Raw genomic sequence first — 54,849 nt, 5'->3', positions numbered from 1 at the left:
ATAGTCTAGGAGTATGTACTAGTAGTTCTACTTTATGTTGACTTCACTGGCTTTTGCATAAATATGGAAATTACAATGGCAATTACAGCCATTAAAGCCTTTTAAAGGTCTCATGTCTGCTCCACTTTCCGTCTCTCCTCTGTAGTACATGTGGGACAACAGGACGCTGGGAGTGTGAGCAGCACGTCTGTCTGATGGAGCCTGACATTATCCATGCCGTCAACAGAGGAAACTATGGGTAAAAAAACAAACACAGGCACACATAAACACACATACTTTATGGGATTTGATGTTCTTCAATAGAATCTTTATTACACATGGTCACAAACACATGCTCCTCTTATGTTGTGCTTTCAGGTGGAAGGCAGCAAACTACAGTCAGCTTTACGGCATGACTCTGGACGAGGGCATCCGGTTCCGCCTGGGCACACAGAGACCCTCCAGGACTATTATGAATATGAATGAGATCCAGGTACAGGACAGTCTTCATCCCTGAAAATTATTTTTGGAGTAAGAGAAATACATTTATGTAGGTGGTCAAGTGCCTGAAGGCACAGGAACAAAATTCTGTGTTGATACTCCTATTCTTTGCTCAAGTGCCCTGAAGCAAGTCATGAAAACCTTACCATCCTCAGTGTAGTTGACCTTTGACCTCTGACCTCAGACCTTGCTTTTAAAAGGTGGCATGAGAGAACTAATTTCCATACAGGGATTGGAAGAATATCCAGTTACTTGCTGCTAATGGGTGTAACCTCTTCTTTAATGTCACAGACATCATCTATTATGTATTTCTTGTTCCCACTGAAGCTGTAAGACACGTTTGTTTTGTTGCTGCTATGTTGTTTATAGCTGCACCATTACGGAAAGTGTAAACATCCCAGATTTATTCTGTATCAATTTATATACAGTTTGGTGTCATTAGAAACGTTTAGAAGATTGGAAGATTTTTTCCCATTAGATTTTAAGATAAAGTTTAATATTTTTGAATACTTTTATGTACAAAGTAGATTTTAAATGTTGGATCAAAGGAGGAGAGCAGGACGTTTTTGCGACAGGTGAGAATGCAGAGAAAAAGTGAATTGTTACAGTTTTGTTGTGGCTTCTCACTTCTTTAAACACTCCTGCATACTTCCTGTGAGTGATGTGATGATATGATTTGCAATATGCTGGGTCTAAAACCTATTACAACAAGGGAGCGCCGATCAAAACGTTTCTTGCCTAGTTATGGTGGCTTGTTGGTATGTGATGGTGTTTCTGGCTGGAACATCAGCCCACTCGGATCCGCTCAGTCTTTGTTTACATTTCACCCAGACAGATTACATAACATGGAACCAAAACATCAGACACAGAAGATGGAGAGGATGGTGGCTGCCTGGAGAATAAAGAGCAAACCTCCTCTTTAGTCTACACCTCCCACCTCCATCCATCCCTTTATCCATCCGTCCTCACTCCCCCTGTTTACGTCTCCCAACATTCCACGACTACTTCCACCCTAAAAACCTTACAACTCCCCCTTCCTCCTTCCGCTGTCAGCGTGTCCCTACCTGTGCCAGGAACTAGATCAGAGCCTTGCAGCCCATTCATAAATCTCTCTGTCCCTCTCTCCTTTCATGTCTGTCTGTAGACTTCTTTGTAAGGGATGGAAAATTGTAAATTCATGAATGAATTTAGACTTATTCTGGCAACCATTTTCCCTCTTTTATCACACCTTTAGGTTTCAGGTGCTTGTGCTTTTGGACTTTGACTTTACACAAGTACAAATCCCTGACCAGCAGCACATTCCTTAGTTATGTATCAGGTGGCTCCATGAAAGAGTTCAGTTGGTTCAAATGACTCATTCGATCTAACAAAATGGTCTAATGGTTTGATGGAGAGGACTGGGATAAAAGGTTTGTCTATTCTACAGCGTCAGAGATTGATAGTCAGTCAAATGAGCCTAGTCACCACCTGTGAATAAGTTCCTTCTACCAGAAGGTAGATTTATGTAATCTGTTTCATGATTCTGGGTTTTGCTTAGTTTGCTGTTTTATTTTTGTAGGTTCGTATATGTCATGTCTTGTTTTACTTCCTGCCTTGTGTCTTTTCCCGCCTTTGTGTTTGTCTGCCCGGCCCTGATGTGTTTCACCTTTTCCAAATAATTACTTTGTACAGTCTCATGCTGCAACTCTGTGTTGGTGGTTCTAACTGCTATTTGCTCTATTTTACTCCGAATCCTTATTTAAAAATGTGGGCTGTCACTTATGATAATCATTGTCTTAACTGAGAACATTAATGTTTCCTCAATGAGGATTGAGGGTTGTTCTGTGAGAGTGTAACAGTGATTACGCTATCTTGACTTGACTCGCTTTTTCTCTCTGTCAGATGAACATGGATGCTCAAACTGATCATCTGCCACTCTACTTCAACTCAGCAGAGAAGTGGCCAGGAAAGATTCATGAACCACTGGACCAGGGCAACTGTGCTGCATCCTGGGCTTTCTCAACTGCAGGTAGAGCAGGAATGGAAGAAATGAATAAAATGCAGGAAATGTGGGTTATCATTATGAGACGTAAAAAAAAGAAAGAAAGAAAGAAAGAAAGAAAGAAAGAAAGAAAGAAAATGGAAGAATAAAAATTTGTAAAAGGAAAATAACTTTTGACATATTTGACAGGTTAGGTGACATTGGCTGAAAAAGGCAAAATAAATACCCAAACACTGCAATAATGTTCCTAATACTTTTATTTTACATGGACATGACAATGTGCTGACCACAGAGTCTTACGTTGTTGGTTAAAATATATCCTGTTTCTGTGTAGAAATTTGTTATTCAGCACCTGCAAAAAGTTAATGGATATCTATGATTATGACATACATTAGCTTTCTGAAGACACAAACTCTAACAATTAGATGGATAACATTTTCCAATCTAACATATTTTTCAGTGTAAAAATTGTTTTTTTGCATGACATTTTGTAACATTGCCTATCCTCTTCAATAGCTGTAGCATCAGACAGAATCTCCATCCAGTCAATGGGTCATATGACTCCTCAGCTGTCCCCACAAAATATAATTTCCTGTGACACGCGTAACCAGGGAGGGTGTGCAGGTGGACGCATCGATGGAGCCTGGTGGTACCTCCGGCGTAGAGGGTAAATACTCAATTTTATTTGAACTACAAAAAAAAGGAAAGCATCATATAATAAGTTCTGGTGATTATCTGATGACAACACGCTAAAGATTTGACACCTTTTTCCATCCCTCTTCTCTCACAGAGTAGTGACAGACGACTGTTATCCATACCGACCTCCGCAGCAAACACCAGCGGAGGTGGGCCGCTGTATGATGCAGAGTCGCTCGGTTGGTCGGGGGAAGAGGCAGGCCACACAGCGCTGCCCCAACACGGATAACTACCACAACAACATCTACCAGTCCACACCGCCCTACAGGCTCTCATCCAATGTAAGCACAAACACAAAACAATACCTACATAAACAGACATATGTGATACATGCATACACACCTACTCACAGGTCAACACCCTCACATCAGTTCAACACCCGACCAGCTCAACATGTTCTCAAACTTCCAGTAAACACGCAGCTTTAATAAGCTTGCTGTACATTTGTGGGACTTCCTTGTGCAACAGTAGACTATAATCTCTTTCACATGTTTATTACCGTATGTGTTTTTGCACACTTTCCTCATGCATACTTGACTCTGTCGTTAATGAACATAGGAAAGTGCTCGACAGCACACACACTGAATCGGTAAAGGGCAAGAATTTGTGTTTTTACCTGCCTGTTGCCACTTTCATGGTCCAGGCAGTTGGATTCAGGATTGAGGTGGTTGATTGAAATATAATAAGGAATTAAAAAATAATCAATTCTGATTGGAGTTAAGATTGGTTTGGCTCTACATACTGGACACACAAACACTTTAAATATCATCATCCATTATCATGCTCTACTCTCATTTGAAGACTCAAAAGTGTATCTGGAATTAGATTTCTGTGTTTACATTCTAATATCAAATTACTTGACTCTTTCTGCATGTCATCCATTCATGCTCAGCCACAATAGTAAGTTGAGTAAACCAGAATTAGTCGCTATGAGAGCATAGTGGCCAAGAGGTCTGACTGATTACATTGAGAAAACACAGAGAAACAATTATCTAACAAACACAATTTACAAAAGCACCTCTGACCTTCCTTTTGAGCTCAAAATATCATGTAACATTCACTAAAACCGTTTCCGTAAGCCGTTTCTGCCGTTCTCTGTGCCGTTCTCCAATTCAAAGTCAACCACTGAGCTGCAGCCGACATGTGGTTTTATCGTCCAGCATCCATCACTGCTAAATTAGGAATTATGCCTATTGAAATCATCTCACGATGGCTTGTAAAGTCAATAAGCTAGGCATTAAAGCCAGGGGGCCCTGCTGGACTCAATCTTGTTATCTGACTTTTAACATACAGGGGGGTTGTTTTCATCCTCTCCATTTCACTGACATGTAATGATCTTCCTGGCTGTCTCTCTCTCCTCTGCCTATAAATCGTTCCTTCTATCGTCTCTCTCAGGAAAAGGAGATAATGAAGGAGATTATGGATAATGGCCCTGTGCAAGGTAAAGCAAACTTGTAAATAATATTTTAGTGTCAACATTTTCTCCCAAGTGAGTGTTACTTTTTAAAAATCAAAACAACACTGCACTCCCAAGGGACACACAACTCCAAACGCATGCACTGTGAAGCCTCGTGTTAGGTTTCCAAGCTTGGATGATGTGGTGTTTGACCTCGTCATCATTATTGGTTTTGTGTTTGTGGGTGTGTCTTTCTTTCTCTATGAGCCTGTGCCAGCTTCTTGTTTTATTGTTTAGCACTCAAGGAAAACTTATTTTCACGTCAAGTTTCCCTTTCAGTTTCTCTTTCTCGCAAAGGCATAGAGGTGTGTGTGTGTGTGTGTGTGTGTGTGTGTGTGTGTCAGTGTGTCAGTGTGTCAGTGTTGTATATACAAGTGGAGGTCCACACACTGTTCTCAGCTATAGGACATTGGATTTAGTGCAGGTAACCCTCCATAAGAGGGAATTTCTTAGCTGTATATCCGGAGAGTTTTTCTCATTAAGCTGGAAAGTCACAGCTTAATGAGCTGTGCAGCACACACACACACACACACACACACACACACACACACACACACACACACACACACACCGCTGCCCTGTCTGATGTCTAGAGTGTGTATGACTCAGGGGGGAAATTTAAATTTGTCTCCTTTCCATAATACTTTCCGCAGCCTGAATAGTCTGTGTGTTATATCCAACTAATTCTCCCTGCTTGTTGGTTCTTGCAGCTATAATGGAGGTCCACGAGGACTTCTTTGTCTATAAGAATGGGATCTACAAACATACTGACGTCAGCTTCACCAAACCTCCACAATACCGCAAACACGGCACACACTCAATCAGGATCACTGGGTAAGTTACCTGTGTACAGTACATAATAGATATTTTGCCAATGTTTTGTGAAACAACAGCCTATTAGTCATTGCATAGCTGTAAGTAGAGGTTTGGCTCTGTGTACGAACCTGATTAGACTTAAAATAAACAGGGAAACCACGTGCCATGTTACACAAACTCGTGAATGGGGTCTGGACAAACACATTTGCCTTCCTTCCTCCTGATCTAAGTCTCCATGTGCCTGTTTTAACTGTTGCTACATGCTCAACAGATGCCATTTCAGCAGAAAAAGTGTTTAAGAATGAATCAGGTTTTAATTGAGAAGCTACTTGATTCAAAGCTTCACCTGCACGTTTGTTTGCACACAGCCGAGATTGTACGTGTCAACAAGCTTCCCTCCCAGTCTGTTGCTCTTGGAGACACACCTTGGCTCCACTCCTCTGTCTGCTGAAGACAAGGCCTCCCCCGCCCTCCTTCTCCCTCTATCTAGTCACTACGGCGACCACAACTATGCAAGCGGGTAGACAGCTGACACACCTGGATTGCTTGCCCCCACCCATTGGTCTCTTCTTATTCCCCCGTTCTCCTCGGTTTCCTGCCACATTTCTGTTAGGCTATCACTCCTCAGCTGGTCATCTTGACTCACTCATCGTCACACTTTCTTTTCTTTCTCTCCTCTCCACACCCAAGCCAAAACACTGTTGTTATCATTTAGACTATCTTCAGACAGGCTGGTAGTAGTTGTATTTCATCCCTGCTGACCGCCAGAGGCGGTGCTTAAACACTGAATATTCGCATGCGCAGTTCGAGTATGTATACCAACAATGTCACTTGTGACCCTTGGAAGACCCGGGAAAGACTATATCTTCCGGTGTCATCAGGAGATCTGTTCCTTTTTTCTTCTCACGTGCAGTTGCGTTTACTTAAACATTGGCTGAAGCCTTGAACTTGAACGTTTTCTACGTTGTCGTCGCTGGTGGCCTTGTGACCGTGTCGGTCGGAGCAGCGACAGTTTGTTTGTCCTCCAAAGGCCGCGATGGCTCGAAGCTAGGAAGCTACCTTTTTATGGAGGTTGGTCAGTAGTTGAGTTGGGTAAGTATGAGTTGTTTTCTTTGCTATACATTGGGTTAGTGGCTGTGTTTTTGCTGAAGCTACCTTTGTACAGTGAGTCCCTGACGGTGAAGGCGGCGTCTACGCCCCCCTCTCCCGGTATTAAGTTTCTTTTTCTTTGCTTTATATAACCTTCGTTGCTGTGTTTTCGCCAAAGCTATATATTTTCCCAGCGGTGTAGCGACCATTAACGGTGAAGGCTGCGTCTGTGCTGGTATTTATTGGTTCAACTTCATTTTTACGTAAGTTGGTTGTCGCTACTTATTATCGTTTTCACAGCATCCCTCAGCTCAATGGCCCTCTCCCTTTCGATAGCAGCAGGCTGACTAGATATTCTTGTTTTGCCAACACTACCCTTTGCTGTTGTAGGCGGCGTCTTCGCCCCCGTCCCTCGACCAACGGTTCTATAGATCCAGTATAGTTGGCGATTGTATTCATTGGTAAAAAGCCATATTGACGTCTGGCCACTCACACCTCTGCTGAATAGGCGGTCGTTTGCACCTCCTCCCTTCAGCTTACGGTCATACTGTGTCATAATGGACGATCCATACTTCTGTGCAAGCTGTGGGGTTCCTCTTCAGGCAGATGATGGCCCTGACCTCTGCCCAATGTGCCTTGGGCCCGATCATCTGAGGGAGGGGCTTTCTGACAGCCCGTGTATGAACTGCAGCTACATGCTGCGGGCATTGAGGGCTGCTAGACTGGCGCAGGTTGGGTCTCCGGTGGGTGACCCTTTGTTAGACCTGTTGCCGCCGGCCCAACCTAGGCATTCAAAACGTTGGACTGTGGCTTCTGCTGCAGCTCCCCCGTCCAGGAAAAAGGTGAAGTCTGGTAATAAACTCGCTTCAGAAGTTGGACGATTATCTGCGGAGCTGGCCGAAATGAGGTCACTTCTCCAAGTTCGCCACTCTGATGCTCCTTCCCCTAACCCTTTGCTGTGCCCCCCTTGGAGGAATATTTGAGGGAGTTGCATGCATGTTGGAGAGATACTGGGGCTCAATCTCGGCTCTCGGCAGATGGCTGAGCCTTGGCAGCCATGCACGATGTGGCAAGAGTTGGGCTGGATCATATGCCTGCGGTTGAGCCTACCATTGCATCCCTCATTGTGTCTCCTGATGAGGCGCTGCGACAGGCTGTCAGGTGCCCTCGACCCCAATGTTGGGTCACTGACGACCTTCTCACAAGGGCTTACAATGCGGGAGCTCGTGCTGGCCGTATTGGCAATTCCCTGGCTCACCTAATGTTTGCCCCTTCTGCTTCCCTGTAGTAAGGCAGTGTTGAGGCTTCCACAATCAGCCTTAATGATGCGTCATTGTCCAGGGAACTCTGGTGGATGATGTCCTTCACCAGGTATGGCTTGCGCATACACCTCTGACGGAGGCATGTAGGAGGACCCTCCATAGTAGTAGTAGTAGTAGTAGTAGTAGTAGTAGTCGTCCCGGGGGAGCTGTTCGGTTCGGCTGCACTGGAGGCGCTGGAGCGTGCCGTTCGAGCTTGGGAGACCAGGCAGCAGTTTTCCAGTCTCAGCGGAAGCATGCCTCCCCCCAGCAGACTTAGGGGCTCCGCGACTGCCCCTCGGGCCCGTCTGCCACCAATGGCTCGCTCCACTGGCTATGTAGGTCACTGGCCAGGGACTTTCGTGACGCTACACAATTTCCCTCCCCTAGGTTCCCCATCCCCTAGGGACCCTAGGGGATGGGGAACCAGAGACTGAGGCCTCTGTCTCTCTCCGGCTGTTGGTTACTCGGAGTGGGCTGTAGTGTGGCAGGGCAGAACAGTTCAGGGGTGTTGGTCTGTGAAAGACCGTGCCGCACGTATCAATGTTCTGGAGCTGCGTGCGGTACACCTGGCTCTCAAGCACTTCCTGCCATACCTGAGAGGATGGCATGTGCTTGTATGGTCGGACAACACGTCAACCGTCTTTCATGTCAACCACCAGGGTGGCACAAAGTCTGCAAGGCTGCTGCAGGTGTCCTGGGACATCCTGACGTGGGCAGCCCCTCGTCTGTCCAGCCTGTGGGCAGTGTATCTACCGGGAGACCGGAACCAGGTGGCAGACTTCCTTTCTCGCCGCAAGCCTCCTCCAGGGGAATGGCGCCTGCACCCAGAGGTGGTGCGTGTCATCTGGTTCGGCAAAGCAGAAGTGGATCTCTTTGCATTGGCGGTGTCGACTCACTGCCCCCTTTGGTTCTCCCTGGTGGAGATGTCCAGCCCCCTGGATCAGGATGCGCTGACTCATCCTTGGCCCGTGGGTTTGCTGTATGCCTTCCCACTGCTTCCTCTGATTTGGCTGACACTACAGAGAGTTCTTCGGGAGGGTCACAGTGTGTTGCTGGTGGCCCCCTACTGGTCAGGCAGGACATGGTTCCCTCTGCTGCACAGACTTTGTCACGGCACGCCGTGGCGCCTCCCGGACAGAAGAGACCTTCTTTCTCAGCTGGGAAGTCAGATCTGCCCCCCCAATCCTCTCAGATTGTGGGTTTGGCCACTGGAGGGCCCGAACAGCTGCTTAGCAGCTGCATAGACCTCATCAGCCAGACTATTCTGAATGCCAGAGCGCCGTCCACCTGCCTGCAGTACGACAACAGGTGGAAGCTGTTCTGTAAATGGTGTACAGGCCGAAGTGTGGATCCGGTACATTGCCCCATGCCTACCATTCTGGAGTTCCTGCAATCTCTTTTGGATGAAGGCAGGTTTCCTTCTACCCTGAAGGTGTATGCTGCGGCTATATCATGTCGACATGCCAGGGTTGCTGATGGCACTGTGGGGAGTCACTCTCTGGTGTCCCTCTTCCTGAGGGGGGCTCGGAGGTTGCATCCCCCTAGAGCCCCAACATGGGACCTGCCCCTGGTGCTTGGAGATCTGTGCCAGCTTCCCTTTGAGCACTTGGCAAAGGCGGGGTTGAAATGGGTGTCGGTTAAGACTGCATTGCTGCTGGCCATTACCTCGGCAAAACGTGTCAGTGAGCTACACGCTCTGTCTATGAGTGCCTCATGTCTGAGGTGGAACCCAGATGGCTTAGGGGTCACGTTGTGGCCGAACACTGCATTCCTGCCAAAGTGCTGTCCCATTCACACCTCAACCAACCTCTAAGGCTTGCCTGGTTCAGCCCCCCTCCTGGCGATGGAGGGGTCAAGCCAGAACTGTTGTGCCCAGTCCGCGCCCTGAGAGCCTATGTTGCCGCTACCGTGGGCATTCGGCGATCAGAATAGCTGTTCCTCTGCTATAAAGTGTGTCTTTCATGACAATGATAAATTGCCGCTCACTAGTCTCCCTTGTAAATGAGCAGCTACCATGCAATGGGGGCAGAGCAGAGGAATGTGCTTTTGTGAGCATTTGACTGTACTTAGTACCTCTGCGTCTGAGCTTGTTCATGAACATCAGTTTCTCCAGACAGGGAATCTCAGCGCTATGATAAAAGCAGTCTCTTCTTTTATCTGATTGGCCATTGACAAAGACTAAACACAACCGATTTACAAGCAGCCTTACATGTCCCTTTTCATGTTCGTGTCTTGCATGTATATTTTATGACATTTCATTTTATGTGTATGATAAACACTCAGCCTCCAAACCTGTACTTAGCTTGTTTGAACCACGTGTTTCATACGCTGTTGTGAAATGTCCTCTTTGAAAACTGTGGATGCACAGGATTTTACATCTCTACAGCTTCAGTTTGTCGATAAACTATAGACTTATCCAGGGTGTGAGATGATGCTAAGGATGAGGATGTGGATTCCCAGCTTTCCTGAATGCCTTCTGCATTTTGGTTCCTATTGACTCACTGGGGAGTGAATGTGGATGTACCAGCGACATGGTTTTAGGGACAACATAGTGTTTTGAGCTCCAACCTGCCAGCCACAGGCATCAGTGTGTTTACATAGGCCAAATCCCATAGCGGTGCGTTCCTTTAAGCCCAGGGCCTGGGAAAGTTTGTGGAAAGAGCATTGAGGTCCACTGTTGTGGAAAGGGCATTGTCTGGGCTGCTGATCCTGACTGCACTGGACAGAGAGAGGGGGATCAATCCTCGGAGAAGAGGTCAGGGGTGGGCTGAGGGGCGTTGGGGAAGGGCGGGGAACATGGGTACAGCGGTATGCCCATCATTGTCCCCGAGTGAGCAAGTGAGCTGATTGGAGGCCAGATAAGAGATCAGCAGTGGTCCGATTCTGTCTGGCTCTGTCTGTACCAATTAATATGCAGGCAGGCAGGCATGCATATGGAATACATACAGTATACAGGTGTGAATGTGCCCTTTCTCACAAACACAAATCCCATCTATCCAGTCTGGTTCAGATTGTAGTTGGCATAGCTGTTTACACAGCTGTTTTTAATGTGTCTGCTCCTGGTCAATGTCATGTCTGAAACACCGGGCTAATATACACATTCGCTGATAGAAGGTTGGCACTATCTGCCAGTGTTGTGATGACAGGGTACTGAGTTGGTAGAGTCTGAGACCAGCCACTCAAACACACAACACATTTCTTTCCCTTATAAAAGAAAACGAGCGATTGGGCACTGGGAGTCTCTTGGGAAACGAAAAGCCTGGAGTGCCAAAACAGGATGGGAATTGGCTTTGGGAGAATGTTTTGATCATGACGAGCAGAAACGGCGGCATCTAAAAGTTGGCAGTGGCGCTAAGACCAAAGTGTATGGCATGATGGGAATTTGGGGCCTTTGCCAAGGTTTCCTGAGATCAAGCTTCTGGTGAGAAAGATGGGTAAAGATAGGCCTCTACTTTAAGATTCACATATGTATATTGGTGCGTTTTGTTTGTCGTTGTGTTGTTCTCAGCTATCTGTGACGGGATTGAGGTGGTGTTCACTTCCTCGTAACCTACCCTCTCCTTCCTATTTTATGTCCAGAGTACGGAAATGGCAAAGGAAAAGGGGAATTCCGTGTTCTTTGGATTGGAATGATGTAGGAGTGCAAGTATGCCATGTCCAACCATAAATACTCTTTGTTTTCAGGATGTTGTTAAAAACACTAGAACTAGAACACTACTTATACCTCTTCCTGCTTTTCTTTATCAATAATGCCAAGTGTGTTCAGGGAACACATTCCTGAGAAGTGTTCACATGTTTGTTGGACAGCATCCATTTTTTCAACTCTGACACAACTGTTTTGATCTGTATTTAAGGATATTTTTTTGTCCTGTTGTTTGGCTTTTCACTCTAATGCATTTTGAGTAACCATCCTCTCTGCTTTATGCACCAGGTGGGGAGAGGAGAGAAACTTTGATGGGACATCAAAAAAATATTGGGTAAGTAGTTTCAGTATGCAAAACAAACCCATGCTCAAAACAGCCCTTAATTAGCTCAAACATTGTGCTTTTAATAATTGATACTACATTTAAAAGGGAGTGTTTGACAATTATGCCAGTTCTGTTTTTTGCATGAATATACCCAGGTACTGTACAGTATGTACATTCTCAAATTAAAATCTGCCTCATCTGTAAAAACGTTTGACTTTACTTTTCTTTTCAGATTGCTGCCAACTCCTGGGGAAAGAACTGGGGAGAGAACGGCTACTTCCGTATTGCTCGTGGGGACAATGAGTGTGAGATTGAAACATTTGTGATTGGTGTGTGGGGCAGGATCACAATGGAGGACATGCACAACCATCATCACCACCATCGTCGCAGACACATTTAGAGACACAGCAGATGTTAAAACCCCACAGAGACCTTTTGTTTTTAATTTGTTTTCCAGAGTCTCAGAATTTAAGCAGAATTTAAACACATCCACAAAAATCAACCCCAGAACCCCTGAACCCTGTCTTTTTATATGTTACTTCACTCTGGGGATCAATACAACACCTTTTCTCTTCCATCTGAGAACAACACTTCCTACTGTCCTTGTAACTTGAGGTTTAGGGCACCAAAAACACAAACAAAGATAAACTCAGCTAAGTTAAAGCTCTTTTATGTTGCCTTATAATTATGCACCTCAGGTACCTACTGATCCAAAGACCACACTTCCCAGAATCCTCATCAATATCTGGTGAAAAATGTTCATGTTGGGTGATGACAGAAGGAGAAACTCAATCTGATCTTTTTATTCTTTTTTGTGCTTCTTTGTCAACCTGAACCTTTAGTCTTTGCTAAATCTCGAATCCAGAATGACCAAACTTCAGAGGGACAGTTTGGAAAAGAGGAAATATGATAGCCAGATTATCAGACATCAGACCCTTTCAGAGTGACTCACCCAGCCAAACTGTGTAACATGATAATATATCATAGATGACCTTACTGACATTTACCTGTATGCTAAATGGGTGCACAGTTTGGCTCAGTCCCTCAGTTTTAGAGAGGATGCTTGTATGGAGTCAGTAGCTGCAAGCGGTATGAGTTTCTCACACATTCCAGTAAAAAAGCAAAATCTGACACTGGAAACAGTGGAACATTTCATGTGTTTGATGGGTATAAGATTACAATACTCTGATTTGAGATTTTAAAGTGCCACCGACCATGACCAAAATGACTCCCAACACCACTCGATATTTTAAAGCAATTTAATAATGAATCGGGCCCTAATTCAACACATTTATACAGTGTCAGTAGGCTACATTAGATTAAACATTTGGCTGCAGGTGAAATAAAACAATTTCAGCCCTACTCAATGAAAAAAAAGTCACCATAAACAATGAACATATAAATAAAAGCCATGCTGCACATTCTTGACCCCATCATGTCATCTAAAAGATAAAACTCAATTGTAATACTTTGAAGAAACAGAGTTCTTTTGACCTCTGCGAAAGAAAGTGTTTGTGTATAGTAGTCTTAATTTGCTCCGTTCCGTGTACAATGTTACAATTTGAGCAAAAGAAGTTTTATTTTACTACTTGTTTTACCATGTACTGTATTTAGTAACTGTCATAACACACTCATCACTCAGTCGCTTTTCTGCTTGTGCTTCAACATGGTTGTAACTGTTTGACCACAGCGGGGAGGATAAGGGGGGATACTGCTGCTAAGTCAAGTCTGTGCTACAGTATTTGACTGCAGAGTCTGTAGTTTGATGCATTTCATATGTAATAAACCATGTAAAGCCACTTCTAACTAACGCAGAAACACTTCAAGTCACATAGGTGGCAGATGTGCTGTTTGGCTTAATGTTCTCGTATTTTATTTTATTGTTTTCTGCTAGGAAACTTAACATGTTCCAACTTATCAGCCGTGTGTCTACACTGCTTGATGTCTTTATTTCAACCGATTGCAGGCTGATTGAGGGATTTTTCTGATCTTTTTGGGGCACAGCCACACTTAAAAGGCAAGTGCATGGTGTAGTATTACCACTTACCTTAAATTACATCCTTGTGTGCTTTAGCTGTCACTTCAAAAGGCTTTACCATTTCTATATCATCGCGTCTTGTGATCTTTAAGGTCCCTCTATCATCTCCTTCAGGCATGGATAAACAGTTAGGCATAAAAGCAAAGGAGAAATGTCTGGATGGACTGGCAATGTGCAATGTGTTGGATAGATTCTCATAGTTTCTCATTCAATGTACCGTATCTTTGCTTTCATTCTGGAGTGAGCGAGGGCAGGGCAAGAAGAAGGGCAGCCCATCAATATGAGATAAATGACACCAAGGCCAATGTGAAACTGAGCTCTTTGGCCTGAAGAGTGATCATGTCAATCTTCTGTCAGCAGAAAGGAGATCTTCTATATATTCTATATATTTTCTATTATGTGTGGGCATGTTGCTATAGCTCCTTTACAAGAGAGAAAAAGATCAATGGACAAAACTTAAGTTGCTAGGTTGATTTATGTCACTGTTCCGCAGTCCTCACTGGAAGTTCACAGAGTAGTCTTGTTTGTTTCATTACAATTTATTTTCACTAGAAGTTGGGAAGCCTTTATCTTTATTTATAGAAGTTATTTCATCACCTCCTCAAGCAGCATCAATGTGAGATGAATGAGTTCTGTAGCTGTGTTACAAACACTGGTTTGTACCAGTGGGTTGAGAAAATCAGACAAATGGCTGTTTTCATGCAGAAGGAAGTATTGGAATCAGACCAACGCTAGTAGAGACATCTAATTTGTCAGTGTCCATTTATCCAACGTATGTGACATGTTAATTATTTTTATGTAAAATGAACCACTTCACTGATGTTTAGACTTTATTTATGACAAAATGTGTAAAGTATATACTTTTATTCCTTGTTTGTCTGTGCAATGTGTTATTCTCTCTCTGTCTCTTGTATTGTGTACACTAAATGCAATACCACATTAGTTTTCACTTGTGCAGCACAATAAAGTCTTTCCAAAACCATGCGGTCTCATTGTGAACACCTATTTGTATTGTATCATTGAAGTATTGAAACAAGGTGATATGATCAGGGGGGAAATGCCTTATATATAGTCTACATGTATGTTGGTTAGATGGTTGAGAAGGTGTGTGATTTTAGGAACATTAGGGATCAGTGAGCCACAATAGGAGAGACTAGGTGCATGGTGTTCAGGGGAAAGCTCCATGGGACGAGGCTGGGTGGGATGAGGACAGTTTTTACAAGATCCTGCTGTGTTGGCATACTCTTCCATCACTGAGAGCAATAATTCTGACCATCAGTCAGTGGGAGACCAGGCCAAAGAGTATGCATAATCCATCCAAATTAAATCATGTTACATTTCACCTAAGTAGTTTAGTTAACCAGAGAACTATTATTCTTCCTCTGGCCATTGAGGTCAACAGATTCAAAGATATTTGTGTGACGTGTGATTTGGGAAAGTGAGTCCCATTTTCTTTTGTTCTGTACGAACTTTGAGGATTTAAGAATATATTTTTTTTTCATGAAATGGCTCGACAAAACCTCAAAATATTGTGGAGAACATATGATCAAAAATCGGAATGGTTGGATTTGTTTAAGTGTGCGAACTTTGCGTCCGAAACCTAAAAAATATGGAGTATTTAATTGGAGTTTATTCTAGTCTCTTCAGTAAATGTTTGTGTCAGTGATTTATGAGCTTAGACAACAAAGACGATCTGATTGTGAAGGTTGTTTGAGTTGGTTTTCTAGATTCATGGACTTTTTATTTTGTGGATTGAAAATGTATACGCAGCATTCTAGATCTGGCTTGAAGAAATTTGTGATGTACAGTAGGCCGAATGACTATAACAATGATAATGGACAGACAGACAAACAGATGTGTGCCAACTGCAACTTAGTTGTCTGTTTGAAGAGAAATTCTTTCTGTGTTTTCTTTTTAGCTAAATGTCTTTAAAAAATAACAAAATTAACTTTAATTATTAGATTGAGTTATTAAACTCTCCATAAAAAAGAATGGAATATCTACTCTAAGCACAGTACTTCGATAAATACAATTTCCACCATTTCCCCATTCTTAAATTTGTTTTCTTATGTGTGTTTAAAATGTCTGTGCTGCTGTGTCCCACATAAACAGCTGGGCGAACATCTGCCTCAGAAAGGGACAGTGTTGTACCTGGAGAGAGGGCAAATTCCTATTTGAAGGGAGATATATTGCAGGTCTGTAAAATTAGCCATATTTAGCAAACTGTCACATATATAATCAGGCTTCGTCAGTGAAAACTACCAGGTGTTATCACCGACACCATGTTCAACAAACACTTTGGCTAATAGAAGGGTGAGCAGACTTGCTGTGTCCAGCGCAGATGCCTTGGAGGGGTGACTTTAACATGCATTCCTGCATCACATTCCTCACCTACTTTGTTATGATTTAGAGTATGCATCGCCCACTTTAGGTTACATTTCAACTGTAGGTACAAACTTGGTCTGGCCAGTTTCACATGAGCTTTAAAAGGAACTGCTGCTGAGATGGGATCATAATGCAAACTGTTTCACAATAAAGTAGAGTTAATATTGCACATCTACTGTACATCAGAATAAGGAAGATGATGCCACTAAAACATCTCATATTTTCTCGCTTACTGCATTAATGCCAAGAAAATGGTGTTTTGTTGCGTAAATAAAGTTTTGTTTTGAGGTAAAACATATTGTAATTTGAATATGCTACTGGCATTTTGCTTCCCTTGTTTTTGGCAAAATAATATTTTATGACAGTGTCATCCATCACATTTCAAGATAATTGTGCAATGTCATTTTCTGAGCTGATAAAAAGACCATGACTTTTCAATCTTTTTCTATAATCCATTGCAAAAACACAGAATACAAACTACCCATTGTGTCAAAGAAATATATGATAATTGCTCACATTTTACTTTGTGTAAGGGACATATGAACGAAAATCCCACCACCATTCTCACATGCTCCATTTTCTTATACCACCAGTGCAATAAAACCTACCATTGTAGTTCTGCAGTAAACAAATATTACTAATCATTTACTTGACTTGCTAAAATGTGACCATTTGCCAAGTTATCCCACGGGGTATTAAAAACGGGCCTCAGCAAATGCTTTAGAGTGGGGTTATGAAAAAATCAGGAGAAAAGCACACAATATTACAGAGCTTATCTCTTCAGAGCAGCCACAGGGACCAAGAATGGAAACTTGGATCAAGGGATCTGTCCAGTGACTGTTTACATTTCTCTCATTGTTTCTGCGTCACCAAGTAGCCAAAGCATTCATTACCCCAGCAGCTACTGCTCCTCTCCTCCCAGCTGATGATGAGGAATGGACGAGTACCAAAAAAAAGGAGGAAGCTGTTATTAAGGACATGGCAGTTGAACAATCAGTGGCTGGAGACCCCACCCTGGTCCCCCCGGTCCAGGAACATGATCTTCTCCTCAGGTTATATTGTGCTGTAAGAACTGTAGCCTGTTCTGCACACACATGCAAGCACAAGCATCACTTTTGCATGTACTGCCTGTACTTTAGTGTACTCAGGGGATGTCAACAAACATGTTGTGGAAGATCATGCTGGCTGCCAGAGGCAACGCCTTCTCCCATAAACAACAACTTCATAAAGAACATACACAGTGTGGGGGGAATCCTTGCCTGAAGTACTGAAGCAGGAACAAATCAAATAGCTTCAGGGGAATCCTGAGACACACATATGTATTATATACCTTTGATGTATTGTTCTCTGCTGTGTAGACTAATATTTCATACATACCTTTCCACAATATATTATGCCTCCTACTGTAAAGCATTTCCTGAGGGGAAACATAGTTTTAGTTGTCTGTGATGCAGGTAGAGCATTATGACTGTATAAATGATTGATGTTCCTCAACAGTTTGCAATCTTATCAGATATTTGATCCTGATTCAACCAGTAATGCACATCTGCCATCAACTCCAAGTGCTCTGCTCTGGTACTTCTAGTGGAGTGCTTCAGTGCTGCCATCTCCTGGTGGCCTTTCAGTACAGCTGCAAAAATTACACTTATATTTGAGGACCATCTTTATTGAATGTGCCCATTTACAGTAATTTTTTTATTAGATTTTACCAATATCATCTTACAATAATTATACACATTATTAGTTTTATTAAGATCCTCTTTGCTATCATCAAACAATATCCACTTTTAGAAAACGTGTTAAGCAGATCCTCAAAGGCCTCCGGGAGCAGCATCCAACGTCATCTCTTCAGTAGATCAGTCAACACTATTGTCCTCCAACTTCTGTTTGTCCTCAACTCAAAGTGTCATTGTCCTCTTTTTTTTTTTTTTTTTAACAAACTGTCTATCTCTCTAGCGTGGGCCATTTCCTCTCCTGCATTCACACATTCTGTAAGCACATATGTAGAAAATACCTGCAACAGACAGAGGCAATGTATTTGATGATGCACATTATGTATGAAAACAAAATTAAATTCAATAAGTATACTAGCAATAAACAATTTTATAGTAGCTTCTGTGGTTATTGCTTCTTCTGAGCTCTCTGACAACTCTGAATAATGCATAGGGTTTACTTTATGTTTGGACAAAGATTGACTCCCAGGCTTTGTCCTTTCTCACCTGCAAAGAAGTTCATGAGCATGGCCACCCAGCCCAGTATGTAAGACCAGGAGAAGCGCCAGTCACCAAAGCGCCTCCCCAGGAAGTTGACGGTCACTCCAGTATAAATGGCCATACCCAGCAGAACAAAGAAAGCTAAGAGGGAGACAAGGAGGTACATTGCAGTTATGATTGAGGTTAGTGTGTGTGTGTGTGTGTGTGTGTGTGTGTGTGTGTGTGTGTGTGTGTGTGTGTGTGTGTGTGTGTGTGTGTGTGTGTGTGTGTGTGTGTGTGTGTGTGTGTAAGTTCAGAAGAACCAAGACTCACTGGAGACAAAAAACATGATTCCTGCAGCAAAGGAGCGGTTGAACCTTTCAAAGGAGGAGAAGTGAGCGAATGACATGATGCCAGCGATAATGCCTGCAAAGCACGACATCCCTGAAAGGATCATGAAGGCCCTGGTGGCATTCCAGTAAGCTGAAAGGAAACAGAGAAGGAATCATCAGATATAGTATGCCATCCTTAGCAGTATATGGCATCAGAAAGCATTTCTCACACAAAGAAAAAGGCATGTCTCTTGCATTAGTCGGTACTCAAATTTACAAGGACATTTAAATTGTGGGCCAACGGTTCAAGATTTTAAAAGACATCCTTAGTGTCCTTACCTATGCTGTCAGTCTGCATGTAGCATTTGTTGGACATGCAGTACCTCCACAGACCCTGGTGGGCATAGCTTCCAGAGAGACGGTACTGCATCCAGTAGTCAGTTGCAGTGGAGACCACCAACAGGATATTACCAACAATAGCACAGAACAGGCCTCCTCCCATGAAGCTGTACATCTTGAGCTGAGATAACGGGGCTGCTGCAGAGCAACTGTGATGTAGTAAGGGAAAATGGAAAAAAAGTTAAGTTTAAGGGTATTGCAGATATTGTAAAAATTGTAGAAATCATGTTTTGCTATTCATGTCCTGCACACACATGTTCACACACAGAATTACAGTGTCAAAGTCAAATTTAAGACATCTGGCACTTTATGTACACACACATACTGTTTCAAGACCTACAACGTAAGAGATTTAATATATAATTATTAAAAAAAGACACTATGAATTAAAATATGTTCGAAAAAACACTTTAATATTCAATCTGCCATCTTGTACTGCAATAGAAGATCACAATGGAAATAAGCCCTAAATCTTTTTCGTGTATTAATTTATCTATCTATCTATCTATCTATCTATCTATCTATCTATCTATCTATCTATCTATCTATCTATCTATCTATCTATCTATCTATCTATCTATCTATCTATCTGTACATATTACATGGCACTATATGTGTACAATGACATCTTAAAAAATGTATTAATACTCAACATGTTCATACAAATTGAAAAACACTTCACAAAGGATCTGTAAAAAAAGGGTTGTGATAGTAAAATATGTTCAGTCAAATGAAATACTTGATTGAGCTTTTGAAAACCACATATGATGCCAGCCAATCATAAAGCCATTCCACAATAAGAACAAACAGATAATTATTATTAACAAACATCCAAACTGAAAATATCTCGCCATATATGAGCATGCAACAAGCACATTTATAGCTGCTTAAACCCCCTGATTTGTGACTAATATACTCTATAAACAAACATTTACGGTAATAAAACATATTTACCTTTTCTTTAGTGGAACCATCACTATTAGTTAACAGGTGCAAAGTAAAAAAGTAAAAGCTATAATGTTGCAGTTTGTTGTTGTTCCCCTTCCCAATCCTCATGTCACACCAGTGCTTGTTCAGCTGTAATGAGGTTTTATCTGATTCTGCCAGCGTCTGTCCAATCACAGTCATCATAAGTGAAAATGTATTGCTCTAGGATACACACAAAAAGCACACGAAATTTGATCCCTTACCTTGTTTCTGGAAATGCAACCTCTCTACTGCCCACCTTGCTGAGGTAAAGAGAGAGAGAGAGAAAGAGAGAGAGAGAGAGAGAGAGAGAGAGAGAGAGAGAGAGAGAGAGAGAGAGAGCTGTTGCACACTTGGGGGAAAAGAGAGAGAGTCACAGACAATACTACAACCAAAAAGTTGTCCACTCGTTTTTCTGTCGATGAAAGCAAAATCCTTTGCAGCAATCAGTCTCCCTGTGTGGGATGCACTTGAATGAGACACCGTTCATGTGACCCTGTACATTTGGATCTATGTGTGGGGCCTTGGAAAAGGGGTGGTGGTCCATGTTTCTTTTTTGTTTTGTTTTTGTTTGTTTGTAAATGGTGTGCACTAGAACTGGGGATATGCATAGGTATGCAGTTGACTGTCTGTGTCAATGCAACATGCTGAAACACTCACTTTTCTTTCAGTGCTGACACACTGTGGCGTATGGAGGGACACATATAGAGCGAGCGCTCTATACACACAGTGTCTCTCTACCTCTACTATAGGATTGTCTTAACTGAGATCAAATAAAATATATGTTTTTATATCCTGAGACCTTACGGACTGCAGGACTTGAGATGAATATTTAGAAAATGAACTTTTTCAGCAACTAATGACTCACAAAAACAATTACAAAAAGTGAACTTTACAAATCTTATATTCAAAAGATTAACATACAAAACATGACATACTTTGTAGTGTCCAAGAATTCAAAACAATTACCACAGTTTAAATCTGTGGTAATTGTTTTAACATGCATTGTTGTAACAACAGAGGTCAGGGATTATGAGTAATGTAAGAGATTGTTGGATATTCTGTTTGAATGTGTTTGGGTATGTGCATGAACATAAGTGAGGGCATGTTTCAGTCTCTCAGTCTGTGAAAAAATATAAAATAAGAAAGGGCAGAGACTGTAGGGACTGGTGGCCGTAAGGTTAGATAAGTGACCCCCATTGATGGGCCTTAAGGTTTAAGGCCCAACTACTCCAGTGGAACTACCTTTGGCACACAAATTAGATTTTGGGAACTGGGCAGCTTTCAGGTCAGACTGAATGCATGTGTTTTTTTAGGAAGGCCCTGTTTTCAACCAATCCTCTCTGTATAAAGACGGTTAAAAAATGATCAAGGGAAAAAATGTAAGAGAGCACAATGTCAGGCTAAGCATGTGTCCATGATAAACTGTTGCTTGCACCTCTGGTCCGAGCCCAGGGCAACAGAGGAGTGTGGGTCTCACCGAATGACTCTTGAACACGTCAGCATCAGTCAGACAGGTTGAATTAACATTATTATTTCCAAATTCTCACTGTATTATTGTTTAAAGTGTCTGATATAAGACCGGCTTTTGGCTCCCCCAATACTCTGAGGTAGGGTTGATCCCTTCCAGAGGTTCCCCTAAACCCTGAGGAAGGTTCCTGACCATTAGGAATCCTGCAGGCATCTTCAGATGTATTCATAACTAAAGAGACACAGCCCACAGGGCCCAGCCATCTATAACAAAAAAAGTCATTCCCATCTGTGGTTACAACACTGTGTTACCACAATTCATTTGTTGGTCAAAACTGGTAATAAGGCTGACAGTCACTATAAGCATACAGTCAACAGATGCAGACACAGAATGATGTAATACTTACCACAGAACAATTGCTGATGTGATGATGACCATAACAATGTAAAAAGAGGACAATTTGTCATCTCAGATTCAGAAACAGTTGTAAGTGTGGAAATAACAGAGCAACACCGGCAATTAATCATATGCACTTTAGTTTGTTTTTAGAATTGGAGCTGGGTAAATTTGATGTTGAACTGGTTAATTAAGCATGACAGTATGCTTGATGCAACTTTAAACTCAAATGTAAGCAAAACTTAATTTGAACATATGCTTTCATTGTATTTTTAGACCCAAAAAAATAAATGGTAAAGGCACAACACTTCCTGAGGTCTCTTACATTTTTCCCGTTAAACTTTTTTGGTGGGGAGTTTATCCACTGAATCGATAATCGATAATGCTGTACAGATTATAAAGCCCCTTGAGGTAATTTTGTGATGTTGGGCTATAGTGGACTTCACTTGACTTAACCACTTCACTTTGACTTTGCAATTTATTTTTTATAATAACTGATTATTTTGTATTATTTATTAATCTGTCTACATTTGTCTACATTTTGATTAAGTAATCGTTATTTATTTTACTTACAATATTTAAAATAGGGTAAAGCAGCAAATCTGCACATTTCATTCATGTTGGGTAGACTAACTACATGCTCAGAAAAGTTTCCTGACTCCTAACTACCGCTTTTAGAGACATGATCTAACAGGCAGCTTCTTCAAACATCACATAAACCTTTATCAACAACAGAGAATTCAGGGGAAACCCATGGATGTGCGGAAACCAGGCCGACGTGGGAACTCCTGAGACTCGTCCTGTTCTGGAAAGAGGTTTGACCTCTTATGACCCGGAAGCTGACGCCAGCCAGACCCGAGCTGTTCCATCGGCGGAGTAAAGATGGCTGACCAAGGCGCCGCAGATCCTGGTAATAACAACAATAATACACCTGAAGCATCGGAGGGAACTATTATTAAGGTCACAGTAAAAACCCCTAAAGACAAAGAAGAAATCGCCATCGCAGAAGATGCTTCTGTCACTCAGGTTGGTCGATGATCTCGCAGGAGGGGAGCTGGCTTGTGCTCTAACGTCATGCCCCTGCCCACAACTTCAGCCACGAAGCTAACGTTAGTAGTTAGCCGTGTTAGCATTTATCGTCACTCTTACCGGCTAACTTATAGTGTATGGAATCAAAGAGGTTGTGTGTAAGGAAAGTAGTACTGATTGGGTCAACAATTGTTCGGCGTTATCAACGTTGTTGACATCCAGTAAAGAGATACAACCACGTTCATTTTTGAAATGGCTAACCGGCTAGCCAGCTAACGGTAACAGATAGCTAGGTAACGTTAGCCTACTCAGCTTGCGAACTAAGCCAACGTAAGCTAGCAGAAGCCAAACAAGTGTCAGCTGACGGGTTTGCGTTCAAGCAATAATGGCCTGATAGAAACCACGAAAGTGGTTGTGGATGAAGGATATGATGAATCGCTTTCATTTCCCATTCCAGCTCAACAGTTTTGACGATGCTAAAGCTTGCTAATACTCTAGAACATTCTCACTGCTGCCACTGAGTCATTCAGCTTCCCAGGGAATAAGAGATACTCTCAGAGCTGCTGGTGGCTTGGCGACGTGTTGCAGTGAAACCATAATTCAATCATGTAGCCACACACTAGTCAAGCTATTATCAGTACAGTGTGGTATAAGTAGACATTTCTCTTTGGTTGTGTGTGTGTGTTGCATGTTTATAGTATATTCACGTGTGTTTCAAGGTAAAACATTGGACTTAGATCTTTCACTTGCAAGTGTGTGTTGTCGTCCTTATCTACACGTAGCTTTATACTTGAAATACATAATGAGAACATTTTGCGTTCGTTGAGACATACATTTTCGCATAACGTTAACAGTGGTGTGAAATAGTCAAAGCGAAGAACTGATGTGAATAACAGCATTCTTTGTTCTCTATTCTTTTCATAGATCCTCATTTTCTACCACAAAGTGGTTGCTAGTCTTCCAGGGGTGCTCACACAACAATAATAAAAGCAAACTGCTATTTAAATATATATATTTTTTTTAAATCAGCAGCGTCAACTAAAACAAAAATAAGAACATTATATGTGAGATTCATCCGCTTTTGATTTAGTAACTTTTTGAAAGAAATTATACTTTTGATCTTATGTTGGTTGGTGGCTCTGTCTCATTTGTTTCAGCTATCAACATTTATATCCTATAAATTAAAATGTGCCTGTGTGCTGTATCGGCACAACATGTAGCTGATTGAAGTGCAGTGTTAATATAATAAAGATGTAACAAGAGCGCAGCTTCCTTTAGGCTAAGACCATTTTCTGTGTGAATTACGCTTTTCACAATAGTCACAGAGTAACCATTATTTGCTGGATTTGGAGTGTTTAGAATAAGTACAGAGGACTTTATTAAAAATTGTAAGGCCTAAATGTTGCCACAGAACAGTAACTGATTCAAGCAGCATTACTGAGGTGTTACCATCTTATTGTTCTTGATATTATCCTTTTCATTTCATGTTTCCTTCTCACCTCCTTCTCCTCCTCGTTCCATTTTCGATCTAATCTCTCTTCATTGCTGTCTTTTAGTTTAAAGAAGAGATCTCGAGGCGGTTCAAAGCCAAACAGGACCAGTTGGTTCTGATTTTTGCAGGGAAGATCTTGAAGGATGGCGACAGCCTCAGCCAACATGGCATCAAGGATGGCCTGACGGTTCACCTGGTCATAAAGACAGCACACAAGTAAGGCTACATTATTATAAAAGCATGTTGATTCAACAGATCATTTTGTAGCAGGCCTGTAATAAAGATGAATTTGCCTTGCAATACAATCTTGGTGTGGAATTCAGTGAACAGCAATTGTTGTTGCATTTATTTTTAACTGACTATATTTGTATGTGGCTATGTGTGTATCCATATGTTGCTATGTGTACTCACTGTGGAAACAAATGCCCCTCTGTGACAATGGATCTAAATCTAACTAAGTGTCCAGGCACACTTTCAGCTTACATAAACACTGAATTTCTCACACATCTACAAATGATCTCTGTAGGGCTGGAGATGGCGGTAGCACCTCGGCCTCTAGCTCAACCTCCACTCAAGCAGGCAATACCTCCACCTCTAGTCCAAGTACCAACCCCTCGTCCACAGCAGGCTCTACTGGCACTGCTGCACCACCCACACAGACGCCCAACATACTGAGTGAGTCCACCTGTGTGTAACTATTTACATTCAGACACCCATTATTAGTTTAGCCCCCCAAAGATAATGTGTGTAACCATCATTCACCCATCTGGTCTCCCTCAGCTGGCTTCGGTGACCTGGCCGGCCTAGCTGGAATGGGCATGGGCTCAGCTAACTTCATGGAGCTGCAACAGCAGATGCAGAGACAGCTCATGTCCAACCCAGAGATGCTTTCTCAGATCATGGAGAACCCGTTGGTGCAGAACATGATGTCCAACCCAGACCTGATGAGACAGATGATCATGGCCAACCCTCAGATGCAACAGCTGATGGAACGCAACCCTGAGATCTCCCACATGCTTAACAACCCTGAGCTCATGAGACAGGTAATTGAAATGGGGAGCAGATTCACACTTAGATAGTTAGCACAAGTATGACTACAGTACAGTTTTTTCAGGATTTAGGATTTGACTTCTTCTATTTAGAATGACATTTTACTGACTTGCCTCCTCTCTCCATTTATCTCACCTCCCAGACCATGGAGCTAGCTAGGAACCCGGCCATGATGCAGGAAATGATGCGGAACCAGGACCGGGCTCTGAGCAACTTGGAGAGCATCCCAGGAGGTTACAATGCCTTGCGGAGGATGTACACAGACATCCAGGAACCCATGTTCAGCGCTGCCAGGGAACAGGTATCTGGGAGGGATGTTTACTGACTGAATACTTGTTTGTTTGCGCTTTGTTAATCCTTTTTAGCGTTTGTTTTCACACATTTGTCTAGTTTTTCTTGCCAGTGTAACTATGTTTCAGTGTTTTTTGATGTATTTTCAAATGTGTCCAATCTCTTTCCCTGTAGTTTGGTAGCAACCCATTCTCAGCTCTAGGTGGGAATTCTGAGTCTGGTGCCCAGCCATCACGGACAGAGAACCGGGAGCCCCTGCCTAATCCATGGGGGCCACCAAATTCTTCTAACCCCTCTGAGAGTGGAGGGGCCACCACAGGAAGCACGAGCACCACTGGGGGCACCAACCCCAGTGTGTCCAACCCTCTGGGCATCAATCCTGCCAGTCTGGGCAATGGTAAGACGGAGCAGGCTATGATTCTCAATACACCTGCATGCTAAGCAATTTATTTACTTAGCTGTATACACATGTACATAAATAAACTCCATTCTTTTCTGTGTGTTGCAGGGATGTTCAACAGCCCGGGCATGCAGAGTTTACTGCAGCAAATCTCGGAAAACCCTCAGTTGATGCAGAACATGCTGTCCGCTCCCTACATGCGCAGTATGATGCAGTCACTGTCTCAAAACCCTGAGTTGGCCTCCCAGGTATAAAACAGAAAGATGTGTGCACACAAACAAATGTACTTTACATACACACCAACCACACAGAAAATACCCACAGATATAGTCATATTACAGTGCAAATCCTGGTTGTTTAGATTCACTTTTTGTTGTTCAGATTGTGTACCACATATGGAATTGATTGATTAAGTCTGCCGTTTGTAATGACTTGTAAATAGCAGGATCTAGGTAGGCCTGTTGTGCATTAGGCCAATAAGCCCAGCTATTTAGTGCATACTCAACAGAGGGTGCTATGTTAAGATCAATTGCAACACAACACAGCTCTGACTTAAGTTGGTTCTAACAAATGAGGCTGAATGTACGGCAAACCAGAAAAACCTTACAGTGGAGTGTTGCGAACTTCACAAACAGTGACATGAAAGATGGGGGAGACTCAAGAGCTTTTATTTCTGTTATTCAACATTTTGTTTGAAACCTTTGCCAAGGTGCTAAAGCATACTCTAGTATGCAGCATTGCCAGATGTGGAATGACTAGGGTTGGGTATCGTTTGGGTTTTTCCGATACCTGTGTTAAAAGGATACTTTTAAAACGGTGCCGGTGCCTGAACCGAAATATATATAATATATTCATAATGTATATAATATAAAATATAAAAAAACGGAGCACAAAATGACAGTTGGCTACATTAAAGAACGGCTTGTTTATTGCTAAGGCCATATGGTCTAAATTAAATGATTGATTAATAATGTAATAACAATGACTTATTTCACCAGTAAATTGCTGGTAAATGACAAAAACAAGCACCAGATGGTGCCGATGGTTCCGACAACGGCAGTTGCGGACTGTTATGTCCCGGTGTTGGAATACTCCACAGGGAAATACAGTCACACTTTACACCGCTTAACGTAAGCTGTCAGCATTTTAACCATTGTGTTTAATCCAGCTACTAGCTAACGGTAACGTAGTGTCCCGTGCAGCGATGCTTCTGGAAAAAAAAAAGTCAGGCATCGACATTTTCGTTCTTATTTGGTCTTGTTACTACCGTTTACATCGGGACTGGTGCCCTATTGGCACCGCGTTTTGGTACCCAACCCTAGGAATGACATAACTTTCACTGTCTTTCTCTTTCTCTCTACCAGGTTTTGATGAATAACCCCTTGTTTGCTGGAAACCCACAGTTGCAGGAACAGTTCAGATCTCAGTTGCCCATCTTTCTGCAGCAGGTACCACACACATTTCAGTCCGATAATTCAGTCCTGGATTGTTAATCTCTTTACTGTGTCTATTTCTCGATACGTTTACAAATTCTAAGCAAGAAAAGGCCAAACAAATAAGATAAATATTTTAGCACGACAGCTTATGGGGTTTGCCATTCTGAGTACCGTTTCGGTGATGAGCGACACAGACCCAGGCGACACCCACTAGCGTTATGGCAGTGAAATGCCAGCGATGCAAAGCAACCCCGACGCAGAACTCCGAAAGGGTCACGACGGCATAGGAGCGACGGCATAGGAGCGACGGCGTAGCTACGGCGTGGAGTTGACGCAGAAGCATAAAACAGCCTTTAGGTCTTTTCACAAAATTAGGGTACAGTAAATGGACTGCCAATCGGTTGGTTGGTTAATTCATTGCTTCACTCTCTGTTTGGTTGCAGATGCAGAACCCAGAAGCCCTGTCAGTGATGACCAATCCACGGGCCATGCAAGCTCTAATGCAGATCCAACAGGGTCTACAGACACTGCAGACAGAAGCACCAGGCCTAATGCCCAGGTATGCTCTCACAGACAGATATGCACGTATTGCTTTTTTGTATTTTTCTTTCCTTCCTTCCTTTCCTTCTAACTCTTCTGTTTTTCCTTTTGCCCTAGTTTAATGACTGGTGGAGTTCCCGGTGGAATTCCCGGTGGAATTCCCGGTGGAGTTCCTGGTGGAATGCCCGGTGGAATTCCCGGTGGAATGCCTGGTGGAATCGCTGGTGGAATTCCTGGCATACCCACAGGTGGGGGCATGCCCACAGAGAACCCGGCCTCCTCTCCCAGCAGTGCAGGAACAAACGCCGCCCAGCAGCAGCTGATGCAACAGATGCTCCAGATGTTTGCTGGAGGAGGTGGAGGAGGAACTGCAACGGTACACACATAAGCGCATGCACTGATATTACATCTTTCACACCTGTATGGTTTTTTTTTGTTTTTTTTAAGTTCCATTAATTTCCCTTCCCCTGTAGACCCAGACCCCAGAGGTGAGGTTCCAGTCCCAGCTGGATCAGCTGAGCGCCATGGGCTTCATCAACCGCGAGGCCAACCTGCAGGCCCTCATCGCTACTGGAGGAGACATCAATGCCGCCATCGAGAGACTGCTGGGCTCACAGCCCTCGTAAAGACATACAGTACATACTGACACACAGACACGTGCATACATACCTAACTCATAAATACACCCAGCATCTACAGAGAACCAAGAGAAATTTAAGTGTATTGTCCCAAACTTTGCAGAAGAAACTTGGGCAGGATCTGTAAGACCCTCATTCTACATTTGTTCTCAGATCATTCCCTAGTCCCCATACCTTTTTGGCGTCATCCAACCAGATCTCTGTCCCAGAGTGCTGCTGTAGAGCCGGACTGAACCACTCTCACCTTGAGGGGCGTTCTGGTGCAGAGAAAAGAAGCGAAAACCTCTCCTGAAAAGGGACTCCCAACCATCTCTTCATTCGTTGTTTTCTTCACATAAAACTGGAGTCGAGTGTTGCAGACAAACATTTACATAATACAGAATAAATCCATGTGATGTGATTGGCTGTTGGCTCTGTTTCATACATGGCCATTGTAAGGCAGTTTGTTAGCATTTAACTAGCAAATCAATACATGAACATTTACTGGTATACAGACAGTCATTCTGAACAAGAACAGGAAGATATCTTGTCCATACAGGCGTTCAACCCCATTCCTCCCTTTTCCCCCATACTCGAGATTCTACATAAATAGCTGTTTTTGCCCAACGACTTTAACTATTTATTGCAAGTGCTTAAGAAAATGACGCCCTCCACACTTCCCTAAACTTGTAATTTGTCATTCCAGATGAAAGTGCCCACTCACGGGTGCTCAGTGTCTTTTTTTCTTCTGAGGCACCACTGCTGTGCCTTCTGTCCTTCCCTGCCCTATAAGAGCATTGTCGGCAAAGACACCCCCCATTCAGTGGGTTCATTAGAAACCTCCAATAAATTCCACACAGCATCATCCAGGACGGTAACCATAATCAAATATCACATTGTAGCAGCTCCAAAGCAGAGGAAGCTGTTAGAATGAATATGAATGAAACCAACAAGCTTTTCTTTCATTTTAATCTGATTCTTCTTTTTTATTATTATTATTATTATTATTTTTTTTCTTTGAGGTGCAGTTAGTACCTAGAGATAATTAAATAAACATGGAAATCAAGTGAGGAAAAAAAAGAAATGAATAAATAATGTAAAAGCTTTACAAACAGTTATGGTATGGTGGCACCATACATTTCTAAAATCAAGTTCTAGGTTGGTATTTTTTCTTTTTCTTTTGAAAATCTCAGCATTGTAGTTGTGGTAACCTTGGCAACTGCTTCTATAGCTTTGCTTTGTCTGTTGACCTCAGCTGAAAAAGAAAATCCATCTCAACATGTTGGAACTAACTTTTAACAGTACTGTACTAAAAAAGAATAAAACATGGTCAAAAACAGTCTATGCCCTGTGTCAGGTGATTATAGCCTTGTGATGGTGTAAGATGACGCCTGTAGCTTTCCATTCATTCAAATTTTATGGTCTTGGAGTTCATATAAAGTAATTATGATCTGCTTCTGTTTGTTTAATAAGAAAATGTTGCATATTGTAATGTAAATCAGTTTTGGGGGGAACAAATGGTCTTATTGAAAGGTACGTTAGGCCCAGTTTGTTTGGTACAAGTATGGATAACGCTTCATGTTACAGATATTTCTCATATTTCCCAAAAATGTCATAGAAAAAAACTGATATGTAACCCTTAACTCTAAATTTGCTGGTTTTCACTGTTTTATATTAGTATTAATGGTTTTAGGCTGCATTCCTTAATTATTACATGTACATTCAAAATCAGACATTAAAGTTAGTACTGCAGGCCAAATCAAATCTCTACCCACATCCCTGTAGGCTTCAGACAAGGGCGAAATGTTGTTGTGTTCTAGTACACTGATCCACCTGTTGGGTTATGTTTATTGTCATACAAATGGATGGGTGGAGTCTGTACCTGCCGGTGGTTCTACCTGTTCCACCTGCTCTCCTCCCCTCCCAGCCCTTCCTCGGGTGTCAGCTGATGAGGGATCGGCAGGCCACAGGACTCTTGCCTGCCTGTCCTGCTGTCCTCAAACAGCAGCTACCCCTATTCACGGATACAGAAGAAAGCGGTTTGAAGCAACTGAACCTGTTCTCTTTTTCTCCTCTGTTTTTGCCTTTACACTGTCTCTCTCTCTCCACACTGGGGAGAGAGAAACAAGAGTAAGGCTGTGTTTGTTTTTCTTTCTGTCTTTGTTACTCTTTTCTACTTTGGGAACAAATATCTTACCGGAAAGGCTTTGCCACTAAATGCGGCATGGGGTCTGATGAGTCGTATAATTTTGTCTTCAAAGGTGAGTCATGTTTACTTAAGCTGTGATTGTGTAAAAAGAGATAAAACATAAATGGCGTTTGTTACTTCAGTTGTCGTTAAAGCATGCCTGCTTCCTTTCTTCCGTGGGAAGAGGGAAGGAAGTAGAAAGAGGAGGTGAAGGCTTTCTGTCCATTTGGCTTTAAACCATTTGACCTTTGACCTATTAAAGAAACATCTTACATCCCCTGCTTTACTTATAGACTAATGTGCTTTGTATGATTATTTAAACCACCTATGATTTTCCGATTAATTTATTTCAAAGTAAAGTCAATCACAGAGTGCCATGTTTGTGATGTCACAGTGACAGCAAGCCTATACATGTTCTGGAATATCTGATTCATCACAGAAAGTAGTTTTGACCAATTAATACTTATGTAATGTACTTCTGTGTTTTTAATGTAAAGCATTTATAATTAATGCATTCCATCTTCTCCTGTTTGTGCTTGTTTAGTGGTTTTGATAGGGGAGTCTGGTGTAGGAAAGAGCAACCTTCTGTCTCGCTTTACCAAGAATGAGTTCAATCATGACAGTCGCACCACCATTGGTGTCGAGTTCAGCACGCGGACTGTTCAGCTGGACAACTACGCCATCAAAGCTCAAATCTGGGACACAGCGGGGCTGGAGCGCTACAGGGCTATCACCTCAGCGTGGGTACACATACACACACACACACACACACACCGGTATGTTTACTGACTGTTTCTTACACTCTTAGTCTGGGGGCTAAAGTTGCAATTTGTTTTACTAGTTAGTTGATTTTTGTGATAATATATACTGTATATATGTATTAATAATAATAAGGTCCAACTCCTATATGTTTGGTCTCTCTCACCTGGTGGACTCAGGTATTACAGGGGAGCAGTTGGAGCACTGTTGGTCTACGACATTAGCAAACACCTGACCTATGAGAGCGTAGATCGATGGTTGAAAGAGCTGTTCGACCATGCTGACCCTCACATCGTGGTCATGTTGGTGGGAAACAAAAGAGACCTGGATACCCTTAGGACCGTGCCTACAGAGGAGGCCAAGGACTTTGCAGGTTGGTTAAAAACCGGTTATCCTACAGGGTTTTTATAAAAGCATATCTACAGGTTTATTGTGACAATGAAAATAGTATTTTAAGCTCAGTATTGTACATTTTGCTTGTTAGTTTTTTGTTTACTGGGATCTTTGCTTTCCTTGCTCTCACCCCACCCGGACCAACCCAGAGAAGAGAGGTCTCATGTTCATGGAGACATCAGCGTTGGACTCCACCAATGTCGAAAATGCCTTCCATGAAGTCCTCAAAGGTACGTTCAGTCAGTGTGTCATCAGTACATCCCCTTTAAATGACTTATTGATGCAAACATGTCATCTTTGTTTTATTATTTCCAGCGATCCATAAGAAGGTGGCCAGCAGAGAGGTGACCCGTGGCTCCATCTGTGCTGTAACCCTGTCCAACCCCACCAGCGAGGCACAGGAGGGGCACAGAAACTGCTGCAAGAGCTCCTAACTGACTGCTGCCCTGTAAAGATCTGCTCTGCCCATGTTGAACGCTTGACTCGTTGAAGCTTACGCATGATTGACATGCAATTTGAAGAGCGAGGTACCTGCTTGACACTTGAGCAGTCAGTGTACAAAACTATATATATATATATACACACACACACACACACACACACACACACTACCGGTCAAAAGTTTGGGGTCACTTAGAAATTTCCATTCCACTCCATTACAGACAGAATACCAGCTGAGATCAGCTGTATTGTTTTTTTAACCAGGGCAGCAGTTTTCAGATTACATTATGTGCTTACATAATTGCAAAAGGGTTCTCCAATGTTTTCTCACTTAGCCTTTTAAAATGACATCAGATTAGTAAACAGAATGTGCCTGTGGAACATTGGATGAATGGTTGCTGATAATGGGCAACGTAGATATTGCATTAAAGATCAGCCACTTCTTTCTCCAACAGTCGAGAACCCTTTTGAAATTATGTAAACACATAATGTAATCTGAAAACTGCTGCCTTGATTAAAAAAAAACAATACAACTGATCTCAGCTGGTATTCTGTCTGGAATGGAGTAGAATGGAAATTTCTAAGTGACCCCAAACTTTTGATTTTGGTAGTGTGTATACATGTATGTATGTATGTATATGTATGTATGTATATATACACATGTATACACACGCACACATAATATGTACAGTAAATAACTAAAAAACAGTAGATTAAGATATGCAAATATTGAGAAAGTCTACATTTTATACACTATACTTCCTGTGGTGGCTAATGAGCGCGTTTTACTACAGATAGCTCTGCAATTTGTATTTGCAAATGTTTTTAAAGAGGCGCTGCAAAGTTGTATTGCTTGTGTAAAGGAATGCACTGGGATTCACTTGGAATAAATTATTTATGTTATGTTGCCTGCATGTTATTACTCCACAAAGACATTCATTTATTATCTGCATTAGACACATTATCTAAACTAGATGAGGGAATAGGAGAGAGGGTTGATGTGAGATAAAGACAGTGATGGAAGAAGAACTCAAAACCTTTACTTAAATAAAAATAGTTATTTCCCAATGTAAAACTACTCTGTTACCAGTAAAAGTCCAGCAAATCTTTACATAAGGAAAAGTTTTATCAGCAAAATGTAGTCAAAGTATCAATACTCATGTAGAATGTCGCTGTTACACTATTGTATATGTAACAGTATATTACTAGTAACTAGTTAATAGCATAGATAATAACTAGTTATTATCGATGCATTAGCATGTAAGCAGCATTTAATGTTGGAGCTGGTCGAGATGAGGCAAACTTTAACAAATTTATATTGTGTTGGGTAGTTTCATCTATGAAAATGCATAATAGTTGATTTGTTAATCATATGTTTTAATCTAAAATCTGGACCAGCAACGAGAGTCAAATAAATATTGTGGAGTAAAAAGTACAATGTGTTCCTCTGAATTGTACTAAAGTTTAAATATAACGTAGTGTACAATTACCTCAAAACTTTACTTAAGTAGAGTACTTACGTAGTTGCTTTCCACCAATGAAGAAAATATCTGTCATATAGAGTCAGGCGGTATACAGCAGTGTTTCTCAACCTGGCGATCAGGACCCCCTCAAAGGTCAAGAAATGATAACTGATGTAGAAAATAGTCTGCTACACAATTGTACGTACAATTTTCTTTTCTTTGTTCTTGTGAAATATAGTACAGTTTTACCTCTTTAGACCTACAGAAATTATTCAGATGAAAAATCACTCTTTGATTAAATGTCTCAAATCTCGTGCATATGGACTCTGTTGGGGGTTGCTGGTAGATATCGCTTCATATTAAGGGCTCACGCTGCTAACATATGAGTTGAAGGTGTTCTGTCTCTCCTCAGCCTGTAGATGGCAGTGCTGTTGTTGAGAGTTATATTTAAAGCATCACTACTGTGTTGTGCTATGCATTTGTTCACTCGCTAATTTCCTTATTAACTCCAGTACGACTAATCCATCATCTAATCCCACTGTTCATTCCATTAATAATCATGATATTAAGCTAATGTGGCGCTGCAGTGTTGTCACCATGGTAGCAACCTCTGATGCCCTCTTGTTCAGCTAAACAGTGTGCCCATGAAGAAGGGAATTAATTTACAAATATTATGGTTTTATGTTGTGTGTATGCAGATGATTTCCAGACTATGGATGTAATTGGACAAGCTCATATAGCGTGACTGAGAGAATATAAATCTACAGCAGTGGTAGTTAATGACGTTCTGGACAGATAGTGCTCTATCTCTGGCTCACAGATGTGCATAAGGAGCCTTTACTGTGTGTGTGTGTGTGTGTGTGTGTGTGTGAGAAATAACCACAACTGCTTTTATGATAGGGAAGGCCCTGCACCAGGTAGTAAATGTTTAATTATTTTCTGTGAATGAGGGTATTTTTATGGGCTGAGTAAAAACATCTGGTGTAATAATCCACGCAGGCTGTACAGGTTGAAAGCCTGCTCATGATATCTGTAAATCTCTCTCTGTCCTGAGCCTAGAGGTAAGGGTTATGTTTCCAACATACATCAGTTGCATTGCAAAATTAAAACATTTATTACAAGCTCTTCTTTTTTAGGATGAGGATAGTTAGATTTTCTTTTACCACTTTACAGATTCTCGCAAATTCCTCCTGGATCTGTGTGTAGGCCACTTTCTGACCTTGTCATTAAGTTCTTTCAGTGGTTGGAGTAACTTGGATTTAGCACATACATGTGGTGTCTATTACCCACATGCTACTTGACATGTGTAGCTTGTAAAACAGTTTCTCTGAAACCAGTACTCATATACAGTATGCTAAAGTGATGAGTTTGGCAACTCTGACACCCACCACGGAGCTGTTTATCTCCCATTCACTAGACTGCTACCTTTAGAACTTTATGGTGAATCTTCTCCTCCTGGAATTTATAGTTGTAACATCACATCTGTATAGGTATAATTGTAAATTTGTGTTCTTATGACCTTTGACCCCTTGCTGTTTCTCCCCCTCTCTGATTCTTGATTTGACAGACTCTTGACTTTTTTCCGAGTCAGGTGTCAGGCTTTACAGAGCTGTTTTCCTGCTGTTTATTTCTGCTTCCTGTGTTTCTTTGTTTACATATGTGATTACCAGAGACTGACATGAGACCCCACAAACGTCCATTTACATACACAAGATCTCAAAAACATCCGTACTCTCTTGTCTTCTATTTATCTGTTTCTCTCTTTGTGAATTTATCTCAGCCGCAGAATTTTCCCGACACACGCACCCACACATGCACGCACGAACACATGCAGAGGAGTACTTTTGCACATCATTGCACATCATTGCTATCCTGTGAAGAAAATGTATCTCCATAATGTCAACCTTTCATGAACTGAGAAACATAGCATTGTTTGCATTCATTTTCTGCTAATATAATGGTTTTTAAGTAGTTAATTTATTGTAGGATATTTTTTCAACCCACAATCCTAACCAAATTTGGAGATACAGGGTATTCATCGGGCAGCAATGATATATTATATCCCTATATAATAAGATTATGTTCGAATACAGAGGTCTTGAACATACCCCTGCCATTGACAGCCAGATTTATGATTTGTTACCATTGTGTCAGATTGGGTGATGTGCCATGTGTGTATGTGTGCACATGCATGCCTAAATATGTGCACGCAAAACCAAAGTCCAAACATAAGAGTGTGTGACAGCCTACATTCCTCCATCATCCTGCATCTGTCACCGCATGTCAGAAGGAAACACAATTTTGTAGATTTCCCCGTCGGCTGACATCATCACATAAATAGAAGCAAAGTCAATGCACGCTGATTACCATGGTGATGTTGTTATGGCGACCAATCAAAGGGAGAGGTGAGCTGATGGGTGGCTGTATTCACACTCCCCAAAATGCGCAGTAGAGAGAGAGAGAGAGAGAGAGTGAGAGGTGAAGTGTTGCCTTGAGGTGATTGAAGAGGAAATGTTAAGACTGTGTTCATCACTCCTGCTTGAAGACTTTAGTCTCAGCTCAGCTTGTTATGAGATTAAAAACAGTTTGCGTAACTGCATGTGTGTACATTTGTGTGCCCTCTTGCGTTTAGCTTTATCACCTCTCCATATAGGCAGTCAATGAACTTCTTTAAGACCCTCTAATTTCATAACAGAGCCTGTTGTGGTTGGCGTCCGTATTCCAGCTGGGGTCACAAGATTCCTTTCCAGTGTACAATTAAACAGGTTGCCAGCGACAAATAGAGCCAAGAGCCTCGGCATCGGTTCACTTAACATAATATTACATACCTCAGTTGCCATGACAGCCTCAGTGTTTGTCTGTGATGCTAAACGGCTGCAGGTGTAAAGTGATGCAGGGAATTATTATTTGAGTACTGCTTTCAGCTAAAACCTGAGACCAGAAACTGTGTAAAATAGGATTGTCATTAACATATTATCTCTAATGTGACAGGTGAGCTTTCCGCTGAGTGTGCATTTAAGTGATGACATCTGGAGAGTAGGAGGCAGATCATGTTTTAGTCAGTAAATGCCAACTCCTTCAGTCACATTAGCTAATAAAGTATTTTATCCACAGTTATAGCACTGGACTTTTGCTTGGTTTCATGAAGCTGCATTGACCACAAATCCGCTGACCCAGAAATTCTGATAGCCGGTCCAACAGTTTCACCCACTAAACTGGAATATTAAACCCTAAGCTTCCAAACGTGTGACTCTGAGAGAAACCTTTCACCTGCTGCTTCCAAGGGATGAAGGAAAAAGGCAATAATACCACCCAGACCCTAAAATATGCTCTGCTCTCAGAGGAACACAAAACGTCTGGCAATACAGCAAGTTAAAAAAGGGGCGTTAAATTGAGTTTAAGCGTAGATATTTCCATGTGTGTATTTTTCTCCTCTTTAGCTTTTGTTCCATGTGGCTCGTAGATGGAGGTGCAGTCCAGATGACATTGTAGCCAGGAGCATGAAGATACCACGGTTATTCGCACAGATGCACTTCACACTATCTTCAACTTCACACACTATTTTGTATCACTGAATAGTTTAATTGAATGACTCTGACTGAGTCGGGCCTTTCTGTATACCAGGCGATTCATTTTACTTTATGTTTTGTTGTGAGGGTCCTTGTATTGAGGGCTGCACTTTCAGAAGTATTTCCCATTTTATGTGCATCCCTAATTCAAATACTTCATAGGTCGAGTACAACAGCACACAGAGGCAGTGTGTGTGCACTTTCAGGAAAGTAGTTGTTGAATTGACAACCATCCAGAGCTAAATCTCCCTGGAGTGGTAGATTGTGGGAAAACACATGTTGTTGTACACTTTCCTAACACAGGAAGGGGGTGGGGGTGTTAAGGGCTTAACATTTTTTAACCCAGGTCTCTGCCGAGATACAGTACATCTTCACTCTGTACGGATGTGTGTGAGTGTGTGTGCAACACATAAAGACCGATATCAACATACTAGAATCCTTTCTAGTGTGAGTGAGGGCATGCATATATGCATAAGCCTGCATAAAAGTGTGACAGCCTGTGATGTTTTTAGCTGGACTGTGCTGTTATGTGTCGTGTGTAGTAAACCTCTCTACGCAGTGAAAGCTCCGGGATGCATCTAAAAATACCATGGGCCCTGGAGGAAAGTGAGGATGGGAAACAATTTAGGCATAAGAAGAACACAGGGCTCCGAAGGGAAGTTTGCAGACAGGAGTCACCCTGTGTCCTGGAGGGGAAGGATTTCCCCTCATTCTTTCAAGCATGCAGGTTTGTTTTTTGATATTGCCTGAAAAATTAAATAAGTTTCCATGTGAAAGATGAGATGCCCTCTTTCGGTGGTATTATATTGAGTTGCACACTGTATCAAACCCAAACGTGCTTCTTGCTCTGTGTATATTGGCATTCAGGGTTGCACCAATCCAGGGTGGTACTGTACACTCATTAAGATCATTTCCGTCTGTGTGCGGAATTAAAAACAGATTTCTGTGAGATGAAGGATAGATAGGAGCAGACTTGTACACGAATCGTGAAGAGATGAGGAAGAGGAGGAGGAGGAGGAGGAGAGGGCGGGTAGTTAGGAGGAGGAGGAGGAGGGAATCCAGATGGGAAGGAGCAGCATCGGCGCCGCAGGAGAGAGATAGAGAGGGGAGACAGACTGCGGAGAAGACGCAAAGCTTCATCTTTGCCTGGAGATGAAAGATACTTTTTCTTACACTGAAGAAACGGATATCACTTGGTGCCGCCATGTATTTTGGTACGTAAACGATGGGTTTTAATCTCAAAAGAGTTGTTTGTTGTTGTTGTTAATAACGCAGCGGAGTCACTTGTTGATATGATGAGATGGATGTGAGCTTTGTGAAGTCAGTCACCTGCACAGTGGGATAGAGGCAGTGTTAGGGCAGATTCTTCAATACATCTCATAGACTTAAAGGCCACCATTATGGTCTATAGGTTTGTTTTAGTTCCAAGCCTTTTTATTGCGCTCTCCAATAATCATCAGAATAGCAGCATATATTCGTCAACAACATATGAGAGGTAACATACAATATAGGCAAAAAGCTCACAAAACAGAGACAAATTACCTTATATGAATCACTATGCATGCCTATACTGCGGAATGCTATATAGCCTACATTTCTTACAGGATTAGCCTGTAAACTATTGCTTTTTGATTATTCCATACAAGTTCTGGAAACTATATTTAACGATGAATCGCATTCGTAGGCTAGATAAGTAACATTTCAGATGCGTGTCACCTCATCCATCTGTTTCTTAAACTCATAAAGTCAATTCTTACATTAGCGTGCGGAGGTGGGGCGGCAGCACCTCCTGCTGGCCAAAGCGGAAAACAGTGGACATTTTATTTTACCTTTTCAAATAATCCGTGATAAAAAAAAAAATAATGTCAACAGTTTCTGTTGTGAGGCAGAGGGTGTGACGATGCCAATACAGCGGCGCATTGCAATCTTGGTGCCAAGCGTAACTATGTTTCTCTCGGTCCGCTGCCCAAAAAACCCACCATCCAAAAAAACTAGACCAAATTTCTAATTCTACTTTACTTTTATAGGGCACATGACACTATGGTGATAGTTAATTTCATCGTATGGATCATTGGGATGAAAAATAAATCGCGCACAGAAAACACGATGTCCATCGATCGTCAACATGTGAAAAGGGGAACTCAAAAAGACTAATCTGCTCTTATATGTAAAACTGTGAAGGTCCCAGACAAAAATACATGATCTTTGACGAAAACTCTCCACATGATTCCCAAACTGTCCGAGCAACATGGAAAAAAAAAGTGGGTCAAAGTAGTGCGTGCGAATGTCAATGATTGTCACAGCCTCTAACACACACACACACACACACACACACACACACACACACACACACACACACACACACACACACACACACACGAGACAAGGCGCACCTGACTGCGATCTTGATAAAACCCGATAAAAGAGTAAGTGGTAATGGCCCATATGTGTTAAGCCTGTGTGTTTACGTTTTTTTCACTTTTCAACTTTTCAGTTTGGGCCAAGCTTGTTGCAGCTTTAAATATCCTCGATCATGTTGATCACATTATAAACTTTACTCTAATATCTGCGTGCATGTAAGGTAGGCCTATCGCGCGCATGCATAGACTGTACGCGCATGCCTCATCTAGGGCACCCACCCCTACTGAAAATACGTCCCCGCGCGCATGCTAAAGCAAATACTCAAGTCAGACCAGACACATACTACCATAGCAGATACTACAACGTGACACACACACACACACACACACACACACACACACACACACACACACACACACACACACACACACACACACACACACACATAATTTGCGCTTGTTAATCAGACAATCAGACTAATGGCAGAGCGGATGGGTGTGTTGAGATTTTGATTATGATGATTACACATGTGGGCTGGTCCCGAATCAAACTGTAATCAAGCTCAGAGGACATGCTAACACCAGAAAACAAGCTGCCATAATCAGGACTCAGCAACACAAACAAGACGCTTGTCACACAACACTGTATGTGTGTGTGTGTGTGTGTGTGTGTGTGTGTGTGTGTGTGTGTGTGTGTGTGTGTGTGAATTTAATATTGATATAATAATGGGTTTTGTTTTTTAGCTGTAGCTGTGTAGATTATTTGATTAACCTTTAGTAACCCCCAAGTGAGTGAGTCACTGAGGGTGTGTGTGTGTGTGTGTGTGTGTGTGTGTGTGTGTGTGTGTGTGTGTGTGTGTGTGTGTGTGTGTCTGTGTGTGTGTTTGTATGTAAAAGCACATTTAGCCTCATGAGAAGACCTGACACAGCCTGAAGATCCTATATTTAAATAAAGCTCACAGAATGTAGAACGGCTATCAGAGTGTTATATTTATATATATAGTATTATTATTGTATTGTTACTGATGGATTAATGCGTAAGCAGGTTTTACTTGTTCAATATAACAATGTATCATATTACATAAAAAAATCTATGTTTTGTATGTAAAATCTTAATCTGCTTAATCTCTCATATGTAGTGAAGTAGAGATAGGACACAAGTGGAACACAATGGAACTACTCAAGTACAAGTACCTCAGAATTGTGCATTAGTACAGCATTGACTAAATGTATGTACTTTACTTCACTGCCAGTGCGGCTGAGTGGATGTTTCATATTCATTTAAGATAAAGTGATGTTTGATCTGAGTGACCCTTTATCCTATTTCAATAACTGCCAATGTGGATGAGTGAAACTGAAATAAGACAGAGGTCCACTCAGATCACACACTTTTTTTTTTCATCACCTCATCTATCTACCTGTCTCCTCCCTAGGTAGTGTGTGTCACAGCGCTCTGCTGCCGCTGGCCCGCCCGACGCTGGGCAGGACACGGCCCTCCCCAGACCCGAAGCCCCTCGTCCCCTTCCACCTGCTGCCTGGATTCACAGACGTGAGTACTGTCAATCATCGTAGTTGTTGCAGCAACCACGCTCACCAACTGTGCCTTTAAAAAAAATCTAAACCCAAATCGTTCACTTTATCATGCCGATGTGGAGGAGTTTATTTCATGGAACAGTCTGCGTGTGTGGAGTTATTTTTTCAATACACAGATGCATGAGCGAGCTGCCTACACCTTTCCTAATATATCACCTCTGATGCAGAGAGCTGCGACATTTCCACACAACCTGGGGGGTGGAGCTGATTCCTTGATATTCCTCACACAGTTTTTCTTAGAGCTGGCTGCCCTGGTGTTTGTGAAGGGTGAAGGTGGATAGAAACTAAGTTGGCCGAGTCCAAGCCCCAAAGAGAGTTAATGTTTCTGGCAGGGCTGATGTCTGATTTACAGGGGGATCGTGCTGTATGTCTCGATATACTCCTGGCTGTATGATGTACAAATCATCATGAAATTATTTTTAAGTAATGTAGCTTGACTACATAGCTGCAACATATTTACTGACAGTACAAAACAGTTTCTAACACCTCTATTTGTTTCGAGCACACAAAGCCAAGAAAACATGATGTGTTTTTTTGTCCTCACACGTTCGTTAATACCAAACCTATTACAAAACCTAAACTTGAGATGAAGTTGAGATGATTCATAAGCCCATCACTGAGTCTGGCAAAATACCCACTCTGAAGCAAAATTGACAATTTCCTTTTTGTACCTCCCTTCTCTTTACTTTGGTCTTGGCCTTTAAACCATGATTTGCTCTCAGATGTTAAGAAGATATATGTAGAGAGACCAATTGAGGGTTTAAAAGAAAGAGATGATTTTTAGCATTTGCTGGACTGCTAGTGCGCAGTGTCGTAAATCTATTCTCTGTGTGTGCGTGTGTCTCGCTCTTTGTCAAAAAGCCATTCTAAACCTGAGGAGTTCTTAGCCCCCTCCCCTCCATCTCTCTCTCCTCTTCTCTCCAGCCTTCTCACCCATCCCTTCCACTTTCCTGCATTGCTCTTGCTCCATCACCCTCTTCACTTCAGCTATATTCTCTTTTATTTTCCACTTTGTCTCCTACTGCCATCCTCCCCACCCCTCACCCTCTCATGCACTTTCTTGCTTTCAGAGTTTTGAAGTCCTCGCCTCTTCATCGCTTTCCCCACCGACCCTCCGCTCTCCTCTTTCTTTTTTCTCTTCATCCTTTACCACAATTTTTTTTACGTTGTCTTCCTCACGAAGCTGTCTCCCTTATAACTTACCATAGGTTGAAAAATGTCTTCAGAAAATCTCACATGGCCCTCTCCCTGCTGAGTCACATCCCCTTTCACCTTTTTATAACTGTCCTTTCTTCAATTTTCTTCCATTTCCAACACTCTGCAGTTTCAGGAATATTGTCAGCCCTATAAAAAGTTGCTGACCTTTACAGTGCTTGGTATTGGTTGGGTGTAATTTTGGAGATTTATGGCTTTCAACACAATGCAGTAAGAAAAGGAGCATTGGCTACATGGTTGGCATAAAGTGCAACATGCACATCAAGGGCCCTGTTCTGCCACCTCCATAGACTTTTGGGCTGCAACGATTATTTTTTATTATCAATTAATCTGCTGACTATTTTCTTGAATAATCGTTTCATCAGAAAATAATGAAAATGTCTATTGTAATATTTATGATTTCCCACAGCCCAACGTAACTTATTCAAAGTCTTCTTTTATCTCACAAACAATCCAAACCCAAAATATTCAGTTAACTATCATATAGAACAAGGAAAAGCACTGGATTAAGCAAATCATTTTTGCTTAAAATACATGACTGGAATAAAATAGTTTCTAATTAATTTTGTGTCAATTGATTAATCTGCCAATCGTTTCAGCTCCACCGTGTTCATTAGATTTATTACACTTTTGAGGTCAGGATAACATGTTCCTTAGTTGCTTAATTTTGATTTAAATATTAACAGAAGTCTATGGTAGAACTTAATATGCAAAATTAAGTTTTGTCTCCAGTATATTTTTATGCAAACTGGATCGCTCAGCATATTGTAAAGGGAATCTTCTCCCTCCTCAGATTTGAACCTGTGGATGTTAAGTAAATGGGCACACAGCTGAACTCGAGCTGTCTGCCTTTTCTCCTGGAATGTAGGTTTTTATGTGTGTGTGTCTGTGTGTGTATACGCCTGTGTTTTCTTGTGAATGTAGATGCTGTGTGCAGTTTGTTTGGTGCCCACATGTGGGTTGTCGTGGTTACAGGGTTGCGTGTGTGTGTGTGGATGTTTGTCTTGAGCCAGGGATCCAAAATGGGACTTCACTGGCTAGTTTGGCTTGTAGTTTAACAGAAATGGAAACAAAAACGTGCTCTTGTTTCCAAGCAAATACTAATTTAAATGACAAAGAACCAAAAGCAGCAACTCATTCATCATAAGCCACTCTTTTTTTGGGGTGCTTGACGTCATGCACTCACACACAGCTGTCACGCCCGTACACAATGTAAATCCAGGAACATTCATCATTATAAATGTTGAGGCTCTTGACTGCGCTCCAGGTAAAAGTCTGCTTTACTTCACTTGGCCATATGTTTCAGCTATAACTCACGCCATGGAGGAGAGCATGTCTGACACGCCACCACCCTGTGTGAGGAAATGAGAGAGAATGTACTGATTGATACTGAAGCTATGTGCTGGATGTTTTTATTTACTGTATCGTTCACTGAATTTACAGCTTTTATTGCTTTTAATGCCAGAATAAGCAGGGAGGGTATTATATTAGATTGGATTCAGCATGTGTTGTGTGTGTGTGTACAGAAGAAAGTAAGAAGGGCAAAATGACTTTGCCACAGGTGCTAGTCCACCTGAGTGCGGAGTGGGAGTGAAGGGGAAGAGAGTCCAGTGGGAGGCAGGAAGGTGACTTTTATCAGACGGAGACAAAAGGGAGAGGCAGAGAGTTCAGAGGGGAGCAGATGGAGGGGTGAAGTCAGGAATGTGTGATGGCAGGTCAGATGGTAATACAGGAGCCTTGGGGCCTGAGGAGGGAGGAAGACAGGCTTTTACTGATGTTGAAATGTTTAGTCTCATTCAGAGAAACGTAAAACTACGCTCTCATAAATGTTTAATGTGGCCATGTTGTTATTCATGTTCTATATTATACACTTAGCCTTTCGCCGTATATTTCCATGGCATGGTTATTACAGAAGTCTAGTTAATGATTTCTTAATTTTTATGATTTCATGATTGGTATTTTAAATATGATGAACAATAGAACTGTGTGTGTTTTTATATGTGTTTGCTCAACTTTTACATAGACAAACAGCTGCAGGGAAACAGAGAGCAATAAAAGACCAATGACTGCAGAAATGCATTCCTGCGCAGCTGCCTAGAGTGATGATCAAAGAAAATGAATGCACGCACGCACACACACACACACACACACACACACACACACACACACACACACACACACACATTGCAATTTTAATGTTTGAAGAGCAAATAATTAAATTTTGGCACTAAAGAAACAAGCTAAATCTCCAGTACAGTGATACAGACAGTATATTCTACGGGCTTACAGCAGCACTAGCTGGCTGGCCCACAACAACATATACATTTTCGCATCACCTCTATCCAGATTTCCATAAAGCCTCCCTGGTTGTGGCTGGTTATATGGCTCCCTACATTTCATCACAGGTAATGGGTTTGTTTTGCTCCACAAAGGCCGGTTGGGTTTTATTGTGCTGAGTATATGTGCTCATTAAACCTACCGGTAGGTAATGTCCAGAGGTGCACAGTACTGTGTGGTCAGATACTGGTATAGTCTTCATGTTCATGTTACAGGACAACACAGCACAACACATGATAAAAACTTTATCGCAAGGAATGTTTCTAAACCCCACCTTCATTTCGAACTCTCTGTGTCTGTCTGGAAAGACCATCAGCAGGATCTGAGTCTTCTTGGAAAATGACTGGGTGAGGCTTGGCTCTCAGTATGACACACTCACCCCCTGTAGGTTTGAAAGGTGACTGTAAAATGTTTATATTTTTCTCCATCATGGAGAGCGGAGGCTGTGGTGGTCACACTGGACTTGTTGGACTGGCATAGTTACATGTTTTTGTGCATTACCGACTTCCCCGCTGTCCATTGATGCTGCATTTTGTTTAAGAAGGTTAGCCAATTAGTTAGCTAAGATGAAGTGGTTCTGACCAATGGAAGAGCAGGAAGCTTTAACCAGCGAGCAAACTTGCAAGCTTGATAGAAAATTGAGATAGAAGCCGTTAATCTAGCCATAGAAAAAAGGGTGTGTGATGCTGCAAGAGTGGTTTGACAGGTTTATGTGAATATGAAAAAGAATTCTGCCATAAAACATGTCACCATTGGAACTAGAAGGGCACTCGGAGAGTGCAGACCTCCGCCTACAAATACCCTATCTCGCATTGTTAATGAAAGTGAAACATAGTTTGTGTTTCCTCCCTGTGATTTGCATTAGCTCTAAAAATATAACGGGTTCTTCCTTGGCCCATGCTACACCCTTCCACCAGTTTCATGAAAATGGGGCCACTAGTTTTGCCGTAATACTGCTGACAAACAGACAATCAAACCAACTAACCAACAAACAAATCCAAACGAGATCCAAGCTGATCACAGCCTCTGTTCTGCATGATGGAGCAAACTACAAGCCTTTGACTGCCACCTTTAAAACATACAGGGGTTGAGTGTTTTTTTTAAAGATTATCTTTTGGGCTTTTCTGCCTTTCATTTTTTAATAGAACAGCTAGGTGAGAAAGGGGAGCGACATCCAGGAAATCGTCACAGGTTGGATTTGAACCCTGGACCTCTGCGTCGAGGCATAAACCTCTCAGTACATGTGCGCCTGCTCTACCACTGACTCAACCCGGCCACAGATTGCATGTCTTTAAGTCACTTTAATCCTGTTGGGGTTAGTCAGTGTAGGGCACGTCATTTACACTCTAGTGTGTTCATTCATGCCCGGGTGCCAGACAAGCTACTCCCCCATTCAGCTCCTTCTTACAACCCCCACCTCTAACCTGAGATATTATGAATCTGTTATCTGGAAAGGGGCACATTAGCTTGCAGAGAACATGTCATTAACACCTAAGGTGTTCACTTTCACTACCTAGTCTTGCCTTTCACAACCCTAACCAGTCATTACCTTAAAGTTATGCCTCTCCTTTGTTGCAGATGGATCACATCCATAAAGCTCTGATTGGCCCAGGCATCGGGCTAACCTCGCCGCTGAAAAGGAAGCAAAGTTCCTGCGGAGTCTGTCGACTGAGGTTCAACTCTGAGGTGGGCGTTGTCATGTGGGAAATGCACACTTTGAATTGTTTTTCTTTCAGGGTAATTTTATTTCTCACACACACCCTTACATGACAGTTGAACGTTGTGGTAGGCCTGCACTTAGGTTAGACCTTCCCTGTTTCATAACTGGGTGAAATGTGCACACCTCTTAATATTTGACCTTTGTAAAGCATTCATTATTTATTGTGCTTATTACAAAATTATTCATAAACAAGCACTATTTTGTGCTGAACTGCAATGCAATGTCACCACTCCTATTACATTACAAACGTGTTGGACCGTTGTTACTCTAGAGTAAAACATTTGTCAAACTTTGTTTTGGAGCTACATTCACTAAAGTCATGTATTGTTGCTTAAAATGAAAAAAAAAACAAACAAACAAAAACATTGTCAGGTTCACATAACTAAATAATTGTGTAATTAGTTTATACCTTATTTTTACCATACCTTGGACCTTACCTTGTTTGTTGTTGTGTGCACAGGTGCAGGCTTCTTCCCACTACAGTGGCACCAAACACGCAAAAAGGCTGAAAGCAATGGACGCCCCTGATTCACAGATCAGGACCTCTGAACTGGTCGCCAAGGAAACCACATCGCAAATCCTCCCGTCACCCTGCTCACAGCCCTCCAGCTCTGACACAACATCAGGAGGTGTGTGTCTCTGCAGGCACGCATGCTTCCTGTGTGTGTGTGTGTGTGTGTGTGTGTGTGTGTGTGTGTGTGTGTGTGTGTGTGTGTGTGTGTGTAGACATCAAATGTATGAAAGCCTTAGATATATGAATGTATGGCTCAAACCTTCTTTTCCCAGTCACGACTTTAACTCTTTGATGTGATAAACCCCCTGCTGCTTTGGGTTTCACAGTGAAGAGATTAAAGGTTGAGCATTATCCTTCACTATTCCTTCATATCTACATTTACTGACCTCTTAAGTAGCCTCCTGAGATCAAACGCACATTAAAAATGCTTTGAATATGATCCATTGGTGGGTAATTATACTGTGTGTGTGTGTGTGTGTGTGTGTGTGTGTGTGTGTGTGTGTGTGTGTGTGTGTGTGTGTGTGTGTGTGTGTGTTTGGAAATGTGTCAATATAAGTGTGGTGGTGTGTCAAAGCATCAACTGTTTTTCTCACATGTCTGTATATGCGTGTGCCAGTCCTGATGTGCTACTTTTGCATGTGTGGGCGTTAGGGAATGAAAATAATACATTTGGCTGCAAGCTAAAAAAGCAAAAAAAAAGATTGAAGAATTGTACTTGACATCGCCAATGTGAGAGTGTGTTTGAAGAGTGAAAGAATGAGTGATCATTTCCAGTTTGGACTTAGTCGGGAGAGCTCTCTGAAGATTACTTCAGCAAACAGCCTATGCCTACTCTAAGAGTGGGGAGTCAATGGTAACAAACAGAAACCCACTCAGCCAGGCAGAGCTAATCACTGTTATTAGCAAAGAGTGAATCCTTATATCAGCACGCGCTCCTCCAGGGAACCTCTACAAGTCGGGCTTACAAAAGATAATAGAGCCAAATCATCTTGATACAAAACTATGGGTTGAAGTGCTGGGAGGCAGATCCTTGGGGAAATCATTGATTTTTAGTGCGATTAGAGAGGTTGATAGAACTCCTAATCACCTGCAGCATGGTGAGGTTTTTTTTTTATTTTTTATTTTTTTATCTCTGAGCATGTCATGAAATTGGTGCTTCTTATTTTAAGCAATAATGTGTTGGAAAATGTTCAAGTTAGTCTCATCTGACTTTCTCTGTCTCCCTCTCTCTTGCTTGCTTTCTATTCTCTTTCTGTTTTTTTATTACCACATTTGATTCTCACACTTCTTATGCTGTCATATTAATATCTTTCTGTTTCTGTCTGCGTTTATTTCAGATCCCTCAGCCCCAAACCTTACCTTAGAGGTAGCACCATCGAGCAGCGGCCCCACTAAAACTGTGAATGCACCCTCTGACCCCTCCCTGTCGCCTGTCCCGAAGACACCAGAGAAAGAGACACAAAGAGACGAAGAGGTGGACGTGGCTCCGGAAGAGGAAACAGAAGAAGAGAAAGCTATACGCCTTCTCTACTGCTCCCTCTGTAAGGTCGCTGTGAACTCTGCCTCCCAGCTGCAGGCCCACAACATTGGTGAGAGACTGTAGGCGCTGCTGAAGTCAAGCATAGCCCGCTTGTGCTATATGTTTGAGGCTCGATTGACTTGACTTTATATCTGCTCAGGCACTAAGCACAAGACAATGCTGGAGGCAAGGAGTGGTGGTGGAGCCATCAAGTCCTTCCCGAGGACGGGGATCAAGGCCAAGTTGGTCGCGGCAGCTGAGTCGTCAACTGGACTCCAGAACAAAACTTTCCACTGTGAGATCTGCGATGTGCATGTCAACTCTGAGACCCAGCTCAAACAGGTCAGTTGCTGGAAATGTCTGGTCAGTAACAAAGTTCAGAATGGTGGTAGTTGTTATACTGATTAACACTTAGAGGAATTACAGAGCTAAGTTTAGGCAGCAGTGGCGATATGGGATCATTGAGATGATCCCATATGAACAGACTTGTGACTTTAATGGTCTCTCTGAAGAGAAAAGGCTTTGTTTGTTATGTAATTTAAGTCAAATTGAATACAAAGTCCATTTCATGTTTTAAAGCTCATTATATGATTTAAGGGCCACATTTATTAATAAAAATGTCCATCATTTTTGTTATTCTGTGTTAGAGGCAGGGCATCTTATTCATGGCAGATTGTATTGGTTGAGTTTAGGACAGAAGACACAAATATTTGTTTGCATTGCAATTTTGTGTTCTTGTCTGAAAATCGTTTCACTGCAACATTGTTTTTTAGTGGTACTAAAAGTACTCAAATCCTTCACTAAGTAAAAGTACCAATCAAACAGTTTTAAATACTTCATTATAAGCAAAGGTCAATCATACTTAACTCATTATAATCAGCAAAAAGTGCTCACTCTGTAGAAAATTGTCCCCTTTGACTGATATATTATTATTAGGGCTGTCAGCATTAACGCGTTAATCGCGATGCGATTAAGGGCCGAGCATAACGCGTACATTTTTTTTAATCACATTAATCGCATACCGGCATTTATTAATTTAGTTTACACTTCACTCGGCTTCGTGTCGTGCCTAACAACGCCCCTTAGCTGTTCTAAAATCACTAGAATCTAGCTAGGCTACTATTGACAATTGACCCTTTGCCACACCTTTACTTATCATCAAGCTGCCATACTTCCTTGTAACACATCCTGCTGCTGCAGGCTGCAGGCATGATGGAGAAAGACAGCAGCAACACAATTCTGAATGGCGCTTTTTATTTTCCAAAACTCCTGGATGGCTCAGGAGACAAGTCGAAAGCCATATGCACATTGTGTAAAGCTGAATTAAAATATCACTGAAGCACGTCAAGCTTGATCTACCACCTACGAGCTAAGCATAGTACGGTTAACGTGACTCAGGTTGATGCTAGCAGGCTCAGGCAAAGCAGTATTTTGGAGAGTGCTACTTGCCGACCTGTGGCTGTAACCAAATCCCAAAAAATAAATAATAACACATACAAATCTTAAAGTCAAGTTCATAAAGCAACTTTCTTTGCATTCATTTGATTCCCGATCAAGATACACTGGTAAGAATTGCTTTCCATTGTTAATATGTAATTCAAAACAGTTCTGAAATGAAAATTAATAGAATTTTAATCATGTGATAAAACATGCGATTAATCGCGATTAACTATAGAAATTCAGCGATTAATCGCGATTAAGAAAAAATGTATCGTTTGACAGCCCTAATTATTATATATGAAATTACTTGTTTGTGTAAGTAGCATTTTACTGATGAAGCTGGTTGAGGTGGAGCTACTTTAACTACTTTACTGTCGTTTGTCCAGTGGTTTTCAACCTGTGGGTCCGGCCCTGTCCAAAGGGTCACAAGATAAATCTGAGAGGTTGGGAAATGATTAATTGGAGAGGAAAGAAGAAAAAACAAAGTTCTGCTACACAAATTTGTATTTATTTTTTGGGACTTTCCTCTAACCTTTGCTGACTGGATCATTTTACCTCTTTGGGCTTTGAACAGTTATTTAAATGAAACCATCTGAAAAGTTTAGAGGGGAACTCACTCTTTGGTGGAACTGAAAATTCCACATAGACATCTGAAACATGACAAAAGGCCCCAAGTACACACTGCTTTTTGTAAGAGTTCAGAAATCCAAAAGATTGGGAACCACTGGTTTAATCTTTAACAGTGTGTTTTAATTTAATAATTCAGCATTAAGCATTTTAAGCCTGTATTTGTGACAGGACAGCTTAGACATGAAAGGGGAGAGAGCTGCAGGTCGGAATCGAACCCGCTGCGTCGAGGACTGAGCCTCTGTATATGGACACGCGCGCTACCAGATGTGCAAGCCAGGCGCCCAAGATATGTCTTTTAATGCAAAATCTAAACAGTGACTAGCAACTGTAACTGTCAGATAAATAATGGAGTACAAAAAGTACAAGATTTGCCTCTTATCTGAATTGTTGTGGAGTATAAATATAAAGTAGCATAACATGGAAGTACTAAAATAAATATACAAGTGCCTCAAAATTGTACTTACAGTAAGAACAATACTTGAGTAAATGTACTTAGTCTTTTCATCTTTTTGTGTGTAGTACAAATGTGCATGACACAATAAAGAACACCAACTGACCGTAGTTGCTACGTCGCTCGAGCAGAGTGAACACCGTGTACAGAAACTGGCTCATCACACTTCTTACTGGTTAGTTCCTCTTCTGAATGTAAAGCTATGAAAAGGTCAGCTGTCACACAGATTCGCCACTCACTCAGTTGAGCTGCTCAAAGGCACAAACAGATTCATCATCACTTTATCCGTCATGCATTACAGAAAGTCAATTTCAGGACCGTGCATATTTTATTCCAAATCACAGTGTGAACATCTCACACCTGTCGCTGCAGGTGAGTTCACTGAAGATAATGAGCATAAACCAGGTGGCTTGACTTCCTGACCAGGTTTCAAGGCACTGAGCTGTGGATAAAGCCTTCTCCTACTTTGCTCCTGGACTTGGAATAATCTGCATAGCACTAAATGATCTAATGATCTAAATGATCTAGTCCCCTGGGAAAGAATTAAAGCCTATGTCCATGTAACTAAGAAAGGCAACTGCTTTATTTGAGCTGGATTTAGTCTCTACCTTTTGTGTTTGATGATTGTATTTCCTGTTTGTTGTGTTTCATTTCTATCTATCTATCTATGATTTAAAAAAAACTGCTATATCGGCATGCAGGTCTCCCTCGGGAAAGAGATTTTCATCTCAAGGGACATCCTGGTTAAATAAAAGCTAAATAAACAAAAAGAAAACAAAGCTACTGAGCCTATGTTTGAGCCAGCATTTGAATATGATGTTGGCATCTTTGTTCGTGATATGAATGCACAGTCTTTGGTCTGACTGTTTAAAAGTTAACTTTGGCCAGGTGCTCATGAATATTTGGCAGTTCACAGCTGATTGTGTGGCCGTAGCCATCTGTTTGTGCTTGTCAATCAAATAAAAAAAAATTCCAAACCTGCCCCCTCATGAATATTTTAAATCTCAAAGTCAGAGCCAACAAAATATCGAAATATTGCCTGAATCGTCGAAATAGGAACTTTGATTTCCTCTTCTCTGATTATCCAAATTTCCAAACAAAGGTCGACTGATGCCTTCTTGCTTTGTCTGCTCCATCTTTATCCTGCTGCCTGCGTCTGTCTGGTGTTTATCTGTCTGTTTCTCTCCTCCACACCAGCACATCAGCAGTAGGAGACACAAGGATAGAGCAGCAGGTAAACCAGCCAAGCCTAAATTCAGCCCTTACACTCCCACCCAGCGCCATCAGAGTTTCCAAGCAGTGAGTACTCTGCTGTTGCTTAATTTACTTTCATCCCTTATCATTGTGTTTGTGTACGCTTCCAATGAAACAAATCATCAGAGATATGGGTTGAAAAGTCTTATGTCTGAAATGAAAATGATGTAATCCTAAAAAATTGTGAGAGGGACAAAAAGGCAGATTACATTAAAAGGAGACAGATTCATGATAAGATTGTTTGGCAGTAAATTAGGCAGCTTGTACTCTAATTTGCCAAGTAGCTGCTAAGACTTTATCTCCTTGTCCTTCTCTGGTTTCCCACTTAAACTGCTCAATGTCCTTTTGAGAGAAAAAGAACAATCTTGATTGCAGTTTGTTTGTCTGGCTTTTTCCTCCTCAGATTGGTCTCGCTCTACGGAAAAACCAAGAGCTGACCAAACCTATGGCCTCCTGTCTTCTACAGCGTCAACTTTCCGTTGCTGCCGCTGCTGCTGCCATGGCAACAATGCCCCCCTTCCCTCTCCGCCCTGCCTCGAGCCCCGCCCTGTTTCAGAGTCAGCCCATCCCCCAGGCGCTACTGCATCCGGCCCCTGGACCCATCTGTTCAACACACACATCGGTTCTTTTTTCCCCTTACTCACCCCGTCAAGGTCTCAATCAGCTGTGAACTGCAGCTAAAGGCAGACCTGAGACCTGAACAAGATGTGATATAAGACAGGGCTTACAGTGCTCTGGGGGTGTCATGGACCAGGACTGAAGATTATTTGCTGTGGCCAAAACCATAAAGTAGAATGGGATGGAGGAAGCACAAAGCAGCAAATGAGCTAAAACAAGAGCGCGTGTGTGTGTGAATGTGTGCGAGTGCATAGCGCAGATATAGCCATCATAGAGGGCCAACTTTTTTTGGACTACTGGACTTTTGCTGCACTACTGCTTCATTCCCCCAGTAATAAACAAGTTTTATAGATGCTGATAATCTATATGACAATCAAGAAAATCTCTCTTACAATGGACAGTTTAATTCATAGACATAAGAAAGATGCATGATGGTAAACTTCTATGATGACTATAGCTGTGTGTGTTTGTGTGTACAGATATGCATATGAGTATGGATGCCAATCAGAGCATGCTTGACGACGGATGTTTATTATTTTCTAATAAACAATAGCTGTGGATACTCATGTTTGATTCCAGAAAATTCTTTATATCAATCCAATGCTCCACATCATGCATTTTATTAAATTAATAAGTTGTTATAGTTGATGTTATATGGTGTTCATATAGTGATACATCTTTGTTCCAACAGACGTAGCCTATTAGATAAGACTTAAATGCTGTAACAAACAATTAGTGCTTGTCTTTTCAGCTCTTTGCGTGTGTGTTCACCCAGACACTGCCAGAACCGTAGACGTGCATCACCTCTGGCCAAACCCATAACTCTGCATTCAGACACAGACCTAAGCCCATTTTACCCTCCTTTGCTACTTACCAGCAAGCAAAAACAATCTTTTCTTGGTCTGTACTCAGGTACTTCCCTAAAAAACAAAATGAAAAATACTTTGCATCAACTGCATCACCTCCTACTTCATTCTCTGAGATAAATCAAGACAGGAATGTTCTGTCTGACTTTATTGTCTGTCTTTCTGATGTTTACTACCCTGCAGACTCAAGCAATGTGCTGCTCTTCTTGGTAAGCTTATGTTAAAGGAAGATCATTTTGGAAGCCTAGAGGTATAGAGAGAGTGTGTACTGTGATGGTTTACTGTAGATATAGATAATATTGTCTTGTTTTTTGACATATGTGAAAATGAAACAACTGAAAACTATTTTAACTGACTACATTTGTGTGATCACAGCTGAGATTCCATGCTGATGTTCTGTGAAAGATGGTTATTTTAACCTTTCTCAGAAGTTGAAGTCTTAACTCCATCAGGTCAGAGGGCTGTGTGATCCCTGCTTTTTCAACTTTCTGTGACCTCACAGACTATCTTCTTGTTTTAGTCTTTCATCAGCCAACTGACACCAAACTGGATTAATTACTTACAGTAGATATTTTTTGCTTCTGCCTCCCACCGATGCTCCAAAGTAAATGATTCTACAAGCCAATTCAGAAAATTATCTTCCAATCAATCAGGGCCTCTTGATTCTCCCAGTTGTCACAGCAGTAATTATCATTATT

General features: G+C 41.8%; 5 protein-coding genes across 9 annotated transcripts in view; 4 read left to right on the top strand and 1 right to left on the bottom strand.

Annotated features, from left to right (window-relative positions):
- tinagl1 (tubulointerstitial nephritis antigen-like 1) overlaps positions 1-14,807 on the top strand; it is a 24,486-nt gene extending 9,679 nt beyond the window's left edge. The window contains exons 4-12 of the mRNA XM_078267341.1: positions 146-238; positions 358-472; positions 2,362-2,488; positions 2,978-3,128; positions 3,252-3,438; positions 4,553-4,598; positions 5,324-5,447; positions 11,751-11,796; positions 12,020-14,807. Coding sequence (XP_078123467.1) covers positions 146-238; positions 358-472; positions 2,362-2,488; positions 2,978-3,128; positions 3,252-3,438; positions 4,553-4,598; positions 5,324-5,447; positions 11,751-11,796; positions 12,020-12,187 — 1,057 coding nt within the window. The 3' untranslated portion in view covers positions 12,188-14,807. The remainder of the gene's footprint in view (positions 1-145; positions 239-357; positions 473-2,361; positions 2,489-2,977; positions 3,129-3,251; positions 3,439-4,552; positions 4,599-5,323; positions 5,448-11,750; positions 11,797-12,019) is intronic.
- A 3,166-nt stretch (positions 14,808-17,973) lies between these two features.
- On the bottom strand, positions 17,974-19,256 carry LOC144529078 (lens fiber membrane intrinsic protein-like). Its single transcript, XM_078268017.1, has 4 exons — positions 19,074-19,256; positions 18,736-18,885; positions 18,430-18,564; positions 17,974-18,224 (listed from the first exon to the last, which is right to left on the bottom strand). The coding sequence occupies exons 1-4, from the start codon at positions 19,246-19,248 to the stop codon at positions 18,163-18,165; spliced, it is 522 nt and encodes a 173-aa protein (XP_078124143.1). The 5' UTR covers positions 19,249-19,256; the 3' UTR covers positions 17,974-18,162.
- Positions 19,257-22,803: 3,547 nt separating this feature from the next.
- Positions 22,804-29,905, top strand: LOC144528504 (ubiquilin-4-like). Of its 2 annotated transcripts, XM_078267124.1 has the most exons (12): positions 22,804-22,992; positions 24,552-24,703; positions 25,014-25,162; positions 25,268-25,530; positions 25,680-25,838; positions 26,003-26,225; positions 26,337-26,476; positions 27,593-27,676; positions 28,108-28,223; positions 28,322-28,580; positions 28,678-28,839; positions 28,996-29,905. In XM_078267124.1, exons 1-11 carry the CDS (start codon positions 22,849-22,851, stop codon positions 28,828-28,830), a joined length of 1,842 nt encoding a protein of 613 aa, XP_078123250.1. In that variant the 5' UTR covers positions 22,804-22,848; the 3' UTR covers positions 28,831-28,839; positions 28,996-29,905. The 2 variants fall into 2 exon arrangements, with proteins under 2 accessions (XP_078123250.1, XP_078123249.1); XM_078267123.1 differs by having other exon boundaries at positions 28,678-29,905.
- An 855-nt stretch (positions 29,906-30,760) lies between these two features.
- On the top strand, positions 30,761-33,505 carry LOC144528505 (ras-related protein Rab-25-like). 2 transcript variants are annotated; one of them, XM_078267127.1, is made up of 5 exons: positions 30,761-31,082; positions 31,554-31,749; positions 31,948-32,141; positions 32,253-32,391; positions 32,477-32,566. In XM_078267127.1, exons 1-4 carry the CDS (start codon positions 31,046-31,048, stop codon positions 32,378-32,380), a joined length of 555 nt encoding a protein of 184 aa, XP_078123253.1. In that variant the 5' UTR covers positions 30,761-31,045; the 3' UTR covers positions 32,381-32,391; positions 32,477-32,566. The 2 variants fall into 2 exon arrangements, with proteins under 2 accessions (XP_078123253.1, XP_078123251.1); XM_078267125.1 differs by having other exon boundaries at positions 30,765-31,082; positions 32,311-32,391; positions 32,477-33,505.
- A 5,177-nt stretch (positions 33,506-38,682) lies between these two features.
- On the top strand, positions 38,683-53,851 carry LOC144529191 (zinc finger protein 385D-like). 3 transcript variants are annotated; one of them, XM_078268187.1, is made up of 8 exons: positions 38,683-38,848; positions 41,432-41,543; positions 46,718-46,825; positions 47,320-47,488; positions 48,711-48,962; positions 49,053-49,234; positions 52,611-52,647; positions 53,071-53,851. In XM_078268187.1, the coding sequence occupies exons 1-8, from the start codon at positions 38,787-38,789 to the stop codon at positions 53,346-53,348; spliced, it is 1,200 nt and encodes a 399-aa protein (XP_078124313.1). In that variant the 5' UTR covers positions 38,683-38,786; the 3' UTR covers positions 53,349-53,851. The 3 variants fall into 3 exon arrangements, with proteins under 3 accessions (XP_078124313.1, XP_078124311.1, XP_078124312.1); XM_078268185.1 differs by having other exon boundaries at positions 38,684-38,848; positions 52,611-52,712; XM_078268186.1 differs by having other exon boundaries at positions 38,734-38,848; positions 41,428-41,543; positions 52,611-52,712.
- The last annotated feature ends 998 nt before the right edge of the window (positions 53,852-54,849 follow it).

This window comes from Sander vitreus, chromosome 14 (assembly GCF_031162955.1).
Source record: "Sander vitreus isolate 19-12246 chromosome 14, sanVit1, whole genome shotgun sequence".
Classification (NCBI taxonomy): domain Eukaryota; kingdom Metazoa; phylum Chordata; class Actinopteri; order Perciformes; family Percidae; genus Sander; species Sander vitreus.
The sequence above is the reverse complement of the archived record's forward strand: the minus strand, read 5'-3'. Positions and strand labels throughout refer to the sequence as shown.

Bases quoted from the DNA above. Each gene is read 5' to 3' on its own strand.
- LOC144529078 (XM_078268017.1), bottom strand. From the start codon at position 19,248: ATGTACAGCTTCATGGGAGGAGGCCTGTTCTGTGCTATTGTTGGTAAT. The intron at 18,565-18,735 runs GTGAGTCTTGGT...TCTCCCTCTTAG, and splicing joins AATCATGTTTTTTGTCTCCA to CTTTCTTTGTTCTGCTGGGT. The intron at 18,225-18,429 runs GTGAGAAAGGAC...TGTCTGTTGCAG, and splicing joins GCTCATGAACTTCTTTGCAG to GTATTTTCTACATATGTGCT.
- LOC144528505 (XM_078267125.1), top strand. From the start codon at position 31,046: ATGGGGTCTGATGAGTCGTATAATTTTGTCTTCAAAG. The intron at 31,083-31,553 runs GTGAGTCATGTT...GTGCTTGTTTAG, and splicing joins GTATAATTTTGTCTTCAAAG to TGGTTTTGATAGGGGAGTCT. The intron at 32,142-32,310 runs GTTGGTTAAAAA...GGACCAACCCAG, and splicing joins GGAGGCCAAGGACTTTGCAG to AGAAGAGAGGTCTCATGTTC.
- LOC144528504 (XM_078267124.1), top strand. From the start codon at position 22,849: ATGGCTGACCAAGGCGCCGCAGATCCTGGTAATAACAACAATAATACA. The intron at 26,477-27,592 runs GTATAAAACAGA...TCTCTCTACCAG, and splicing joins ACCCTGAGTTGGCCTCCCAG to GTTTTGATGAATAACCCCTT. The intron at 28,581-28,677 runs GTACACACATAA...CTTCCCCTGTAG, and splicing joins GTGGAGGAGGAACTGCAACG to ACCCAGACCCCAGAGGTGAG.
- LOC144529191 (XM_078268185.1), top strand. From the start codon at position 38,787: ATGAAAGATACTTTTTCTTACACTGAAGAAACGGATATCACTTGGTGC. The intron at 48,963-49,052 runs GTGAGAGACTGT...ATATCTGCTCAG, and splicing joins GCTGCAGGCCCACAACATTG to GCACTAAGCACAAGACAATG. The intron at 49,235-52,610 runs GTCAGTTGCTGG...CCTCCACACCAG, and splicing joins CTGAGACCCAGCTCAAACAG to CACATCAGCAGTAGGAGACA.